At 42.2% G+C, this 72089-nt stretch overlaps 2 protein-coding genes across 3 annotated transcripts; both read left to right on the top strand.

Annotated features, from left to right (window-relative positions):
- Nucleotides 1–29250: 29250 nt before the first annotated feature.
- Nucleotides 29251–46881, top strand: LOC126389191 (synaptopodin). 2 transcript variants are annotated; one of them, XM_050042743.1, is made up of 4 exons: nt 29251–29326; nt 33252–34590; nt 38963–41028; nt 42968–46881. In XM_050042743.1, exons 2-4 carry the CDS (start codon nt 34422–34424, stop codon nt 44276–44278), a joined length of 3546 nt encoding a protein of 1181 aa, XP_049898700.1. In that variant the 5' UTR covers nt 29251–29326; nt 33252–34421; the 3' UTR covers nt 44279–46881. The 2 variants fall into 2 exon arrangements, with proteins under 2 accessions (XP_049898700.1, XP_049898701.1); XM_050042744.1 differs by having other exon boundaries at nt 29321–29458.
- A 2521-nt stretch (nt 46882–49402) lies between these two features.
- On the top strand, nt 49403–68787 carry tspan17 (tetraspanin 17). The gene is made up of 8 exons (XM_050041904.1): nt 49403–49978; nt 57381–57431; nt 59272–59418; nt 61098–61268; nt 61789–61914; nt 63620–63667; nt 65352–65468; nt 65743–68787. Exons 1-8 carry the CDS (start codon nt 49892–49894, stop codon nt 65806–65808), a joined length of 813 nt encoding a protein of 270 aa, XP_049897861.1. The 5' UTR covers nt 49403–49891; the 3' UTR covers nt 65809–68787.
- Nucleotides 68788–72089: the final 3302 nt, after the last annotated feature.

Genomic DNA, 72089 nt, shown 5'->3' with positions numbered 1-72089 from the left:
CTGACCGTCCCACGAGTCAGATCAAAACATGGTTAAGCAGCGGTTTGTTATCATGCAGCACAAACCGGGAATAGCCTTCCACATGATGCTAGAAAAGCCTGACTTTTAAACTTTAAATCATTTCAAATAATCTTTTTATCCTTGCCACTTTGTGCACTTTTGCTTATTGTAAATCATTTAGTAATTAATTTTAATGTTTATATATTTTCTCTTTACTCTTTCATTGTAAATCTGCATCCTTTATTATGTTTTATATTTTATTGCTCTGTGAAGCATTTTGAATTGCCCTGGTGTGTGAAATGTGCTGCACAAATAAAGCTGCCATAAAGCTGCCTTATCTTCTTATCTAACTCTCAGCAAGGGAGCGAATAATCGTATTTCCCAAAATGGCAAACTATTACTTTAAAAAAGGCAAGGACAGATTAATTTGTATTCCCTTGAAAGCATCCAGCTGTGACTTTTTATCTGCTCCTGAACCTCTGACAAACTTCCACTCCTCCTCTGGTGACTTCCTCAGCATTCATTCCTAAACTATTTATGGTCTGCATGAAATATTAGAGGTATGACACACACAGGTCTCAGCTTAAAGTCTGTAAATACGGCCCACACAACATTCTGACCTTGCTCACTTTCTCAGGAAATGTTTAGCAGCATGACTAGTGTGTTACTCTCCTTCTCAAAGGCAGTCTGACCTTACGTGTGTTAGAGTGCTCGGGGTAGAACGAAGGAAGAGGCTGAGGAGGAAAGGGTGTTGCGAGGGGTGCTAACTTTATAGAAAAGCACAGTATCTCCCTATTCATGCTCGCTGGCAAACAGGTGGCCAGGAAATGACACATGGAAGGGCTACCATCACACCTAACACGCACACCTATCTAATTTCAGCCAAACACCACATCCTCATACTCCATCCCTTGACACACACACCCAATGTCTCTCATCCTGGTTTTAAACTACACACCCTTTGTCAATCCTGTCCAAATCATGTGTCATACATTCATCCATCACCTCAACTCATCTTTATGTGCTGTCACATATAACGAACCTTCCACTGTGGTAGGAGTGTATCCAGGGTGCAGCTTTTGGTTAAATAATTATTTGCAACTCTGTCTCATGTATCTCTGATTGGCATGGTTGTACAGTATGAAAAGGGTGCCTTTCTCCCAGCTCTTCAACATCGACGGTGCTTTTTTTGTCACTGCTTAATTATTAACTTCGGTCCAATATGTCAGTTTATTTTATACACTGTCAGCCAAGTTGTATAAATGACACAAGCTTGTTTAGTTTGTTTGTTTTAGGGGTCCATTCTGATTCTGTGGGAAGGTAGATGAGCTGCTCAGCTGCTCAATCAGGGATAGTGCAAACAGCTTTGCCTAATTACATCCTCTTAGCAGGGAGGGGGTGGGCCCTGCTAAGATGTAGGAACATAGGTATACAAGTTATGCAGTGAATGACATGTTATTATTTTTGGTGTGCTCACTGGGATGTATGGGTGCCCATAGATAAACTGTGATGTCAGCAGCAACCCAGAAATGTATTGTATTAGTGGTTTGTTAATTATTTTGTGTGATTTGGATACTCACTACTTACCTGAGCAGGTGGTAGGTTCCAGTCAAGACTATTTAATCAAGGCTGAGACATGGTCTTTGTCTCCATAGGAGCTATGGGGTAGGAGTTAAGGTAGAATGATTATATGTACATCACATAGGATCAAGGCTGACAAAGATCCAAGTAGGATCGAAGCATTGTCTTCATTTAATTTTGTGTGGCATGGATTATGTGTGCAGGCGTTACCTCTCCTCTCAGTGTAAGCTATGTGGCATGACACATGTGAAGTGTAACTGGAGCTGCAGTGTTGGAGCGTTACAGCAGACGATGCCAGAAATGAAGGACTGGTGTCCACTCAGGTGCTCCTTGGATGCTTGGCAGAACTTTTTGGGTACGCTTCAATGGATGGCAGCTGATACACAATAGAGCATTTTCAAATAGAACGCTCCTGTATATGGTCTTTCATTAACGACCTTTTCAGTCACTGAAGAATTGTTATTCTCACCCATATCTTTATTTTTCGTATAATTTCAACCCAAGGGCGACTGCGGATGCCTCAGTAAAACAAATCAATCATGTGTTGTGTTAATGCGTCAGCTATTGAGCTGTTTTGCAAGTGCAGACCAGACTTTATTGTGCATATGTTGTGCCACATTGATATGATGCAATATGACACCGTGACTTCTCCTCTTTTTAACGTCATGGTTCCAGTTAGGTGCGGCCGAGAAGGTAAAATCGGGGTGTGTGTGTGTGGGGGGGTAGTTATAGGGGTATAGTTTGGTAGCTTCGGTTCCATTTAATTTTATTAAATTTTTGCCCTTTGTTCCAGTCAACTTTTCCGCTGCCCAACCACCTCATCTGCCCTTTATATGTGATGGCGGTGCAACAAACAGTAGTACACTAGAGGATGCTGTTTTTCATCCTTTCACCTTTTAATAGATTTTTTTTTGTATTTTGGATTTTTGTAATTTGACCTTGATCAAAGCAAAAGAAAACTGATTCAAAGAGTGTATTTTCAGCGGGCAAATAGAAGCTGGATGTGGTGCTGTAACTCATTTTCTTGAATGGAAAATGAAACAAAGGGGCATTCACATGGCAACACACACTGCTGACATCTGTTTGAACATCATGTTGAAAAAATCTTTTTGTATTCAGCTGCCATGACATAATCTAGATGTACTGCCCATCATTAAAGTTAATTTTGCCTGTCTGCTTTGATGTCCTCCATATCACATTTGGCCTACAATAATGCCAGCTATGACTTGTCTGATTGGAGAGATGTTACATTTTTCCAGTGGTTTGCTTCATGGCAACAGTGTGACAATCACTCATGAGCGATCTTCAGGGAAATTTGAGTCAAAAGAAATTACATTCCTCATCAGACCCTCCTCTCCTTCTGGATAGCACTGGGACAGAAACCAAGAAAGACAACATCAGGGCTGATAAGACGCTTGGCTGCCTGCCCTGTACACAACAAAAAAGTATAAAGCATCCAAATTCTGCCATATCAGTGCTGGAAATACCCACCAGACCTGGCTGTCTGAGTTCATTGTGTGTCAGTCAGCCCCCAGCTTGCTTTGCAGAGAGACGGGAAGCAGACGCGAAGGATTCATCAGGCTGTTGTTAAAAGGCAGATTTAGCACCCTGCGTCCAGTTAGTCAGCCAGCCCAGCCCAGGCCTGCTCCATGCCCACTTTCTCCACACATCTGTAAAAGCTTAAAACTCAGTGGGCTGGATCACAGAGACAGAGCTGGGCTTTGTCAGGCCTCAGATTCTCTGCCAGGACTCGACCTAAATGGATTAGACTCTGTCAGAGAGCACCAGGGGAGGACCGAGTTCACTGCCCTCGACCAGCAGCCCCAGTCCCTTTAGTTCATCAGAGCACTGGTCTGCACAGTACTAGTGACTGGGGGACTGCTCTTTATCCCACTGAAGGGGTTTTTCTTTGAGAGTACTGGAGAGTAGAGGCAAAGCAGCCAGCAAAGAGTCATGGGTATGAGAACACTACAAAAGACTAAACAAAGGCGGAGAGGGTGGTCTAAATAGACTACACAAATACCTCTCTTCATTCGATGACTCTGGGTTTTTAGCAGTAACAGCTTTCCCTGGTATGTCCGTCTAAATGCCTCCTCCTCTTCTCTTTTCTCCTTCTGTCACTTTCCCTCTCCTTTCTCCTTGTTTTTTCTTCTCCAGGCCTCTCACTCGGCTGCCATATAATGGCATGTGTTTTGATTGGTGCAGCACAGGGAAGCCGGGTATTGTCTGGACAGGATCTAGGCTGAGATCAGCAGATAGATCGGATGGTGGTTTAGGGCAGTGCTCGAGCTACCAACGTCATCTTTGTTTTACTTGGACCTTGCGAACACTTAGCTAATCCTAGAAAACAGCCAGACGTGCAGGAAATAGGGACTTATGAAAACAAGCAACCAGTCCAGCATTATTATTATTATGTCGAACTCATTCATTAGAAATATGTTTCTGTTGATTATGTGTCCAGATGTTATCACACATCTTGTTTTCATTTTGAGTACACTGAAATGTTATCAGCAGAAATGACTGATAAAATAATATTAAATGCTGAGCCATTTTCCCTGCTGTTTCCCATCTGTGGGCTATATATTTTATTTCAAAGGTTTTGAACTTCACCTTTACCTCTCTAGTATAAGTTGTCTGGGCGTCTTGAATGGCCGATTTCACGGTTGGTTATGGCCCACCCCAGTGTTACAATTGTCAGAAGTGCACAGGCCTGGCTGCCTCTCACTGTGCAAAAGGGGGCTGACACTTAAAGGATGCAGACAACTGATTTATGTTTTTTGGCAAAAAAGTAGACAATTAATTCCTGGCGACGGGCTCAAATTACAACATGCTTGGGCTGTTGTGGCAGGGGTGGCTGACCTGAAATAGCTGGTCTGTCAGTGCTATGAATCTGCTATGATATAGAGAGGCTGGTAGCCAATATGAAGCAGGGCGTGAATGGTAATATATCCCATATGGTGTTCCACGCTTTGATCAATGCAGAGAGTAGTCGAAATGTTTCAAGACTTCTGTTCAGATTTATTAGATAGGCGTGTGTGATGCACTTGAGTACATGGAGTATGTGTGCACATTTAGAAATATTGAGGTGGTGTGGCCAAGTCTCTCATTGCAACCTCTACCAACCCTACACCCTTCAGAACATTTTAACATGACACCAAAAAATGGCACTTGCGTCACAATTTTGTTGTGACATACAACGTTAGGGCACTGACCCCTGGCAAACTAAGTCCCTAGAAACACCACCGGGTTTGGAAGCCAATTTTACATAGTTGCCAAATATGGAATTATAAAGTCGTCACTTGATGCCATTGGGCCCAAATAGACTTTTTCCTGTAGACTTACACTGGGAAAGAGACATCTGTAAATCAGTGGATACATTTTTTGAGCATCACAACCCACAGAAAACAACTTGTTCGCCTGTTGGGATTTGATCCATTTGGTCTGACAGCATTTCTAAAGTCTGTAAGAGCACGATTAAATCGTTTTATCCCCATTCAAGTTCACTGAGCGCTAAACTGGAAGTTAGCTGATTGGTGGGCGGAAATTATCCTAAAGTCTCCAGTGCGCTTTCTTTATTGGCCCCAAGATGCAGAAGATCCAGGTAATTTCAAACGGTGACATGCGCCAATAAACTACTTTAATAGGAATGAACTGGGCCCCACCTCCAAAGCTTTATCAAGTTCTCTTGTTCCTTCCATATGTCAAATACAGCTGAGTGTTTTACATTAGTCGGAGCATTAGAGGAATACTGTCTTTTTTGGAATAAGAGCAAAAAAAAAGAATATTTTGTGCATGTAAACATAGCCACTAACAACACTTACATGCTGATGTTTGATGCTGGTTTGATGGTTACCATGTTCACCATGTCAATTTAGCGTGATAGCATGCTAACATTGCTAATTAGCACTAAACACAAAGTATAGCTAAAGCTGATAGGAATGACATTAGTTGATGGTGCTAGATGAGAGGAATCAGCAAAGTTCACCTGGAGGGGAGTGTGAATGTTTGTTCCAAATACAAATGATGGGATCACCAAAGTCAGTAGGGCACATTATCTGATTGTTTGCACAAAATTCACAGCAATCCAGCCAATATTTTTCAGATAGTTTAGCCTGAAACCAAAGTCGTGGACTGACCCACCAACGGACCGACATAACTGAGGCAAAGACACTGACACTGTATCACTTCACAGTCTTCATGTCTTCCAGTCAGAGTTCGTCTCGTGTATCACACATTGCACTGCTGTCAGAGTGACAAGCTGGCCAGAGGGACAGCAACACAGGAATCAGGATATGTGCCCAGTTTGTTGAAATAACTTCCTCCTTCAGGGGTGGACTCCACATCGCCTGATGTTTTGTGGGATTCAAGGCCTCTGAGGCTTTCCACAGTGTGTCATTTCCTCCCTGGAATCCGTGGATTAGTCATATCGCTTCCTAATGTCCTTGCCAGGCAGTGGCCCACTTGGCTGTAACTTTTCTTTGTCCATGGCTGCTTTTATGGCCTCATGGTTGTGCCACAGTCAGCACATGTCCACTACTGTCAAAAACATTACTTCCTTTTCTTTTTCCTTTCCCATTTAACTGTTGGAAAAGTAATAAGTGCAACTGTCATCCATTTCAATATAATTCCCAGGCTTTAAATGGCATTTGGCGGATGAATTTATTGCGTGGCCAAAGGCAGACAGCACTTATCCAGCAATCTTTCAAACCCATACCCATATATGGTGTTGGTTAAATCATTACAGAAACACTTAGTTGCTCATTTGATGGTAAATTCAGCTTTGAGTGATAAAAGCCTGGAGTGTGTCACTAAAATTAGAAAGTGTTAATGAGAAAACAGTTGCTTCAACACTTCATTCCCAAAGCTCAAACACTCTCTGTGAGGCAGATACTGCTTTCTTTCCTGAAGGCTCAAGTTGGCCGCTGCTTGGATGGGAAAAAAAGGAAAGAAGGGAAGAAGAAAAAAAAAAGAAATTTTCCATCCAGCTCTAAGGCAGCCCCTGGATCTGCATGTGGAAGTTTTAATGGGAGTCAGATGTGCTCCTAATCAAAGGAATATGGCGGGAAATGTTAGTGAGCCCAAGCAAGGAGAACTGGGACTACAGGAACTGTGATAAGACTCAAACGACAGTAACAAATTACACTCCTTGACTTCAGAGCCAACAAACAAATTCACTGTGGGCCTCGAGTTGTTTTTACCTCTGCTGGGAACATGGTCATGTGTTAAAGGCCATTTTATGAGGTGCTGTACATTGTGGGACTGAAGACAAAAGAGCTTGTAAAACAGTGACATGCTATAGATTGTTTTTAGTGGTTGCAATATTAGTGTGATTATACATTAATATTATATTAGCAACGCAAATTGATGTTTCTCATGTAATTTGCTATTTAAAGCGGCTATAGTCAATATTTTTGTAATAACAATGGATTAGAAGACTATGTGTACATCTTTCAGCTTGCTGTTTTGGTTTCAAAGCCCACAACTTTACTATCACCATTCTCGTCAGCGTTGTTTTTGGCCGCAGCCAACAGTTGTTTTTAGGGAGAAAGCTCTAAAAATCGACTGTACATACAAAGTTAGTGACTCATTGCTGAACATAGTAGAGCATTTTGCTACTTAAGAGCCAGATACTTCCCTCAACAGTTGGTGGAGACCAAAGCAGAGCTAAACGGAGAGTCAAATAAATGCTAACATTATCCAATTCTCAGCTGAGCTGTCTATTTTTCAGAATGCCAAAAAAGTAATATGTCCTTCAGGTTTTCTTCCCCTGTTTATAAAACACTCATTTTAAAACACTGGAAAAAACAGAGGCCCCTTCTTTATAGACTTGGAAAGAACTGATGAGATATTAGGGGGGGGGGGTTCGGGGCCACGCTCCCCAGGGAAACTTGTTCCTATTTACGGCAAATATTATATGCTCTATTTTTCAATCCGTTTGAGGAAATAGAATGGCTGAAAATTAAGAAAAACATGACTGTTGCCAAGAAAAAAAAAATCCTCCTGTAGAGTCTACATCCTATTTTGTATCTATTTTTTCTCCCATTGTCCTCATCACTCTGAAACCATAACACAACAGTTTCTGAGGATGACTCATTTTCACTGCCTAAAATTGTGTCATTGCAGGTTTGCCTCTTCTAATAGAAAAGAAATCTACCAAAATAGTTAATTGAAAGACAAAATTCTGTCTGCAGAAAGAAAATAAAACTATAATAGATATTTTAAGAACTGTGTTGAATTTTGACTGATATTAACCAGCTGTGTTCACAGCTTCTGTTTAGCATTTATTTGTCACTTCCAAGTGTGTGTTATATTTTAGATATAATGATTTTCTCTCCACAAAAGAAACTTACTGCTGCTCAGCGTATTTTTGCGCTGATGTTGCACATGTCGTTAACTCTCTGGTAATACCACAGTAGCTTGCTCTGTCCTGTGACAATGGCATACCACCCATCTAATCACCCACTGCACCCAACCTCACTCTGTCTTTCTCTCACTCCCTCTGTTTTCCAATCATGCATCCTACTTATTATATATTGCAGTGCCTGGGCATGCCCAGAGCACATTGACCACCAGCCAGGCGATGGCATGAAAATGGAAGTGATGATGTCATGTGCTGATACGAGTTCACAGGAGAGGAACAAACTTGGCTATTCGTCTTTGTCAAACCACAAGCTCCTTTCCTCTGCCTGTAGACTAAACACACTGGGACACAGACAGGCACGCACTGTATGCATGCATGCTCATGAGTGCACACAATCAAATGCCGCCACATACACAGACATAAATAACACATTGTAAGACTTGCACATGTGCACCAACAGACCGACAGACAGGCACAAACTAACGTGCCAAACATCCACTTCAAAGTGCTGTATATCTAATTTGTCACTCATCTGCCAGTCCATGGGGTCCTTCTCTGCTGTGGTGACTTTAACTGTTTCTGAAGCTTCGTTTGCATCCATCAGACTCTCACAGACAGACGAACCGCAGAGCTGTAATGGCTGTGACTTTAACTCCCATAAAATAACCCTAGGTCATGCACAAGGAGCTCATGGGAAAGCAACGCTGAGTCCTCAGCCCCCTCCAACTGCTCAGGCATTGGCTCGATTATAAAAGCACATTTCATTACACTCCATTTTCTGAACCAAACTGGCTTGGTTCACAGAGAATATCTGTGGTTTTAAGAGTACTAATAAAACGGGTGGAGTAGGAAAAACCAAAATAGAGGGAGAAGTAAAAGAAAGCAACTGTCACAAAAATAGGAGGCCATGTAGGAAGCTTGTCGAAGCATGTTTTGTCTATTTACAACACACTCATTGCTTCTGTCTGGAATGCCTGCATTTGACTGGAAGAGCAATAATCAAGAGCGCTGCAGGCTATGGCATCCACACAACAGAGGTAATGGGTATTCGGCAGTTTGCATGAACTATATTTCCTCCCTCAGACGTGCCAGTGGGGCAAAAGCTTAAAAACATGCTTGTGTGGTATGCCTAAAATAAAAGCCTCTGGTATCTGTTTTTATTTAGCGCACTGCACGGAAGGGCCACAGTGGTATCATCATCCAGGTGGGTGGCTGGTACAGTGGATGAGGGGTTTTCTTGAGGCGTAGATCATTTTTCCATTAAAATAGTATCTGGTGAAAAAAAACACATCTTCTTAATTGGTCATTGTGAAGAGCGAGGAGCAATTTCTTTCTCAGCCCCATATGCTGAGCAGATGGGATTAAACCTAGCCGGCATTCAAAGGCAGTTATAGATAAACAACATGAATGGCCTACGGTGTAACCTCCTCTTTACAATAACAAATTAGTTCACTTTAAATTGAAAGGGACACTTCCTCTGCACGCTGTGCGAATAATTTGGGTATTGATTCCACATTGTCCTACCTTGCTAAGTGCCTGTCAGGGGTCAGGCGCAGGAGCGGACAGGATGGAGGATCTGGTATTTATAGGAAGAGACGATGATGTCAGAGCTGCAGCGTCTTCTCCAGACATCCGGGTGAGGCGATGTCTGCTGTCAGAAAGGTGCAGCAGGCCGACTACACCTGAGGCTGATTAACAGCTCTGGTAAAGGTGCATGTGTGTGCATGCAAGTACACGTGTATTTCACACACACGTACAGAGTGATGAGTGAAGCTCCAGTCATAGAAATCACCTGGCCAGAGTCTGACTTAGCTCACAAGGACATGATGAAAGGTGCTGTACTGAGTTCAAAGAGTTAATGTTTCTCTTAGTGTTTCTCCAATCCTCCATTGTGCTTCCTCAGACTGAATCACCCATCTGTGGTATTAGAGAATGTTTTCAGTCCTGTCTGGTATTTAGTTTCCCAAGTGAGCAATTTTACGAGTTATGTGTCATTAAGAGTCACAGTTGATGGAGAAGAACGGAGAAAGGCATCTTTACTCTTTCTATATTTGAGAAGAAAAAAACCAAGACTAAAAATCTGTCACCATGCAAACGACCCCGCGAGGCTGTAATTCCCATCACGCACCAGCTAACAGAGTAGTTAGAAGGATGAAATACAGAGGCTGAACTGTTCTTACATCTGTCTCTCTACCAGGGCACGAAATGTATAAAGTTTGTCAGTTTGTCTCGTAGTGGGGTTGAAAAACTGAAACTTTTCCTGTGTGCCAAGCATATAGGAGAGCTATAGTGGCTGAGGTAGTGTTTGATTTACTGTTTTGGGCTACTGTAGAGCAACATAACCCACTCCATATGTACTAGGCTTGTCACGATACCAGAATTTCAGTAGTAGATACCAATACCAGTGAATTTCCACGATTCCCGATACTCATTCGATACCACGATAAAAATCAAAAAACAGAAATTGAGGGAGGGGGGACGCACCCCCCCTCCGCAAGAAGGCTTGCCATGGAAAGAAAGACGAGACTCAGCCTTCAATGTCCACGTTCGTATCCTTAAAAAAAAGTGGGGTTTAAACAGGGCTCGTAATTACAGTTAAAGGGACGGGACGGGCCGCGCTCGGACAGAACATGCACGGGCTCGGGTGGGGTCGGGCTGGATTTTTTGGGCCTGATCTAAGCTCTAGCACTTGTAGAAGCCATTGTTTCTAGCAAAGATGATGGAGAACAGGCGTTCTTCTTCTGCGCTCATCCTCGACACAGACTGACGCACATATATTGCCCCCGTCAGTTCCGTCAGGAATCGACACAGCCCACTGAGGGCAAAGTTGTATCCGATACTTACGGTACCGAAAAAAAAAAACAGGTACCGACGTGTTGGCATCGACTTGGTACCGAAGTATTGGTTCTCATGACAACCCTAGTATGTATGACTCATTCTTAGCTAACGTAAACACAACAATTCTTATTTTTTTTAATCAAAACTTGAATTTAACATTTCTGTCATTAGATGCCCCTGAATCCTACACACTGGACCTTAAAAGGAGCTTTATACGACATACAGAGCATTAATACAGCAGCAAACCAATATTTGCCATGTAAAGATATAGTGGAGTAATGGCATCCTGAGCAGAAACTGAAGTCACACTACCCCTGGATGTGTTGTAGTCCAAGCTTATCTGTTGTGTTAGATGGTCAGGCCACTAAGCATGTTAGTGCAGGAGAGTTCCTGCAGGTTCCTGTGTATGTATCCCACTGGCTAGCTCATTGCTGATGATAACAGAGCCTGGTCTCACTCCGAGGTCGTCGAAATCCGGTGCTTGGGCACTGACTTGCGGCGTCAGAACCCAACAAAAAAAAGCCATCCTTTAATGTCGGCATGATATGATGTTTCAGTTTCACCTGACGTTGGCAGCAGGAAGACGGTAAACTCATCTCCCGGCACTCCCAGGGGCTGACGTGGACCCTCCATTGTGCTATGAATAGAACTGTGTGCACGTCCACCTGACTGCAGCTGTCCGCAGACATCTAATGCAGAGAGTATGTCCAGTGCTTAAGCCTTAAATCTTTTACACCAGCAATGATAGAGAGAAATGTCATGTACCACTCCAGTAATACATGCGTTTGTTTGCTTTGATTACATAGTGATAAATAGCAATAGCTGTATTGAATGTTGTTGAACACTGATGGACTCGGCGGAGGGGTGATGCCCCCGTTGGTGCCCTGATGTTTGAAAATCGTGGCAAAAGTGCTCCCTTTGATGGTCTTAAAATAAAGACAATGCAATGCAGTGCCATATATAAGCTGCCCTACATATTAGAAACATCTCTGTGCACTGGTGCCCCACCACATGCAGCTGGTGCCCCTCAGACTACCTGAGTCCACCATGGCTGCTGGTTAGAGCAGAGATGTATTGAATTGACCGCGATATCGTGAACATGGTACCGAAACAGAATTGTCTTTTGACCAACAAATGTCCAAGAATTCAATTCTAAGTATTATAGAAGTAAACATCTTGGAGAATCTACTCTTGTAAAGTAAAATAAGTCCTCCATGAGTCCTCACACGAAACACTGAGCTGTGACTGGCATCGACAGGAGTTCAGAGAGGACACTGAACACCACAGAAGCTCAGTCCTCTCAGCATGAGCCGACAGTAATATCACCTCCCAAAACACTAAGGCATATAAAGCTGATTAGCTGGCTAATAAATCAAATTAACCAGATAGAGATTCAGGGATGAAATAATAGACCCTGAGCCAACAGAAACAAGCAGGGATAATCACCATCATTTCAATATATCCCCCCCCTCTGGTGGGGATGTTAAAGTCTGCCCAGCTGCCCAGTAGAACCAGTACGCTCTCATTCATCATGCAGTAGCTTTAAATTGTAATCAAATTTTCCAACTTTTACTGCACGTACCCTTCAAATTAAAAGCTATTTAAAGGGACAGTTCACCCCATGGCCTAATCAAACATTACATGTTATCCCTCTTACCTGTAGTGCTATTAATCAGTCTGGTTTGTTTTGGTGTCAGTGGGCAGATTATGAAACAAGGAGTCCCAGAAGGGCACAGATACACAACAGGTCCCACCGCCTCTCCTTCATAGGAGCAAGACACAGATTTTTTGGTTGTCTTTGAGGTCATTTTATGTTGTATTGAGATAATTTAGATTCTCTTTGACCTACTTTTGTGTTGCTTTGTAGTCATTTTGTGACTATGGAATTAAACCTGCCAACTGTGTCACCACGCAGAAGGAAGAGTGCATCTACTGATAGATGAGAGGCCTGTTCTCGTGACAGCACAAGATGTAAATATTAATGGTGTCCTCCTCAGCTGAGCTGTAACATTAGGAAGCTCAGTGGTGCTAGGTAAGTTAGCAGTAGATGCACGCTTTAAGCACCACAAGAGTGCCATCTGGTTCCATTATATTATTATATGTATTATTTCCAACACTCAGCAACTCACATCAAAACAATCTAGATTGATAAAGACCACTCCAGGTAAGAGGAAACTTTGTATTTTAAGGTGAACTGTCCCTTTAAATGTGATTATATTCAGTTTGTGAATTGGAAAAGTTGCAATAAAAAATAGTAATAGAAGATTTGATATTCGCACTGGAGAAGTCTTCTGAAAATGGCCAGCTATCTAAAAATAACACCATAACTTTCCCAAGACTCACTGAAACAAAACCAGTGAGGTGATGAATGGGCTGTTAATGGGATTTCTACCTGCTGGGATAATCTGGGTGCTAAACTAGGTAAGTGCAAGACTGTAATCCAACAGAGGACAACTTTGTGGATTTAGCTCTGCCAACTTTTACACCAGATGTCTGGCAGAGAACCAAAGGTGGGCAAAAACACAGACAACTGTCAACCCTGACATTATAACTGGTAAGCAGGTTTGGGCTATTAATAAGAATGAGACAGAGGCGGAGATGACTGCTGTATTATGAAAAAAATGCCAAAGCAAGTCTCATGTGGAGCAAATTGGGAAAAAGTATCCAAAGAGATGATTCAACCTGTAACTCTGGTTTTACTGATGGACCATTTTAGGTTCAGTGTGTGACACCCATTGGACAGGCCTAAGATGATGCAATTTGACACACAGCAGCCTCGGTGCCACAAAGACAAAACACCACAGCCTCAATGTCAGCTTGTTGACAACCAGCTCTACTAATTCCTACTCCCTTCACTCTCCCTCTCCCATGCCTCAAACTTTCAGGATTAAAAAAATAATAATAAGGAAATAGAAGCATTGGTTAACATTAAAATTCATCCCCGGTCACTCCCACCCGAACCAACCACATTCTGTAACACCAACCTTGCTGATAACGAAGACGTCAGTAAGAGAGAGCAGCTGTCTGCTGCCAGGCTGATGAGACTGATAAGGCTAGCAAGGTTACCAGAAGTTTGCCTCCTTTTGCTCTTCTTCTGGACTTCATGTTCCTATTTCTGTTTAGATAAGTAGTACAATGGACAAGATGCATTCAACTAATAATGAACAATTATCTAATATGATATATTTGAATTCCCCATGCCAAGCTGCATTCTGAAATGTCTATAGGCCACCTATTTACAGTGCAAACATTTTTGATAGCTTTGCTAAACTGCTGTCTATTATCTGCACTGACTTTGAATGTGTAGTTATTGTTGGTGATTTTAACATTTATGTTGACAAAGTCGAGTTGCTACAGGCGTTAAAGGAAAACTTTGCCAGCTTTCACCCAGCTCTTTTATTGCAGTATGTGCAGATAAATAGTGTTTAGTTTCCCCCAATGCTGTTAGCGCCTGAATCTCCCCACTTATTTGCTACATTTATATATATATTTAGAATACATGCCCATTTCCTTTAATTTAACATTTGTCTAATAATTTACTAACATTTGAGATACCAAATGTTGCTCTGGCCAGTAGGTGGCAGAATAACCTGTCTGTGACTCTAATAGGACACAGAAAGAAGGGCGTTGTTCAGTCCGGCTCATGTTAATGTTAAAGCACGCACATGCGTCTGGTGTGTTGCTACTGCCTGTATGTTTTTGCTCAGTCCTGCTGGTGAAGTTAATAAAAAGACACTTTTCTGCACCATTAATACCGCTGCTGTCTGGATAGTCCAACATTTGCCTGCACACACTGCCTACACTGCAACTCCCTGCGGGATTAGCAGTGTATATCAATGGGTGGGCTAGCTAGCTAAAAGCAGTGTCTTTCAGTGGTACTGGTTAGCAGATGTCTGGCAGTCAGCTTTCGTCATGCGTAAGTGGATGTGGTTTCATCTTTAGTTTAAAGTAGAACTTTTAGCTTCTTTTTATGGTGATATCTTATCCATCTGAAGACAACACAGAAATCAGTGGGTTTTAAAGACCATAACAACTGAGCAATTGAGCAGAAGTGTGAACCAAGGCAAGGACGGATTTTTTCCCAATACTACATCCTGTCATCCTGTGAGTTTGATACCTTTTAGATCTTTGCAGGATTATGCGGCCTCATTAGGGAATACTTCTTTTGAGTTGTTTATTAAAGCATTAGCTACAGTTGCAGTTTCTTTTTAGTGTATTCCTTTGGTGCTGTCAGGAGGGTTTTGAAGGTAAATCCAAAGTCTTAGAATTTTCTCTCGACCAGATCTTAGTATTTAAGCTGGTTGTTACACAGCAGCACTAAAGAACAACAAGTCATCCAACCCATATTACCACATAAGTCATTTTTTTCCTACCCTCTAATGTGATCCATTTGAGTCCTTCTCAAATAAGCGCCCCTACCGGTGTAATGGGTGTGGTTTGAGCCCAGATGCAGCACGGCTGACAAAAAGGACAGTTCATAATAGCCTTTAAAGCACCTCTTAGCAGAACACAGCATGAACAGGTAAGTGAAACAACAGGAAAGTTAAATTCCCTAGCTTTGGGTCTTCCAATGGATTGATCCAAAAGCTTCAGTGGGCCACACTGAAGCTGTTAAAATAGCCCAACACTGACTTTTGGTTTAACACAAGACACGGAACATCAGCCTCCTGGATGAAAGTCCTGTATTTGTTTGACCCAGCCACCTGCCCTGCCTATACTAGGCTACATCGCCTGACCTCCTCCTTTGCTCTCATCATAATTACAACAGCCACCAGGTGTTGCAGCCTGACAATAAACAGAAATATGGGTCGTAATTGCTGCTTGCAGAAACAATTTTTGTGGTCGCATTTTAGAGAACAGTTTCCTACAACAACTGTGTTGTAGTCTGGATAACTATGGGCTGACTCAGCATGTGATGGAGCCCACACACGACAAGGGTACGTGACATCAGATCTTCTGCAAATAATCAACACTTCTCTACTCTCAAGCTATTCCCAAAGGCCCAGAAAACTGCAGTTATTAAGCCATTCTTAAAAAAGAACAATCTAGACACCTCACTAATGAGCAATTACAGGCTCGTATCAAACCTCCTATTTAAAATCACTGAAAAGGCTGTTTTGCAACATCTTAACACCCCTTTGGCCCTAAACAACTGTTTAGGATTTGGACCAGAGAAAGGCACTGAAACTGCTCTTGTTAAGACCTTGAATGACGTCCATTTAAACACAGACGGTGGAAAAGTTTTAGATGGCGTTATTAGATCTCAGTGCTGCATTCAACTTCACCACAACACAGTAATAGACAGATTGGAAAACTCGGCGTTGAGGAACAGTGCTAAACTGGTTTGGATCCTATTTGAAGGACTCTTGGGCCTCCTCTGTTCAACATATACTCTCCCACTAATGCAGATTATGGGAAACAATAAAATATCTTATTATAATTATACAGCCGTCATACAGATTTACAAAATAATATCACCAAGTGCGCATCTTTTATATTTTTTAACCTTTCAGTCTTATGTAAAGCACTTTAAATTGCCTTGCTGTTGAAAGGTGCCATACAAATAAACTTGCCCTTTCCTCAGTAAAATCATTACAACTGTACTTGGTCATGATTGGCTGGGCCTCAATGAATAATGACTAAAATCTGTCCAATCAAACCTCAGAGTTTAGGGTGGAAACCACCACGAAGAACATAATTCTGAGCCGCCGAAATCAAAGAAATGAAAGAGGGTGTGACGACCTGTTTTCACTCCATCCAATCACACATACCCTCGCACACACACACACACACACCAAACCCCAAACTTTTGGCCAAAACCTTGTCAGTGTGGCTGCCCACCACTTCCACAATGAGCTCCAGTATCCCTTCACTTTGTAGAAGTCCAGTAAAACCTTTTTTTAATCAATGTTCACACAGATTTACTGTGAGCTCTTCTGAGTGTGTCAAAACTTTCCCTTACGTGCAACTGTGATCAAGTTGCCTGTAACTTTTACAGAGGAAATTCTTTCCTTAAACTTTCTGGGGTTTGAACTGGGGATTTTTCAAATCTCTTTTACTGGCATGAACCACTGTTGAATCAGTCATTGTGGTAAAACAGGCCAATCACTGAGAGCCATAAAAGGAGTTACCAAGCTCTTGCTGCTTGTGGGTACGTTTCCTGACACTTAAAAAACTGTTCATCTTAAATCCAAAAAATTACCGACACTTTGTCATGCCTTCTAGCCCACCATCCCACCATCTGCACTGATGTGCAAGACTCCCTTTAACATCTGCATGAGACGCACAGCTGTCTCCTTGTTGAAACATGTTGTTTATGTTGTGTAACGGTCTACAACTATTTGGTTGGGTTTGGAAAAAAAGATCATGTTTTGGCTTAAAACAAGTATACTTGTTACAGGGTTACGGTCAGATGTAATGCAATGTAAATATATAACATGACTTAAGTACACTCTGTAAGTATGTGAAGTACAAACCTAACTTATGTGACGTTAGGTTAGGGTCCTGACACACCAAGCTTTTTGTCAGTCATTGGTCAATGTCAGGCCATCAGCGGGCATCTTGCCACCCTAGTTTTATGGTCTGTACCACACCTTTAGCACTAGTCAGCCCTTGACGGCTTTTCTTTTCAGCCAATTCAGCATGTTGAATCACTGTCAGAGACAGTGGAGCCCGTCTGTAAATTAAATAGCTTTGATATGTAGTTCAGCTCAGTGCACAAGAATAGAGAGAGAAGTGAGGAAAGCAAACAAATGACTAAAGTCAAGAGGGCATGAGATCAAAACAAACTTGTTATATGAGTAAGACTATTTTTTAGTCATTATGCTCTTTGGCAGAAATGTTTTGTAATAGTTTGCGTTATTGTTAAATAGCGTACAGTAAGTATCATTTTTTCTTTCAACATCAGGTCGCAGTGTTAATGCGCTAAGTGGCTAACTAGCCCTCTTGAATCCGTCCTGTCGGTCTTTGGTTTCTCTTTTTGAATGACGAATACAGACTATTGCCACCTGCTGGTATGGAGAGTTATTGCCTCTCACACAGGCGCTGAACGTACATACTAGTTGGCCGTTTGCTGTAGTCTTTTCAGAGTGTTCAAGTGCAACTTTTTGGCCGAGACAGAGACAATGTGAGGCAACACAATAGTCAGCCTTCATCACCACTAGTTCTCCGATGTTGGTTTGGTGTGTCCGGGCCTTTAAAACAAGTCAATGTTGATTTTTAGTTTCAAACAGGACACAAACAGCAATGTCCTGGGTGAAAGTCCTGTGTTTGTTTGACCCATCCAACCACCCTGACCTCCTGCCTCCATGGATTTGTCGCACTTGATACTATATCACTTGCTCTGAGGGAGTTACTTGAAAGTCCAGTGCATCTCACACAGATGCTACAGGGAGCCTTGTGCATCGGTATCAGATGCCATGGGGCATGACAAAGCATCAGTATTTGATGACCTGGGAGTGAGACCAGGCTGAGATACATGTCTAGATTTACTACTTTTCATGCATTAAAAGCATGGTGTAAAATCTTGTTAAACAGGCTTTGCATGTGAGCAGGTCACTGCATTGCCTCTGGTCAAGGTTTGTGCAATTCACACCTTCCTGTTGGGCAGAGCTAAAATAAAGACATTTTTTATTCCTCATTGTTCATAAAGGAAGTGGGAAGCTGTTGAGAGTGAGATGGGAGATACTGCTGCTCATTATCAGGTCCTGAGTATGATTTTTCCAGGATGCAGGGGAGGCTGTCTCTGTTGCTGTTAGTCCAATCTGTCAGGCGGCTGGTGGACGACTCAGACGGGTCCCCGTTAGAAACTGTATGTCTCCTGTGGTCTCTCGAGCCTGTCCAAAGAGGATAAATAACCATCTCCAGCCTCTGATGAAGCAGCTTCACCATGACCCGTCCATCGGCCTCTGCGGACTCTTTTAGCACTTTCTCCTTAATGGAAAAGTCATGTCCCTGCCAGTGTCTGCACTGAGCTCAAAGTAATGGGATCCACTGCAGGCCAGTGAAATACCATTAAACTCGTGGAGTGACAGTGATGAGCAGAGCACACTGGTGAGTCTCTGCTTAAATGTGAACAGCAGGAACACCTATTACAGCCTGACTCACCTTTTGGCAAACCTCGAGGCATTACCTGGCAACTGAAATGACACTGAGCTTCAACTTCTGCTCTCTGATGACATTTCTCTCTGAATAAGCCCTCTGAGCTGATTTTACATTATGAATGAAATCATTCAAAAGACTATGGCTCACTATAAACTGTCTAACAACATCATTTCACATGACTGTTTTTGCAGCTGCGTTATTTGTACATTAAGTCAGCAAATCTTGTTACAGTAAGTTATTCCCAGGTGAGGGATTGAAACCTTCTCCAGTGGCTTATTTTCACTGAGAAATGTAGAACGAGGGTAAGAAAAACTCAACATACAAGGCCTCTAGTGTCTGGAGAATAAATATGAGCCCACAGAATGGAAAAAAAGATTCAACATAGTCTCTTAATTCAGAGCAAAAAAGTGAGAAGGCCATGCAGAACCCATATGGTATGAAGGAGGTATGAAGGTATGAATTTAATTACTTCCAGACACGATGCAAACAGAGCAGAGTAAAAAGGTACTGTAACTGCACAAATACACTCTGAGAGACTTCTGATGGGGATGAATGTTATTACAAGTCAGTATGTCTGGAATGACTGAAATTAACTGTGGCAACGGCATGAGCAGGACCATCACACTGAGCACTGGCTCATAATCGGTGTTGAAAGTCTTAATTGTTAAAAATGATGTCAGGTCAACACAGAGGAGAAACTTGAAAGTGGTTCTATGAATGATGCAGCAACATGAAACATTGTGGTAGCGTGATGACAGCCCCCTACTGATGTCATCATCAATAACAGCTCCAGGATTCACTAGCTGTTAATAAAGTCCATAAATAAGTGTGTGTGTGAAATCCCTCCTGAATTCTTCTTTGTAGCTACTAGCAAGTTCAAACTAGTGAATTACCAAACTGGATTGCACTATTTAACAAAAGTCTTGAGGCACAGACACACCAAACCAACATCAAAGATCTAGTGGTGATGAAGGCCGACTGTTGTGGTGCCTCACACTGCTTGTTGCTTGGCCAAAAAGTTGCACCACAACACATCACAAAAACTATGGTCCATGGTCGACTAGCACATACGCTCTGCACCTGAGTGAGAAGAAATAACTCTCCATACCTGCAGGTAGAGGTCATCTGTATCCTGTCTTTCAAAAACAGAAACTGGAAGACCAACAGGACGGATTCAAGACGCTAGTTAGCCAATTAGCACAGCACAACCTGATGCTGAAAGAACAAAGGACACTAAGTGAACACAATGAATCATTTCTGCTTAAGCGCTCAACTGCTATAAAAAATGTTTTACTTAATATAACAGGTGTGTCAGAGTCCATCTGTAGCACTGTTAAATTAAAAGCAACCAACTATGTAAACAGTACGTCATCGTTTCATCACAAGCTGTAGCATTATTTCCAAAAATGACATTTTTCAGCCACATTATTTATGAAAGACTCCAATCGTTTTGCAAATTAGCCTATTACATGTGCATACATATATATGTATGTGTTTCAGAGTCAGTATGATGTAATTCTCGGAAACCATTGGCTGTATTGTGCGTCTGACTTCCGGCAGACGGCGATACAGCCTCTGGGGGCAGACCCCCGATTTTTTGGCATTCAGGTTTGATTTGGGCGAAGGACGCGAATTTCTGTTTCCGACTTCCGTTTATATATAAGTAAATATGCTGAACCATTGCGATGGATTCAGAGTTTGCAGTGACGCCAATTATGTTCCGCCTCGTTAATTCACCGCACGGACCGTTTAACCTGGCAACAACTGCAGCCGGCTCAAAAGTGATTAGTCAATATCACGTGGACTACAAACAGCCTACAACAGGAAACCAGGGCTCTTCGGCTCTTCTTCCAGAGGCAAGATCTCCGGGGTTTGCCTAAAGACTCTACATTCACTGAATGTAGAGTCTGTCAATAGAGACTAGTATGATGTAGATGTGGTATCAATGCAGTTCAGTATAAGTGGGAAAAAAATGTGCTGCAGCTTCATAAACAATTCATTCCGTTACCACTTATCCTCTTGAGGATTGCGGGGAATGGAGCCTATCCCAGCTGACACTGGGCGAGAGGCGGGGTACACCCTGGACAGGTCGCCAGACTATCACATGGCTGACACATAAGCCCTTTTTAAACAGGAATTGTGCAAATTTTCAGGAAAGCCCAATCAATCTTCTTTCAGCATTGGCAGTATAAAAACAAAATCAGGGAGTGCAGCAAAATGCCGCCTACCTAATTTTGTTTATACAGAATGCATCTTTTTCGGGGCAATGGGGGGCGTGAGCAAGTAACAAACTGTGAAGCTCAGCGTGTGACGTAAACAGTGACGTACTCCGAGGGAAGCTGCGGCTAGTCAGTCCTTCGGTGATTTTCTCATAAGTTGGCCCGTTCTTCACCGTTTCCGTCACTTGACGGTTAATGGCCTCTTCGTTTGCGAGGGCAAGGAGGGTGTGCAATTCCTTGTCGCCCCAGTTGCTCATCTTTACAGTGTCTGTCAGTGTTTGCGTTTCCCTCTTGCTACTAGTACTAGCTGCTCATTCCTGCTATCAGCTGTTTCCTGTTTATCCACCGCCAGTGGCTCGCAAGTGCGGCGTCATCAACAGCTCCTCCCACAAGTCTTCAATAACCCCTCCTGTGGCGAAGGGCCACCTCTGCCTTTTTAAACCAAAAAGGTTCCGCCAATATGTCTACCCTACGAGGCGGAAAATTGGGCACCTCGGATCAACTCGCCAATCCGGCTCTGTGTGTCTAAACTCTTGCAGCTCGCCGGCAAAATGGCCCAACATTCGCCGAAAATCTGGCAGTGTAAAAGGGGCTATAGAGACAGACAACCATTCACACTCACATTCACACCTACGGCCACTTTTGGGGCACCAATTAACCTATCTTCAGAAAAACAATAAAAGACTGGAGTCAACACAACAGTTCCCAAGGCCTTTAGGAGGAGCGCTAAGTGGAAAAGCTTGATTTTTGACCCGAGAGAGTGACCAAGCTTTCTGCAGCATGTTTTCTCATTTGCAACACGTTTTCAGTGTTGTATTTGCTTTGGATTTCTGTATGTGTTTTTGAATTGACATCATTTGTGAAGCTGCAGCACGTTTCTCCAAAAACAGTTGTAAAAGTTTTGGGCTGTTGCCTTTGTCAGCCACAGTAATTTAGTGTGGTGTTATTGACACAAACCTTTGCAGTTTGATGTAGTGTAAATTGTGTGCAATCTAAAATCTTCCCAGCCTACATCATTATTAAACATTTTATCAAGTGTCAGGTCAGCTATGTTGACCATCTTTCACAGTACCTCTTACACTCTTCAGTACAAATGGGTAATATGCAGTGTAAGATAACGTTTGTCAGAAGTCCAGTTAGCTGAGCCTGTCAAACAGTTGCAGCAGTTTTGAAGTGTAAAACATTCAGCATCTGATCTCTATGTTATGTGGTGTATCCTGTTTTAATTTAGTGATGTGTTAATTTACACACAGAAAACTCATATTTTGTGTTATAATGAACTTATGAAGAGCTGGAGCTGGAAACAACTTAATGAAAAATGTGTGAATTTTTCTCACTTTCTCTTTCCCTTTCTCCTTTTCACTTTGAGTCTTTGCCTCACTGTCTCACACACACGCACACACATACACACACACACACGCACACACGCACACACACACATACACTGGGGCCTCTGATTTCCTGGCATTTCACTACATTACACATTTGCAATGACTGCGGCAGATATTTTGGGCTCACACACTAATGTCATTTGCAGGAGGGAAGACGAATAAATATTTTGTCAGGACGGCACATTGTGTGAGACAGATTAGGTCCTTAGCTTGCGTGGCAGTGAACCAGATCAGTGTTTGGCATTTTGTTTTTGTCTCCCGGTAAATTTTGATTACATTCTGCAGAGCGTTGATCCAAACAAAGAGTGAGCCTCTTGTTAGGAGAATAATTCCTGCCTTGTTCCTATCCCATCTGCAGAGAGGCCTGGCTACTAAGCAGAAAGGCATTTAGATGGAAATGGGCTGAAGCGAACAGAATCAGACAGGAATGTCACATCTATTGATCCATACGCTTGTGCATATGCTGATTTGATGGATAAAGGGCTGCGATGAAAAGTGCAGTTTTAATAATTTGGGCGCTTAAACCTGATTGGCTGAAAGGATGGAGCATGGAGACGATAAAGTCTGGCGGCTGCAGAATGACAAGTCACAGTATGAGTGTGTGTGTGTGGGGTGGGTGCTCTTTGGAAATACTTAAGCTCCCACCCACTTCCTCTTATTCTTTAACACTTAACATTGCGATACAGTGAATAAGGAGTAAAATTGTTGCATGGCATTCCATTGAATTAAGTAATGTCCTGTACAGATTACAACTTGGACTGCTTGTGAAAGACGACTTGTTGTATTGTGCTGCTCACACCCAAATTACTGTGATGCTGACCTTTGATATTAATTCAGTTTCACTCAGCAGATTCTCATTTAGCCTTTAAAATGTGAGATACCTGCTTTATTTGGTAGTACATTGTCCATGTGTGGAGACATGGAATCAAAAGGTCTGTTTGTTCTTCCACTAAGACTAAATCAAGCTTAGGCTAAATCAGACCTACCAAACTTTTCTTTGCAACATCCGGTGTTTGTTTGTTTTGGCTGTGGGAGCCATGTGAACACTGATGAGTGTGAATTTAAACTGAGTCAGGACCAGAAATTTATTACATTAAAACATTGCAAATCAAAACCAGACGAGCTGGCAGTGAGGGAAACAGCGATTGTGTCCAGGGTAAGCCCCCTGAGATTCATTCGCAGTTATTTCTGATTCCCTCATGTCTGAGCAGAGGCATTGTTGCCAAGAACATATTAGGAAGGAGGCGATGTTGCCATATTGCTGATTAGTTTTTGTGTTGTTCTTTTTTTTTTCTGTTATGTGTAAATAGCACCGTCGGCTCTGTGTGTGTGTTTCAACATAACCCAGACAGACAGACACAGACAGAATGAGCCAGCTGATTGTGGTTTGGATTCAGCCTCAGTCTGTGTATTAAGTACACCGGGGCTCCCAGCATATGCTTATGGTGCTGTGGGTCTAAGTCTGGCACATACAGTCCATAAACGAACGCACACACTCATGTCGACGCATACAAACAACTAAAAAATGACTCCAGGGTTAGCGGCTAGCAGCTCAGATGCCCTGCCCAGTCTGTGAAAGCAATTTAGACCACTAAACTATGTCGTAGTGGGACTTGTGCCATGGAGTATATTTAGTGTATATATTGGATTTGTGGAGTTTGTGAGAGTTTTAATGTATTAGCAGGCGCCAGTCTGGCATCCGAGCCTGCTTGCACTTAGAATGTGAAATCAGTGTCTGTTAGACACTATGGATGGATATTACATCAGCATTAGCAGAGGTGGAAGAAGCAGAGTTTGAACTTGCGTAAAATACCACAGTCTACAAATACTAAAGTTTGTAGAGAGTTAAAGTTTATGCATTCAAAGTTTTACCTAAAGAATTACCTTAAAAAATTGCTCTGTAGAGATGTAGTGGAGTAATGGCGTCAGGAGCAGAGAAGGAAGTCAATCTACCTCTGTGTGTTGTTATCAGAGCTTCTCTGTCCAGTGTCGTGGTACCCAGTCCAACTGTGCGTGCATGTTAGTGCACATAAGTACCTGTGTGTGTGTGTCCTACTGGCTAGCTAACTGCCACTGCACTGTGCTCACTGGGCAGTTACCCCCGATATCTGAACACCGTCATCGCAGAAGCGACAGGTAACAATGTTAGCTTTGTCACAGCACTGTTGCTGTTGTTAGCAATGTTTATTGAGTTAGCAGCTACCTCCATGTTGAGAACTGTGTGTACACAAGCGTGCTTTAGAGTCTGAATCATATGCTTTGAATGACTCATACAACTCCTTTGACTAAAAGTAGAAGCGTATTTGCAAAAATATACTTCAGTAACTGAAAGTTAAAGTACTCACTGTGCAGACTGTCTATTTCATATCATATCATTGTTGCATCACAGCAAAAGGGTTTGGGATCCAAATCCGCTGGCTGGCTCGCTGGGGCCCTTCCACATGAAGTTTGCATGTTCTTCTCTTGTCAGCGTGGGTTTTCTCTGGCTTCCTGCCACACTCAAAAGACATTGCCCACAGGTGTTAATGCATGCGTGAACCATTGTCTGTCTGGGTACGTCCTGTTATGACTACTATTTTCTCATTTGTTGATTCAATTTTGTTTTATTTATCTGAATCTGAAAGGTATCTAAGAGTTCAATAAATGTATTTGAATGAATGAAGTATAAAGTAGCAAAAAATGAAAATGCTCAAGTAAAATACAAGTACCTCAAAATTGTAGTCTACTTAAGTACTGTACAAGAGTAAATTTACTTATTTCCACCACTGGTTATTAGACTAATCGGTCTGTTTGTAATGTGCCCCCACAGTAGTTTACATCATCAAACCACAATTGGACACACCCTGATTCTACCAGGCTCTATTCATCTCTGCTTCAGACCACCACACCCTCTGAGGCACTTTATGAGAAATACAGATGTCTGGTTGCCTGAAAATAAACAGAGGCAGTGCTGAAACATGAGTGTGCCTTAACTGAATTAGTGCTGCATGCATACTATATCCCAGAAGATTGTTAATCAACCCAATCGGCATGCAGTTGTACTCGTATGCATACTATGAGACGTGAGCTCGACTGAGTTGTGCCTCATTATCACTGAGGAATATCTACCCATCAAAACATCCACAAGCATGGTGAATATTCTCTCTTTCTCTCTGTGTGTTTATATGAAAGCTGTGCCTTTGAACAGCCCCATGGCTGTATCCCATTACATCCAGAGGGATGAGCTGAGGGTTGGTATGGTGAGCCAGAAAGCAGAGAGGGGCCTGCGTATGATTCTAATCAATTCAAGCCTGGGCCGTAGCGAGCGCTCTCTAATAACTTCTGTAGATGGATCTGACTTGAGAGGGAATGCAAACCAGATCACTTAGAAAATTCCACGACGCTGTCTTTGCAGCAAAAGCCCCTCATCTGAAGGAATGTGCGCTAACATTTCCCCTCAGCTCCCTGCTCTCCCACACACACAGCTGCCCTTCAGAGAGTCACGCCAGAGGAGCACAGGCCACTGAAAAAGCCAGAGAAGGAGAAGAAAGAAAGATAGACACAGCGGCTAATGGCTGCTCTCCCAGCTGCATGGGGTCTTACACATATAAACATGTCAGGAGAGGTTGGGCCAAAGAGACAGGAATGGTGGAATGGTGATGAACAGAGGGAGATCGAAGACGGAAATAGGAATAAGTAGCCTAAAGTGGGACTATAAAGAAAGGAAATACAGAGATAAGGAGAAGGAAAATCGATCAGGGCTGACAGATGTGTGAGGCGAGAGGAGAAAATGATAGAAGAATACAGAGAGGGAGAGCAGGAGCAGGAGGAAAGGGGTGTTGAAGGAGGAGAAGAGGCAGTGCTGAGACGTTACTTAAAGTAGCCTCGAGGTGATGGATTGTCTGAGCGGTTTGGCAGGACCATCCATCAGGAGAGGAAAGGTGGTGAAAAGAAAAGTTCAGATAAACATATGACACCACCTGAAACACCCTCCGAATTACAAAAGCGTCTAAAAATGTTTGTATTTGTTTTAAAATGCTCACGATCCAAACTGATTGGGAAAGTCGAGGTTGGTAAACTTTGTGTGACCTGCTGTCTGAAGGAGTGGTGAACCACAAGCAGAGTAATGGCACCATTAAGTAAAGTTAGCTTGTCCTATGTCTGAAAGGAGATTAAGATGTTACTCTTAAATCCTGGCAGCCGTTCAACATACATTTTTTTTCCACTATATGAGTCAGCCATGCAGTCTCTACCGTGGATCAAACAACGTAGTACCCACAGCCAGTCTTCATCTCGTTGAGAGCCTTCAGGTTTCAGTATGAGATATTTTAAAGATCAGTGAAATATATCCCAATGTTTCTTTGCAGAAAACTGCAGCTCCATAAATCTAAAGATCTAATAATTTCTAAGCCTCAGACGCTATACAGTGAACCAGATGTTACTGACATTTTATGGCACTCGTGGGATCTTTTTTTGTAAATCAACTGTTTGGAGATTTGAAGTGAGATTAGCAAGGATCCCTGCAGAGAGGACAAAAGTTGTGTACTGCGGAGGTGTAGACTGGACATAAGCTTGACTCGAGTCAGACTTGAGACACAAATCTGATGAGTTTAGACTCAACTTCAAAAATATCAAAAAAGAAACTTGACATGGACTTTAACACAAATGACTTGCAACTTCACTTGGACCTGAGCCTCTTGACTTAAAAACTCTAGTTTTTCAGGCCAAGGACCCTTACACCAAAAAGAGATGGAGCGGGGACCCCCTACTATATCTATTTTATAAAACTGAAATAATTCTTTGAATATTTTTGGGCCTGTAGCTGCAAGGTCAGCAGTAGTTGTAGCATGGCCAGTTGCATTAGCCTCACCCTCTGCAATTTTATCAGTGGTTTCTGTGGTGGACTTTGTGTCTGAGTCTCTAAGTTACAAAACGATCCATCATGACTCACAAGAATGTCTGTGCACTTGGAATAGTAATACAGCGAATTGGCCAATACATTACAATGAAACATAAATCCAAACTAGTTCACCTCGCCGACAGTGATTTAGTGTAAGCTACTCAAATGATTGCACAAGGATTCATGGGTAACAGTTAGCCCATCATCAGTGTTGTGTACTGTAAATGAAATTGCTTTTTTTTCATGAGTAGGCTGATTTATCTTTGCTAATAATGTTAAATTCATGTTAATATTTATTTTTAAGACATATTGTATTTTTTTTAAAAACAAACAAACAGACAAACAAAAAACTTAAATTATCACAAAAAGGCACCCCTGCAGTAACTCTGGGGTTCCACTAGGGGTTGCGGACCCCCTACTGAAGACCGAAGCTCAAAGATTAAAAAGTGTGTTATTTAAAAAGTGTGCCACAAATCAATTCTTCATTTCCTGAATTGACTAATGTTAATGCTATTCATTCCCAGCAAGTCGACACGTAATTCCACAGATCAACTTTGTTTGGAAAAAATCAGACAGCATCCAATCAAGTTGCAGGAGAGAACCACAAAGAGCTAACATTATGGTACTGAGCGCCAGCTGAAAAAAATGGTACCAAACATGATTTTGTTTGCGCGCTGGCCAACAACAAATGGATTACAGAATGCAAAACATGTGGTACTGAAATTACAGATGGAGACACAATAACTTCCAACAAATTTGTATTACTGTTTTAACAAATGGATACAACTTTTCAAGATCATTCATGATTTTTGTAAATTTAATATATTATTATTATTATTATCTGACATGACGGCACGGTGGTCCAGTGGTCGCCTCACAGCAAGAGGGTTCTGGGTTCAAATCCGCCGGCTGTGTGGAGCTTGCATGTTTTCTCCAGGTGCTCCGGTTTCCCTCCACAATCCTAAAACATGGGTTCACTGGTTACTCTTAATTGCCCGCAGGTGTGAATGTGAGCGTGAATGGTTGTCTGTCTCTATGTGTCAGTCCTGTGATAGTCTGGCGACCTGTCCAGGGTGTACCCCGCCTCTCGCCCAGTGCCAGGTGGGATAGGCTCTGGCACAACCACAACCCTGTAGCAGGATAAGTGGTTACGGAAAAAGGTTGTTAAAATGGCATTAGGTTTGGTAAAGAGGACATTATGACTTGTTTAAGACTTGAAACTCAAAGCTTGGGAATTAGGACTTGACTTTGGACTTGATTCAGGACTTGTCAGTCTTGACTTCGACCTTGACTCAAGTGCAAAGAGACTTGTGACTTGGAAAACAATGACTTCGGCCCACCGTTGATGTACTGTACAACAGTATGAATGTAACTGTACTGTCCTGAGGAATCTGTACACATGGTAAAAAGCTCTGTAGGATCTTTATATCTGATGCATCTTGTCCTGAGTCTGCGTGTCTGTGTTTGAGTTTTATTACTCAAAAGCAGCCAGGGACTGCATCAACAAATTCTGTGGGTTCTGCAGGAACTTCGTCTACATTTTTCTCGCATAGTTTTCACTCTTTATTTGGATTTCTCTGCCTGGTGTGCATGGCGGGAAAATGGGTCAAGAAAGGAAAAGAAGTTGCGGGGGGGTTAACAGAGTGGGGCCCACTGGTCTCTCAACATCCCTGTGCTGAATATGAAAATATATTATAGCATAATGTGTTCAGTATGCAAGCTTGAAGGAAACCATATGAAAAGATCCCAGACAAAGAGCCTTCTGTGTTCCAACTGACCCCCTCCCACCCTCATCCTTCGTCTGCTTCAATTCAGAGAGGGAGGGAGAGAGAGAGAGAGAGAGGAGAGGTAAAAAGGGGGAGGTGTGTGTGTGTGTGTGTGCAGAGTCGTAAGAACTGAAAAGGGGCAGTACACACACTCGCTGCCTCAAACAGCCAGACCCACCGGAGTACAGGTGAGCAGCATGACTAAACCAACACACACCAAACAGGAAGGAGTACAGAATCGTGGAGTTTTATCTGGCGCTGTGAAACTGTGATTGCTGCAGACTTTGTCACCTGCAGCCCATTATATTTATCTGTGCGGGGTAAGACACTATCTTTGTTTGGAGAGGGAGAGAGGAAGAGTGCAGGGGGAACGCAGTGAAGTGAAGCAGAAGAGGAGGGAAACTTTGAAAGTCTTTGTTTGAGTAGATGACAAACATCTGTGGCTGCTGTTTTTCCCCTCGGTGCAGGCTGCAGGCTCGCAGAAAGGGGGTTGGCTGGCTACATTAGCACTGTGGTCACTGATATCCGAGCCTATTGTCCTGACTGCATGGAGCCTGCTGTGTAGCCAGGTTATAGACTTGAACTGCACTGTGTAACATTAGATGGTGTATCCAATTAAATACCTGGCTGGAGCTGTATTGACTTACATATATAAGTAATTGCTTCCTGTTAACACAACAGGTGAGGCCCATTAACGTCTTTACAGGGGGCATCTGCAGGTTTTCCATAGCCATATGTTGCCGTATATATATTCAGTAATGATACCCCTTTAGTTTGCTGTGACGGAAGATGCTTTGAAACTGTGTAAAACTCATTTTGTCAAATGTCGTACTGTGAAGAGAATGACAATGCTAACAAGTCAATACCATGCCACAAATAATTCCTGCATCACTGATATTTTTGCACACATCTTAGATTTTAAAAAAGTACCTGCACTTTCTCTCTTTGATGTCTAACAGTTTTCAGATCATGATGATTGTTTTAGAAGGTTCCCCCTCTTGGCACGGGATCACACACACCCACTTCAAATATTTATCTTTGCCTCTTGAAGTTCTCCACCTGTGACTCCGAGTAGGATGAGCTCCACATGAAGCAGACACTTCATTACAAGGTTTCCCTCTGCATGATTTATGATCGCACGATTCCTAAAAGAGGAAAGAGAAGCGGAGAGAAGGAAACATTTGTGACTTTTATTGGAGTCTGTGCCTTGCAGTGTGCTAGATGTCAGTCATCAGCCAGCACAAGCCGAGGCATGTTGACTATCACAGCCTCCTGAGGAATTATGAACCAGGAATGCCAATTTTGGAGCACTACCCAAAATTATGTCGCAGTGCTGCGAGGGCCCTTGAATGGTTCTTTGTCTGAGTGTGAGCGAGAGGGAGCGCAAAGGGCCCTGCTAAAGCCCTTAGCATTAACGGCTGAATGATTTTTGCTTGCCAAACTGTAAAGGATCCAAGCAAAAGGAAAGAGATAACAAACACATACCAGTTCTGCCCCAGAGGAATTGGATCATAAAGGCTTGCCACTCAGTGTCGTGACCAGATGCCTCATTATAAGCTCTGTAACTGATACACTTTTAAGCCTTACAGTAAAGGTTGGAATGCACGCTCACCTGACATCCACACATCTCACATACCTCAACACATGTGCGCCCAGAGCGACTGATGATGTGCAGATGCCGTACCTGAGGTGAAAATGCATGCAGCGTATGAGTTATTAGGTGGCTGACATGCTGTCTACAAGTTGGCTATTGATGCAGATGTGTAATAAATGTACAAGACAACAGCCATGAGGGACAAATGAATGATTACAGCTTGTACGGCTGCCAAAGCCATTTCTTTTGTGCGTCATCACTATGCTGCTGAGAGCTGTGGGATAGATTTGCTGTTCGCTTATGGATCCATCATATGTTGACGATGTACAGGAACTCCGTGATTACACAGTACAGTGGCCTACGGGGCCAGACTGTAAATGATATCCTTCGCTGTAATCATGGAGGTCAATGGGTGGCACAGGAAAACTGTGCAGGGGTGGGACAGGTGGGCACCGTGAAATACCTTTTGAACTTCAAGGTAATTGGAGGGTGGGAAGGAAGAGGGATGACATCAGATCTCAGGTATGGCAAGTAGATGGGATCAGTAAAGTAAAACATGGTGACAATGTACCGTTGAATAACAAAGTTGCAAACACTGGTCTCCTGGGAAAGTCCAACGTTGGCCTTCCTAGTTACATGGGTTATACATGAATTACTGGCTCATGCTTACATGGGACATGCACGAGCTATGGAGCATTACTTTCCAGAGATACACGAACAAACAGTGCATGAGAACAGCCTGCACAAATACAACACCCAAGCTGGGTATTAACAAGCTGAGACCAATGAAAAGAGGAGAAAAAAGAACAGATTGTGGCAGATGAGGTTTTCAAGAGTCCATATGTCTGTGTTTTTCTTTCCTTTTTTTTTCAGCTAAGTCTCTGCTCATGTCAGTTTTGAGTGTCCTACATCTGTTCTTTGTCCGACAGTTAATAAATATTTGCAGACTGGATCAAAGACAAGTAATCAAACCATATTTTTATCAATCCGGCACAGCGGTGTTAGGACACGGCCTCAACATGTGTTCACCTCTTTTCTCGCTGATTACAGTAAACATGAAATCTTGGAACAACAAAGACAAGTCTGAATAAAGAAAATGCAGCAAGATGAGGTGCTAATCTAACAAGACAATGTCCGTCTCCGAGTGAGATCCGAACACATCTGGGGAAATCAAAGAGCTGTTGTCAGTGAGTCTAAACAATGACGGCCTTCATCTCTCCTCACTTGACACAATCACGCCAGCAAGCGAAAAGGGATTTTTGTTTCTTTCCTGCAGGGAGGTGGGGCAGTGTTTTGCTTGGGTTGATTGTGTTCAGGGGCCAATGAGCAGTCCTCCTACAGACTGTCATGACTCAGCTGTCATGTCAGAGGGAGAGCATCTCCACAAAACACAATCTTCAAGGGATGCAAACAAGTTAACGGAGCTTGCACACCTTCAGAAAAGATGAATGTGAGTGTGGTTGCGATGCCTCTAAGGAATTTCAAAAATAATGATTATGTGTGTAGTTCTCCGTGCAGCCCTCCCACTCCTGAGCACTACAGCGGTGACTCACAAGCAAAAACAAATGCAACCGTGATTGGCTTCAAGGAGAGGCAAGTCTGATCAAGGAAAAGGACGTGCAAACACTGGTTTATCATTACAAACATTGCCAGAGGGTATTATTAGCTTTGAAGGGAGAACATGACACTGCAACTCTAATGAAATGCTTTATCAGATAAGAGGGACGATGTGATAGATGTCAATTCAAATATTTGTTTGTCTCTTTACCTCATGTTGCCTGGAGATCTTTAATCTAAATCCACTTTGTCAGCACTCTGTATCACATCACAGACCCAGAGGCAGAGATAGGGCTAATTTTTTGGCAGGTTTAATAAACATTTCCGATCTTAAAGCCTGAACAAATTGTGACCTTCCTCCGTCTGCGGAGACAACACTGAGTTTATCACGTTCAGATTTTAATAAAGGCGTCTCCTCGTTTCCTTTTCCACCCTTTAAGCCTGACTGCAGTTCAAAGTGAGAACGCTGATCTTCATCTTGAAGGACAGAGAATTGGACTTTCATTGTCTCATAAAAAATGGAAATAGGTTGGGATTAATGCTTTTTGGAAGTAAACCAATTTTCGTTAAAAGTTACACACGAGCCAAACTGAGTGTATTAAAATGTTCTTTGAGCCACTTTTCTTTCTTTTTGGAGTCACCCACTGCAATTTATAAAAACTGCAGACTCTCTGTCTGCACAGAGGTCAGGTCACTTGGACTGCTTTCTAAAAACCATCACGGATAATACTTTAACTCCTGTACAAAGCAGTGGGTTTAAACTCATGCCATTACACAAAGGGCGATGATGGAAAATCGAGTAGGATTCTTGTACCAGCTGTTTGCCAAAGCTGCAGTTTGCCAAAGTTGTGGGTAGATGCAACATCCTGCTTTTGTCTTTGCAAAATGTCACATTTAAATAATATAATTGAAGAAATGTTTGTTTAACTGAATTTTGACCTGTGTTTCTCTTTTTTTTGCAGGTGGTTCTGGACAAATAATGGACATGGAGAGAAATTAGACAAAGTACAGCGACCTTCCATCCTTTTATTTGCAGCTGAAACAAACAGTTTTTTACAGACTGGCTGAACAATCAGAACACAGACATCAAAATCTTTTCTACAAGGAGCAAAACAAACAAACTGTAACTCCGAATGGTGGAGCTGCCAACCACAGAATTACTGTATTCATGACCAATTCTTGGTTCTGGTGTGCTGATGTATTTGAGTAATAATCAAAACTACCACCAGAAGAAATAAGAACTTTCCTTCTCAATTGTGGTTTTGTGAATAAACAAAGGAATGAAATTGATTATCCTGCCTTCAGAGGCCGTGTCTGGCTTTAATGTAAAAGAAAAAACACAGAACTCCGGAATAAAGCAACTTTAATTGAATGCATTGGAGCTCTGAATACAAACCAGTCCCTGGAATGACCTTTCCAGAGTGATATGTTATTACTCACATGCACCTAACAGCAGGAAGCTGCCATATACACAGTTCCCCTTCACGTCACTGTAGAGTTATGATCTCCAAGATAAAGGGCAGATCCTTTTCTCCGAAAGAAAAATAATCTGCGGGCTGGAGATTGGGATGCAGACGAAAAGCATGTTTTGGTGACCAAAATAGCAGAGGAGGAAGAGCAACGTCTGGGAAAAGAGAAAAAGGAGTATTAGAGAGATGCGAATAGGGAAGACTGGACTGTTTCTCAGCCCCCTTTGCCAGATTTGCAACAGAGCACAACAAACTTGTGCAATTTTCGTGGCAGTTGTCCATGGGAACTCATCCAAGGCACATCGGATTTGACCCTCCTGGGAGGTCCTATTAGACAGAGAATAATACTTCATGAAGACCAAAGTAAAGCGCACTTCTTCTGTCAAATTTCGGCTGAATACAGGACAACATTTGGAAGGATTACTGTTGAAAGGGAAGCCACAACCGGAAGCAGGAACCTGGAAAGCTGAGCTACTCCTTTCCTTGTCCATTTTTGTGTGTTGTCTTGTATTCCTAAACTTATTCACTGCCTGCCAGTAAGGACTAAAACTTCCATCTTCCAACTGGACCAACGATTGAGCTGCCTGGAACGAAGCACTCACATATCCCCCTGCAGAGGGCTTTTGTTTCTGCTGCAGCAGAAGCATTTCACCGTGGGTAGCGATGGAGATGGAGAAGGGACATACATCTATCAGGAGAGGAGTGAGCTGGAGCCCAGGAGGATTGAGAAAACCTCTACAGGCAACGCAAAACATGCATACCCCTGGGACAGAATGCAATGCATCATGGGAGACGACAGGATTCAACAAAGAACAGATGAGCCGGAAAACAAGTAAGTGTTTGTTTATCTGACGTTTGCTGTTCTAATTTGTGAGCCCAAGCAGCAGCACGAAAGTGCATCCTTACTCTGTTACTTCATAACACAGAAATGTAGTTGTAAATACATTTCCGGCGGTTTGCTTTGTAGTGCTGCCTTAATGCTACAGTGTGTCTTGAACTACAGTATATCATATCCGAAAATCTAAAACTGAAGGGAGTAGACAGCGAATAGAGAAAACAGGCAGCCCTGCCTCCTCGCTGCAACTTGACACAGTGAAGCTCTCTATGAAACATCTGTTTCCACGCTGTGAAAATACAGGCTGCCCCAACAGCAATGGAAATGCAATCATGCATCACTGCTAAAGGGCAACCTTAATATACAACACAGCCACTGACAATAATGGGCCAACTTGTGGCGAGAGCTGTTTGGAAACGTCTTCAGACCTTTCTTTCTACTTTTCACAGCTGTCAACTCCCAAAATAAGTAAGAATAAAAACACATTTTGTTGTTTGGTAGCAAAATGGAAAAAAACTGAAACAATACTCAGCTGGAAACATAATTACTCCTGACAAGTCTGTCAGATGCAGCATACAAAGAAAGCAAAAAGACATTGTGCTTTGAGAAAGCATAATAGAAAGGTCATGGCCATCAGATAACAGCCCCTGATACAGATCTATAGCCTGTGTACCTTACACTGTTCCCATCACTCATTACTCGCTAATTAGCTTCCTCAAATGGAACGTAGGTCATCAAAAACAACACAGGAATGCAGTTAATATCCGACTACACCTTTGGTAACAAACAGAGGTAACAATATGAGCAGCAGAGCTCGGTCTTTTATTTCCCCCACAGGATCCACTGAGAGTTTAAGTCACATTCAGACGGTTTAGATCCCAGGACCCCTGTTAATCCTTGTCTTTCCATACCGCTTCACACATCACCCACGGGGGCCGGTGCTGTCATCCCCTCTCACCCCACAGCCATCGCCCGGAGAAAGATAACATCCGACAGGGTAATCTGACCTTTGATACACAAATGCAAGGCTGGCCCCCTGACTTAAATCCTCCCGCTGTGGGGGCAGTTTGCCGTCTGCTCTCACCCACGCAGGGATGAGGTAGGGAAAGTTGGAGGTAGGGAAAGAGGGGGATGGACAATGGGATGTGGTGGCTCTTGCATCATTTGCTGAGGGCTGAGTTTTGTCTCTGCTGGAGGACAGGAAATTCCTATCCTGCCCTTGCAGGTTGGAGCTCAGGGCCCAGGGGGGTTCAGAGAGGGCAGACACTTGGTTGGGGAGAGAGTGCGCAATAAACACACTTACATGGTGATATCCAGACAGACGCGGAGGGCAGCAGAGGTCAGGAGCTTGATCTCTGGAAGCTCTGCGATCTAATCCATACACACATTTACTGGAGTGATTCTGGTCTCCCTTTCCACTTCAAAGGCTGCTACAAGAGTCAGACACTTCCCTGCCATGACAGGACATTACACAGAGATAAGCCGCTCAATACTTGCCATTGATTGGACACCTCTCCACAACTGTCAAAACAAAGTGCAGTCTGTGTGCAACTGCTAAAACGTCAATACTTTAGCAACACAAGCCCCTGAGCTCTTTTCTCCAGGGCATGTCTCCGTTTTTTATAATTAGTGGAAACCCTGTGGAGGTGGTGGTGCAGATTTTTTAAAAGTGAAACAGAGCTGGAGGCTGAATGACAGACAGCACAGCCTCCAGCTACAGACCACCTCCCTCCCTGGCTGCCTGTCTGCCTGTCTGTGTGCTGCTGGACTGCGGAGGGAAAGAAATCCGATCCCGTGCCTCGCTGCAGAAAGGGGGTGTGAAGCTATCAGACGCAGTTAAATTGAAAACTCTTGTGGAAGTACAACAAAACAGCGGAGCTCTGAATTTGAACATGAAAAAGGTAAGGGATTAGGCAGTAAATTGGATCCGGCGAGATAAATGAAACTTTAAGTTAACTTTGGGAAGATTTTATAGGCTTGGATTAAATCAGGACAGCCTGTGCTTGGCAGTGCTGTGAAGAAATATGACTTGTTAGTAGCAGCTTGTTGTTTTTGTAACTGAAGCTACCGTCCATAAACTTTACTTTCTTTACTCATAAATGACAAAGTTAAAACCGAAGTAGATGTAACTTTTTAGTGTTTTTGTTTAATCAGTTCCGCATGAGATATGTAGTATGTCACTTTACAGTTAATTTATTCATCTACTGGTTGCTGATTAACGCTTTAATTATTCATAAATTAGTGGGGACACCATGACTAACATATCATCTAACAACCAGAGTTTTCTACACATTACTATCAAATGAACTGAAAAATAAATAAATAAACAAATAATCAAAAGTCCACATTCCATAGAGAGTATCACATAGTTTTACTATTTTAGTCATGATATAAATCACTGATGGGATTTGCACCTGCGTGTTACTTGATAAGCAGTCTGGCTCCCACTAGAGGTAGATGTTTACAGTGAGGGGACATTTCATTTCAAGCCTCACTGCCCTGGCCCTGCTATATCCAGGTAGTTTGAATTATGAAAATAAAATCGCTAATAAAAATGTCACTGGGATCTGTGGTGCTATCCCCACCCATGCTGATAAAAGGCACTGAATATACAATAAGTACCTGTGTGGTATGCGTGGGTTCATTTTTCCGCAGCAGTCTATAAAGGAAGGTGATTTATGCTCATGCCAATAGTGGTGAGAGTACTGCTTGTTTAAAGGGTTGTGTGATAATGCTTTCATTCTTGTTATAATGTTGTCAGATATATGGAAGTTGATTGATGTGTTTCCCTGTAATTGTGTCACGTTCTGTCTTTCCTGTGTCAGCGTCAGGTTGATTGATTTAGTAAACTGATGCTGACACCAGCGTATTTTGTAGAAATAACCGTCATCACAAAGGGTATAATTTTGTGCATATGAATGCACTGCAAATGCTTATAATCCAGAAGGGCCCCACAGTCCCTCTTTATGTATTAAAGCAATACGATGATAAACACATGCTGTTGAACTTTGGATGGATTCATGTGCAACTCACGGGTCACCTACAAAGAGTTAATTCAATTACTGTGAGGGCAGACTGAGAGTCTGTAAAATCAGTGACAGATGCATATTATTCCCTTTTACTGGGGGAATGATCATGTCAGCTTTATACTCTGTGCCAGGAAAAACTGCATGTGGAATGAGCTCCATAGGAAAGCTTAACAAGTGATTGATTTACACATAATTATTGTGATTGGCACATGATTACATCAAATAATGTAGCTGTCTGGATCCGTCACCTTATTAAATGAAGAAAGAGTCATGGCTCAGCTGTCTGACAGACCTCCCGGTGAGACGTCAAATATCTTCCACCAGTCAGAGTAACATAAATTAGCTGAATAATCTACCAGATGTGTCACCACAACCACTTATTCTCGTTTAAATTGTGCATAAGAGAGCGTATAAGTGTTTTATTCTGTTAAATAAAGCAAAGATGCAGCTTTGATTTTCCTCTTGTGAACTCTGAAGCATGATGTAGTCTCTATATTTAAGATGGGAACACTTGATTGTATAGTATGTTTATAGGCAGCAGTCGAAAGATGTCATTTTTGGGAGCCGTAGATTGTAAAAATGGTCTATTAAGGGTTGGAGCTGCAGTATTGCACAAATTAACTACAGAGAGAAACCAAAGGCATGTTGGAAGCTCAGGCGGGGAGTTTTCTCGGCGGTGGAGGAATGCTCAGGGAGGGACTACAGCAGATGGCAGAGGAAATAGCTCCACTGCCTGGAATGAAGCTCTTAAGCTCAGAAAATAAACCGTCAATTTTAACACAGACATGTATCATCTCATAATGTCAAGGCAATCAGCAAAACTGCTACATCAGAGTGAGACATGATTGACAGCAACTTCTTTTAGAGACACTGACCTAGATTGTTTTATTAACTTCAGTCAACAAGCGTATTAAAATGCTTCCCCGCCTATGTCTGTTAGTCTTTGTCTACAGCCCCGGTCTACTGAGTCAAGTGTCCACAAAGTCGTATTTTCTTCTCGCTGGGTTGGTTGGAATCAAAAGGAAAGCGCAGCAAAGAACAATCAAAACCATATGGTGCAGAAACAATTCTGTGGGTTTTTAAAAGAGAATATTTAATCCCAGACTTGTTAAAAATTTGTCCTTGCTGGTTCTCTCTATTTGTACATAAAAGCGGTTTGGTGAGCTTTAATTAGATGTTGAGGGAGTTGTCTTTGTTTGAACAGTAGATGTAGCGCATTGATAAGTCTCCCAAAGTTAGGATCTCCTTTTATCATTAATCAAACATCTCTGTTGTGGAAAAAAAGGACCCTTGATTCTCTTATTGATCAGGCTTTTCTCTCCCTGTCTCTTTCACTCCAGATCTGACCAGGAGCGCCAGTTTATCAGAGAAGGAGCTAAAGGAGGCTCGTGTCAGGAGTCAGATCATCGCTGCTCAGCTCACAGTCCCTTCCAACTCCAGCTCCAGAGGCGTGCAGCTCTTCAACCGGCGCAAGCAGAGAGTCAACGCCTTCACGCTTGAAAGCTGTGGAGAGGGGTCAGAGGAGGACAGAGCTGAGAATGTGAAAACAGAACCCTCATCTAACAAACTAACATGGGCAGAGAGGAGCACTGAGGAAAAGGATAGAGTCCTGAACTTTAAGAATAGCGTTAGCAAGCCCCTTTTGTCACCACCTGGGACACATTCAGTAGGTGATATCATGGAGGAGCCAAGTAAGGATTTCCACAAGGAAGAGGACATGGAAGACAGTGTTATCCAAGAGAGACATTTCCTTCCTGTCAAGGAAGAGCAGGAGGAAGAGGAGGAGGCAAGAGATAAAATCCACGAGGAGCTTGAGGACAAAAACAAGGATGAGATTCCCCCTGGAAGTAATAAAACTGGCCCAGTTCTGATGGGGCATGTTGAGGGGCAGGCAGAGATAAATGGGGGCCAGACAGGGCCAGTTCCCCCTGGAAAGCTTCATAATGGCTGCCACAGTACTTCTGGACCTGAGCGGGTGTCTGCGCCCACAACCAAACAGACAAGCACCATCATTAATCGGACTGCCAGGCCCTTTTTTTCACCGCTGACAGTGCAGTCTCCAGAGGCAGCCAGCCCTGTCACAGAGATCCCCCCTCCTCCTTCTTACGCCACTCCTCCTCTTCCTTCTTTCACTGCTCCCCAACCTTCGGCGTTCTCACCACCCCCTCCTCCTCCGTCATACCCCACACCTCCTTTACCAGCCTTTACAAACCAACCTCCGCAGACCTACTACTCCAGTCCACCTCCGATGTCTCCTGTCATGTCCCCTCCACCATCCCAGTACCCTATGCCTTCTGTATCTCAGTACCCACCCATGCCCCATTACGGCCCTCCCACAGCCCCAAAGCCCTCCACCTTCGTTCCTCAGCCTGCTGGAGAGAGGAAGCCGATAATACAAATTAAAACAGGAATACTGGAGGAGGGTGCTGCTAGAAGGGGAAGTAGGAAGTCAATGTTCACATTCAAAGAGAAGACAGTGGTAGCTCCGAACCCTGAGCTGCTCTCCTTGGTGCAGGGGGCGGATGAAAGGAAGAAACATGGACAAAGATCTGTGCCTGAGCCAGCATCTGAAGAAGAGTTATTGGCGCTAGGTGCAGAGGCCTCCAACTTTCTTGCCAAGGAGGAGGAAAGGGCCGAGGAGGCAATAGCACCAGAGTGGGCCTCCTGCCTCAAGACCTCCAGGACCCGTCCGAGGGCAGAGCACAGGCCGGAGCAGACCCTCACCAATGTATCAGGAAAGGGGGCTGAACTGTTTGCCAAGCGTCAGTCCAGGATGGAGAAATATGTCATTGAGAAGCAAAATGCAGGACAAAGGAGGTCTCCTTCTCCTACAATGTCGCTGCCACCATCTTGGGTGTACCCATCAAACATGCCCGGCAGGGTCAAAGCCATGGCTAAAAACTCTGACATGAGCGCTCAAGTTTCACAAAACGTAAAGGCCCAACAAGCAGTCAAGCAAAAACCAAGGCAAAGAGCTCCAGCGCCAGAGCCAATTCCAGAACCTCCTCCTCTAGAAAATGGCTGCTCCAAGATAGAGATGGACTTGTCAAGGCACCGGCCCTACCAGCTTTCATCTTCCCTCTTCATCCTTAACCCAGTCAAGGACCCCATGAGTACCCTACCCAAAGGAGCGCCACAGTCCCAGAACCTGATATCTACCCAGCCTTTCTCTCGACAGACCTCCTTACCTAATAACCCTCCTTCTCACTTCAGTGCCCAATGTATGTCTCCACAGCTGCCCCTCAGCCCCACAGGAGGAGGAGCAGAATATCCACCAAATCCAGCGTATGGGCAGCCAAGGATCAGCTCTCCGGCCTTTTCTCCAGAGCGAGTATCCTCTCCTCGGTCAGGGATCCAGGCACCGAGGCCCAAATTTTCTGCCAAGAATGCAGGGATTACACCGCAGGTGTGGAGACCCTCTCTGTACCGTTTTTAAAAAATGTGTTTACATCTGAGGGATGGTTGAAAAACTGAAACTGGTTTTAGTTGGGCTGAAGTTTACAGTTTGCTACATTTTTTTTTTTTTTTTTTGTTCAATTCGTGCCTTCTTCTAGTTTTGTAGTTATATAACAGAGTGGAATCTTTTTACGTGTGAAATGTTTTAATCCTCACATGTATCAGAACACAACTGTCTGTTTCTTACAAAATTATCAAAGGGAATACATCTTAATTGTTAAGTGAATTTATAATTGTATTTGTTCCACAGTAACAAACGTCCATACAGCAGTAATTAACTATCAGTTAGAATAAAAATGTGCCTTAATGTAATCAGATAAGTTCCATACCCAAAGCCGCTAAGCACGTCAGCACTAAAATACTTCAGTTTTCAGTATGTTTTAAAATATGATGAGAAACAACCTCACACTTTTTCCACTTTGTCTCCCAATTCTGTTGGCACCAGGGTGATGCTGCTTCACAAAGCACTTTAACAGATGGTCTGGCATCTGCTTTATGATCTATGATTTGCAATTTAATGCAGCTCGCTGACATGAAAGTTGCAGCGAGAGAACTCCTTTTATGTCTTTATGTCTTGAGGGTAATTTACTCCACTTTGCAGCGTTTTTTACCTAAATATACGGTGTGTACTTGTATTCTTTGATGTTTCAAATCTGGAGGCTGCATACTAATTTGCATCACGGACCTACATATATATTGTTTTCGTGACTTAAAGTAGTAATTCCAGAAATATATTTTTTCCACAGGACATCATCAATCACTGTTGTTTTAGATGACAGGTTTTGTTTCATTTCATAAACTTTGATTCACTGCTCTCTCCTGCTGTTATCCTGTCTTTTACGGTTGATTTTTCTGTGTGAGAGTGAGTCTTTCCTTCTCTGATTAAAACTTTATGCTAACACTCCGCTGTGACCTCTTTCTCCTTTTTCTCATTTCCTGACTTCACTGGCTTCTTTCAACTATTAATTTCACTGTTATGTGTTTGTTATTCCACTTTCCTGCCTTTCCTGCAATCACGGCAAACACTTGGACACGCTAATAAATGCTAGGCCTCTGTTAAGCATAGAGATAATTTGCAGCAGGGGGCAGATCTATTTTGGAACACAGTATGTGACATTTAAATTTAAATAACTGTTTCAGCTTTTCATTGCAAGACATGTTACACTGTTATGAGAATCAGAGTTATGTGAGTTAGTGTTAAGACCTGACCCTTGGTCTCAGACATTCAGACAAATGGATTGACCTATGACCTCGACCTTACTTCTTTCACAGATGCCCTGAACTTTTGAAATGTAACCGGTAACATTAAGACCATAACTTCTCAGGACACTGAGCCTGGCTGTTCTCTCTAAAGACAGTCTTCATATTATTATTACGAGTGGAGATAGTTTGCTCATAATTAGTATGTGCATAAGATGGAATGCTGCCCTTGCTCCAGTCGAGTAACTTCATATCCCCGTAAAGGTTAACCACCTCAGGAAGGCCAGATGACAGAAACCTGAGAGAGACACTAAAGACCTGGCCTATGTGTACTGACAGCCAGGCTTATGGAGAAGAAGAAGGGAGTATAGAGAGATGACCTGAGTGCCACTGGGGCTCAGGCATAACAGATACATAACATTTTACCAAAATAGATTCATAAAGTATAATTAAAATGCGTCTTACTGAAAAAGGTCAGGGTATGTGTTACTGTAAAATATTGGTCTTTTTTGAGTTTACGCAGAACAAAATATCTTGGTCATGGTTGAAACTTCAGAATTTACATAATGAGGACATCTATTTTTATGAAAGTTGTATTGCAGTCTCTTATTTTTGCAGATTTGTGAGTTGTATTTCCAACTGTATGTTTCCAAGGGTCTAAAAAAACATTGTTTGTTATGGTCCAACAGACACCAAAGGATTCCTCACCAGCTGAAACCCCCACTGAGACTCCTACGCCAACCTGGACGCCCAGCCTCACCAGACGTTTCAGCAGCCCAGAGGGCCCCACTGGGGCCTGGACTCCCAGCCTCCAAAGTAATCGGCCCTCCACCACCATCTCCAGTCGCTCCGTTACTTCCCCTGTATCCTCTCCCAGGGGCACAAGATGCCAATCCCCTATGGCCAGTCAGAATATCCAGTTTTCCACTGCTACCTCCACTGCAGCATCCAGACCCCCCCAAACATCAGCCGCATCTCGACGCTCTCCGTGGGGTTCAAGATGTCAGTCCCCAGTGGTGAGCCAGAATACTCAGTCCTCCAGCATCTCCTCCACACCTGGTTTCAGACAATCCCAAACTTCTACAGCTACTTCTCCGCTTTCTCCTCCTTGGGGTTCAAGATCTCAGTCCCCAATGGTGAGCCAGAATACTCAGTCTTCCAGCATCTCCTCCACACCTGGTTTCAGACCATCCCAAACTTCTACGACTACTTCTCCTCCTTGGAGTTCAAGATGCCAGTCCCCAATGGTAAGCCAACATACTCAGTCTTCCACTGTCACCTCCACGTCAACACCCCGACCCTCCCAGACATCTACAGCCACATCCCCTCGCTCTCCTTGGGGATCAAGATGCCAGTCCCCTATGGTGAGCCAAAATACCCAGTCTTCCACCATCTCCTTTGTTCCCTCATCCAGACCATCCCAAACATCCACAGTCACATCTCCTGTCTCTCCTCCCTGGGGCTCACGTTCCCAGTCTCCTGCACTCTCTCATACCAGTTTGTCCTTCTCCACCACTAAACCTCTGTACACATCTTCTGCCACCTCACCCCCACCCAAAGACAGTCGCTGCATGTCCCCCATTATTAACAACCCAGACTCTAAAGCCAACCATCGTCTGCTGGCCAAGAACATCATCAATGCAGCCAAACGTAAAAACAGCCCCTCCCCTGGAGCACTGAGCGGTCACAGCCTCCCCATCTCACCTCTGGGAAATTCCCACCATGGCTATGACTGTCACAAACCACCCATCAGCCCTTTCCAGTCACGGGCATTTGGGGCCCAGTCCCCTACCTTCACCAGCCCTCCCCAAACCCCCACACAGAGGATCTGCTCTCCTGTGAGGCTCTACAACACTCGGTCTCTCACCGACTCTGATGCCTCTGTTGAGTCTGAAGACTCAGGCCTCCGATCGCCTGGCCTGCACTCCTACAACACCTGCCCCCGCGGCTGGGGAGGTAGCCTGAGGGTGAAGCGAAGCACCGTCTCCACTGACCTGTGAGGGTGTTTCTGGAAGGCAGTCAAAGCATGAATTCCGCTTTCATAGACTTTTTGGGGCATTGGATCAACCAGTAAGAGTTTCTGATGGTATTTCATCAGACTAATAGAAGATACCTTTCTGTAACTTTGATTACCGATCTTGGACAATGGTAAATGTTGTATTAAGGTAGAATTAGTATTTTATATGACTCACATTCATAGTATGGACTGACAAGAACAAGCTTTTTACCTAATGCAGTTGCTGTGGCTTGTACGCTTCTTACATACCAAAAAGACTCAAAATACAGTAACCAAAGATATTTGAATTCACTTCAGTTAATGTTATACTTTCTACGCCTTCACAACAAACTCACATTCACAGACACTTTTCCAGTTAGATAACATTTAAGTTAATTGTTTTTGAAATGTTATTAATGAATTATCAATATGTTTGCTTGTCTGATGCAAGTCAAAATGGGAAGAGACTTAAAACATTTTAAAGGGACACTTCACCCCATAATCAAAAATACATTTTTTTCGTCTTGCCTGTAGTGCTGTTTATCAGTCTAGATTGCCTTGGTGTGAGTTGCAGAGTGTTGGAGATATCGGCCATAGAGATGTCTACTTTCTCTTGAATACAATGGAACTAGATGGCACTCAGTTTGTGGTGCTCAAAGCACCAGAAAAATCCTACCTTTTCATATATGGACACGTTCATTAAATAAGCATTCAACCCCACATTTCAACCTCATAAAGACCAGCACACAGAGCGATTATTACCCTGACTTTGGCCTCAGCAGACGAGTCATATATTCACACAAGTCTGTGAACTCGCCACGGGAAGGCCACACCAACACTACTGCTAATTTGTGACAGTCATGCTAGCCACCTGCTTGCATTCATCTAGCGTGCATCTACTCATGAATGAGAGGCTCGTGCTGGTGACAGCATGAGTTGTAAACAGTTAAGGAGAAAGTAAATACTTCCCACATGAAACTGCTCACAACAAGGTCTGTGGATTATCTTGAGTGACCGGGTCGTTATTTCTGTGAAGTGACATTGCTGTTGAGCTTTTCAAATGTATGTTTTTAGCGCCTTGAGCACCACAAGCTGAGTGCCATTAAGATCCATTATATTCTAGAGGGGTCAGACATCTCCAACACTCGACAACTCACTCTGAAACAATCTAATTTAATTAATAGCACTACAGGTAAGAGGAAAAACATTTATTTTTTGATTTAAGAGTGATCTGTCCCTTTAAGGTACAGAAGGGACACAAAAAATGAGTCATGTAAATATATAGCTCATTGGACTGTACAGTAAAGGATCAAATTAAACTATACAGCGAATAATGCCTTAGATTAGTTGGGTAAAATGATTTTCCATTTTAACGTTTTCCCATGACAAAGATACAGTGTTAGCTGGGACACATGCTGTTCACTTTATCATGCATGTTCACAGTGCTCACCACAGTTTATTATCCATTTTAATCAACAGGAAATAAATCATATGCATAATTATCGCAGTGCAATAATCAATTTAACGCAGCGTATGTTATGTATGTTATATGTTGCTTCATGTACTGCATTTGCTAAAATGAATGTAAGCTTTACAGAGAGATTGATGGAGAATGATGAGGAGATGCAGAGTTATGTGGAGGTTAGATGGGGCATTGACGCACCTGATTAATCAAACACTGTTTCCATGATTCAGGAGAAAAAGACTCATAGGTTTTTTGTTTTGTTTAAACCAGGGGTGATAAAACTTATTTTAGCCCATGAGCCACATACATCTTGATTTGATCTCAAGTGGGCTGGACCAGTAGAACTATTGCATAATAACCTATAAATAACAACCCCTCCACGTTTCTAAGTTTTTCCATATTCAGTGAGTCTAATACTCACAGTCATTTTTCCGTACATTTCCACTCCTGTGTAGTAATGCAGGCATCACCAACCAGCATTAAGTGGAAGCTATTGAGGAAGCAATTAACTTATCCCCTGCCTTGCAAACCATTTTCAAATCAAATGATTTGGCAGTGCCTTAGCAATAGGCTTCCACCAATACTGTTTTCAGATAGAAGTCTGATACAGATTTTTTTGTACTGAAGCTGCTAGTTGCCAATATTTTGCACAATGTTCAGTATCTTTAAATAGGACCACAATAAGTATTTGTTTTTTCAGAGAACTGTATTCTGGTCATGGCGGAAAACTGCACGAAGTAGGCTACTTATTGTTTAACACATCTTAGCCTTCACAAGTGCATCAATATTAGGTGTGCAAAGTCATCCAGTGGGCCAGATTGGACTCTTTGATGGGCCGATTCTAGCCCAGAGGCTGTATGTTTGACACCCCTGGTTTAGACATCGATGACTACAAATTCAGTGAACAAATATTAGCTATCAACATGTAATGGCATATTGATTGTAATATTCATATTGAAGACCAATGTTTGTATGCCTGAGTTTTTTTGTGGACCACCTGTTATGTCTTTCATGAGGAACAATTAACGTTTTGTGCCTGTACTTATTGTACAAAGTGCCTGTTTGGATGAGGTTTAGGAGCAAATGCGTACGTCAGAGAAGGTACAACTAAATGTTGTTAAACGTTCATGGGAAAAAAGGTGAGAAGAATGTTGTATGTTGTGAAATATTAACCGAAGTGTTTGTGGGAAAAAAGGATAAGAGGAATGGACTGTATTTTAAATACACACTTAACTTTAATGTGCATTCTCTTTAACTTCTGAAGTTTCTTGTTATACTTGATTTGCACTTCTGTTCATTCCATTTCAATGGCATTGTTTAAAACTTGATTTGCTCAAACAGGTGTCGTTCACAATACACATATAAATGACCGTAACACTGAGAACATTATGTTGCAAGATGGTGGCAATTAGCTGTAAACCTGCCTGCTGCCTTCAAAACACAACTGGCTTTCTGTTTCATCCATTTTAAACCATTCCCATCTTGCCTACTCCTGGACCAGCACACACAACAGATCATTCCTACACTCCTTGACATGTAGGCCAAAAGCATCAGCACATTTCTAAATATTTACTTCTATGTGTCTTTTGAGTGACAGGGACACCTGCAACATGGTGACCTGGCTCCTTCAGCAGGATTAAGCCTATTGCTGTCACGGATTGGTTTCAACCTGGGTCACCTTTGGACAAACGAAACACCACCGACATCCTCAAATCATTGCATTTTGGACTTTTGCAAGCAGAGTTTTTGGGGGGTGGTGGGGTTCTGTGATTGCATGCCTGCATTTGTATCCCATTTTTCTCTCATTTCATAACTGTATGATGTCTGAAAACAAATGCAAAATAAAAGGTGATGACACACAAATTAATACAATGTATGGTTAGTCTCTTATTATACTTAATAACACCCTAATTAATTAATTAATCAAGTAATAATTGTAAATAGTGTAAGCTGGAGTAGTAGTTTTTATCTTTAAATTTATAGTGCCACACATTTATATTGTTAAATTAGTGTTTTGATATTTAATTAATGTATCCTTATGTAGTAATAAGGATAAAAATACAGTATGTGACAAATTCAGGGCTGCAGTAATCCTGTACAGTGCCATTCAAAATTTAAAGGATTCGTATTTCAGCTGGTCCTTACATAACCCTTTAATGCACTCAAGGGCTTAGGTTTGGTTTCAACAGTGGGGGGAGACACGTGAAACAGGGGGGCTGGGGGTCCTCTGCCATTTTGAACATCAAACACTTTATTTCCTGCATTCTGGTGAATGTTTATACACCAATTTGTAGCTATTCTGCATCAATTTATAGTGTAAATGTCTTTAATTTAAATGCATCTCAGCCACTCCATAAAAAACTGCATGGTCCTTGACTTAGTATTGATGCAGTCTAATAGCTGGAATGAGATGCTATGATGATAACTAGACATAATACATAAAAACGAGATGAATACCCTTTGAATAGACTCACAAGTTAAGTACGTGCAGGATCACCCACCATATTTGCAGACATACTTCTTTGGTTTGACAGTCTTGTATTATGCTTCACTGTCAGTGCAACATACTACATATTTGAGGTGATAGTTAAGGGACTGAAATGTCCCTTGGAGCAACTCCTCAGGGTGAAAAGAAATCCAAAGCCACATTTATCACAGGTTCATAGACTGCCATCTGTAGGACTCCTGACAGAAGTTCAAATGAGGCGACACAGTGTGAACTGTTTGTCGACATGCAGCTGTTTTTCAAAATAAGCGGACACACATTTTGTATATCCTCTAATGGCCTCTATTTTTGTCAAGAATTAATCATAGCAGGGAAATTACATGCAATTTGAAGATACAATTTCACTTTAGTATCCCCTTAACAAAGTAAGGATGAATGATTTTTTTCATTGCAGTGATTTTAACATGCCACAGCAGCAGGGAATGAATCATGTTATCATTGACACCTGTGCTTTTCCTGCTTTGACAAGTCGAAATGTCTGTCACTCCTATGCTTTCCCAGTGTCTACATTAATCATAGATACAGTAATCTTTCATTTCCAGTCACAGTATGATGAGCATGTGCACAGACTCCTGCTGACCTGAACGCTCACTTATTACATCCCATGTGATTCTGGCGCAGACACTTTGTTTACGGAAAAGAGGTGATATCCGGGTGTTAGATATCACACATACTCAACTCAAAAAGTGAAAGGCTTGCAAGAGAGCTGCAAATAAGGTGGCATATAGTCAGCAGCTGTACAGTAGGTTTGGGAGTTTATATTCATAAACTGAGCAGCTTCCTTTTTACGACTCCTCTGTCTCTCTTGTTTTTGCACGGATTTGTGATGGACTATAAGATAAAGAATAGTAATATATTGATAAATAGAGCTGATTTGCAGCTGTAGGGAAGCCTGTGAGCTGTGTAATTAAAATACTGTTGTTGATCATTTTCTGTTTTGCATGGATTAAATCATAAACCTTTGCAATCCCAGCTGCACCTGTGCATATATTAACCTGAAACTCAGCGTTTACTTTCTTTGCTCAATTTATGGGAGTAAAATTAGGATGTTTTTATCTATTCCTGCTTCTGCTGTCCACCCAGTGAAAAGTGAAAGTCTCCATTAGGACACAAGAGGCCGCTCTTGAGGTGAAAAGGGCGAAAGCCAGCGCAGTGGTTTCCTCGTTTGACAGCAGGGGCTTGTTTTACAGCACAAAACAACAAGGATGAAGATTTCATGGGACGATGCGGCAACAGACATGATCGAGGAGACGTTAAGCTGAAAGGCCATCAGCTTTATCTCTATCTCCGGCTGTGCGCTACGAAACAAACGCCAGGCAACTTGAATATCGACTGAACTGCAGATGAATGTCTGTGCCTTAACTGCCCCTGCATTTGTTGTTGTTAGCCGCTAATGCTAACCGTAGAAGTTCCGAGCTAGCTGGCCTAGCGTGCTAATGGTTAAAGCGAGGAAACGATAATTAGCCGCATATGTTTGATTTACTTAACGCTGTCCCGGCGAGTATGCTCGGCGTTTGGTAGCCGATGGAGCCAGCCAACCTCGGCTTCAGTAGTTCAAGAACTGCAGCTTTGGCTGAGCTTTTAAAGTACCAACCGTAGTAGTTACCTAGTTAGCTTACCAGTTAGCCACCACTACCCCTGGAAGAATGAGTAGAAAACACCATCATTTTAAAGGAGCCGAAGTCAGTTGCTGTGTGAAATACTTCCTATTTGGATTCAACATTTTATTCTGGGTGAGTATATACAGTTTTTGTGTCATTTACCTGTCGATACTGTAAGAAAAATAACGCTAATCCTGCCAACTGAAAGTCTCATTAAATATACAGGGAAAAGTTAGCTTAACGTTAGCACCGTTGGTGTTGGCGAATGTGAACTCAAATGATCTCTGGGGTCTCAGTAATACGATCTTTGAGGCTACTATAAAGGGATTAAATTGGTTTATCTCCTGCCATGTGTTGTTGTTTGTGCTCTAATGTAATTGTTGTTTATATGTGGCAACTTGCGTAACAGATTAGCTTGTTTACTTGACTGAGGAAGTCACTAATTAATGTTTGGCGTGGGGAAAGTAGTCAGGTGTGCTTTAAGTCTTTGAAATATTCTTGTAAGGGCTTTAAAACATAAGCAAACCACTTATTCTCAAGTATTTTTCTTTACTGAGCAGTAGGCAGCTGTAAGTTTTCCTTTCAAGACACTCTGTAAATGTTCTCTGGTTGTGAGAGGTGAGTAGTGATGGTTTGGTTGGAGGAGACACACTGCCATAGACAAAAGCTGGGCAGATGTTAGTTTCTCTCCCTGCTCTGACTTGGCAGTGATGATTGGTACCATTGTGGTAAAGTTTGAGAAATGACACAAGTCTCATCTGTATTGTTAGGCCAGTGGCAAGTGAGCCCACAATCTCCCTCACAATGCCCCCCCTCCATATTTATTTCTCCTCAGTCTGAAAAGTTCCTCTGTTGAGCCTCCTTCACCCCTCCCTCCTCACCCGTCTGCACTGCGTCTGTGTGCCTGGTGTATTATAAAGTCTGTGGGTGAAGGAATGGCGTGTCTGTGTGCCCCAGAGGGTCTTCCCACACACTGTTGGAAGGAAAAGGCCACACGGGTCTGAATACCACCCAGCCCTCCTCTTTTCAAGCACCCCCTTTTCACTCCCTCCACCACTATAGTGCTCGGGCTCTGTGGGACAGCATTGTTTCGCTCGCTCACACACCCACTAACGCACAAAGAGGAATAATGATAACAAAGACTTGAGGGGGGAGGACCGGGTGTGATTCTGTGTTTTCTCCCCTCGTATGCTTGTTCTGACGGACTCATCTGGCACATGGGATCCACATGCAACAGGATCTCTTCATATTTCTTCTCCTTTCATCACCACCTCTTCTTTCCTAAACACTCCCCTTCAAGATGTAGGAGTGTCACAATCTCTGTAATTTTTTTGTGTGAAGCTGTGGTGATATGAACTGCCAAACATGTCACAAGTCAGAGCTTTTTTTAAAGAGCAATGCACAAATCCATTTTACAATTGGCCTCACAAATGAAAAAGTTCTCAGTAATTCAATTGGACTGAGCAATCAACCGGGAAATATTGAGTCATAGGGCTGTAGTGTTGTGTCTGACTCATATTGTGTTCTTTCAGACTGTTTTGACACTGAGGCCAAGCTAACAGTCCTGTGTCTGCGCTCTCTGCGAAACTGTAGAACAAGTTCCAGCTCGCTGGCTGTTTCCTTTAATAATCACTTGAAGATGTTCTCCCCTTGTCTCTGCGCTGCGAAACAGGATTTGACAGACAAGCTAGTGCATTGCTGAAATAGAGAGAGATGGGGTTTATTCTCCACAAATCAACCCATTTGTCTTTCCCATAGTGATCTTGTCAGGCTTGAAAACACTGCTTAAATTGAGACAGAATGCTTGTAAGACCCTAAATTTTGTGAACAAAATAGAGCAGTAAAGCCCAGTGCCTTCCTTTCTGTGTGAATTCCTCCAGCGCCCAGGCTTGCAGCTGTTGACAGCGAGACGCTCTCACCCAAGAACAACATACCTTCTCTCGTCCTCACAATAGACAAATTCCTCACATTCACCTAATTAATCATATTTTCTGCCTGAGCTGCTGAAATGTTTGGAAGCTCTGCATGCTGTAATTAAGAGCTTGTTAAGCTGTTACCAAGTTGCTGAGTTGGTTGGCTGCAGGCTGTGTGGTATTAGCCAGCTGCAGCCAAAAGTGTCTAAAATGAACGCTGGGTTATCACCTCACAGGTGGACAGCTGTAAAGAAGCGTGAATGCGGCCATTTGAGGACACATCACTCAAGCTACATTTAGAGATAGACAGGGGCTCATGTTCCCACATGCTGTGTACACATGCATCTCTGATGTCGTTCAGAGAAAGCATAGTTGACATTGCCTCTGCACGTAGTAGAGCTGAAATAATAAGTTAATTAATCGATTAGTCATTCGACAAATTAATCATGTAAGTTGTTTTTCAGTCAAAAATGCTAAATGTGCTGGTTCCAGTTTCTTTTATCTGAGCATTTGATGCTTTTCGTTTACTTATGGGAATAATTGTTAGTTGCACGCCTACTGTATAACATGCTAAACCTCCTGAATGCAGTTGATGTCTGTATCCAAGACAACGCACCAAATAACAGCTATTTTTCCTCTTTTCTAGTCTTATGTCTGAGGACACATGTGTATGTTTTTCAGTTCAGTAGTGTTCACCCTTTGCCACAGATAAAATCAAATGTGAACAAGGAGGCAAAGTCCGCTCACAGGGAACTTTTCTTTTCTGATTCATTTTGATTTCTGTTCTGATACTCCATGTCAAGTGCAGTCTTATTTGGGTCTATACTATGTGTGGATATATCTGGATACAAGATAAAAGCTTTGAACAGGACCTAACCTTCCCTCCCTCCTCCCTCCTAAAGCCTCAGCCTCGAGTGACCCTAGTCAAGTCCAGATGCATTTTGGCAATGCAGCTTGTTTTAGTTTCATGCTGTTGTAATAAATCAGCCAGATTGATAGATTTATTTTGTGGTATCAAGTGTAGAATGCAAAATATGTGGAAGCTTCACATCATCTTTCCCCTGCTGGCAGTGCTGCTGATATCATATCATCAAGAATGGCTGTGTTCACACCGTTGGCCAAATTAGAGATTCAGCTTATTAGGGAGTCAACGAAAGGGCAGTCACACTCGAGTAAATCTATACCCCGTGTATTTGTGTGTGTCCAGGCAGCGTGGAGCTTGGTTTGTCTGCTAGTTAGTTGAGGTTAATGGGATCAGCTGGGCTTAGGGAGGCATCTTCTCAAGTGTTGATAATCTCTCAGTCCACATGGAGAGGAGGCCCTCGCTCTGGGACACACACATCTTGCAGCAGCACTTGACAGTGGGATAACCTGAACAGCCCGATTTGAATAACGAGGCAGTTTCGGGGACATCGAGTTCTGGACTTTGTTTATTTGCTCAGTGATAAAAGCACATAGATTAGATAGAATGATAAAAATGAACAGAAGAAAGTCAAACAAATTACTCACTACAGCAGGTGAGATTTAAAGAAACAAATCCTTAGGGGGGTTTAAAGCATCTTGTCACTAAATAAACAGAAGCAATGAAGTATGAACTAAGCAAGAACAAACAAAGACGCAGCACTGTGCTTGGATTTATTGCTTAATTGCCGAGAGATACAAAGCAGACAAATGTGAGTCTCGTGTAAAATTAGCATCTTATGTTTCATTTTCTCTTTCATCTTATTCAAGTAACCACCACTGACTATCTGGAGGACATTTTAGTCTCAGGGTAGCATTGACAGAGTTTAGCACAGGTGGTGTGGTTCAATGCCACCGACTGACCTGAATTTGACTCTGGCTGCTCACACTGTGGGAAAAGTTGGATAAAAGGAAATAACGCAAGCACTGCACAAAGGCAGGTTCAGTTCGGTTTCAATGTACTCATTCAGTCAAATTCTACTTCAATCCAAACCTCATTGTCCCATGAGGGAAGTTTGGTTTGCAGATAGGGCTTTAAAAAGGCACATAATACAGAATATACTTAGATGTTGAATAGTGTGTTAGGCTTACACAGTAACAGACTTTTCACAACACAGCCTAGTGATGCTTGAAGGGAACAGTAGTCTCTTTTAGTGTGTGATCAAAAAGTAAAGACATTTTGCTTAAATTGACTACATTTTAATCGTGACTTTGATGTCATATTGTGATCAGAATGCTGTCAGTCATTGAGTATTTTTTAAGTAAAATTAATGAAACTATTCAGAAATAGCGGCAGACATAGTAAACCAAAATGACAGGGTACCAGGCATGATACTGCCGTAGCTGTCTCCATTAATGCTGCCTTCAAGGTCGCCTCAAGCTCTAGCAGGGGGAAATGCAACTTGACGTGCATTGAGGTATTTTTGACCGGAAATAATAACAAAATTGGCCATATAATAGAAGAATTTTTCTGATGTCTGGCTGGTGTTTTATTTTAGAAGCACCAGAGTGAAAAAAGATTTTTTTTTCTGTCTGCTTTGTTGGATAGTTCACAGTAGGGAGCAGGAAGGAGAGATGGAAAAAGAGACTTTGATGCGCCCATACTGAAGCACCAGGGTATTTTGCTATTGATGATTTGCAATTAGCCATAAGTAGTTGTGTGTATTATTTTAGATGCCCATACTTTACACACAATACTGCATAATAACTTCCATGATACATGTCATCAGTCAGTTTGGGTTCTCTGCACTTTGTCCTCTATATGTTGCATGTCTACAGCTGTGGTATCACCAGAAATGTCTGCCTCCCTCACATTATATGGATACTTAATCCAAGCCATTCTTAATGATCTTTTGCTCCTTATGGCAACTATAAATGTGTCCCAAGCGTGACAATGTTAGATATTAATCATGGTTACGGAAATGCGAGCTTTCATGTGAGACAGAGATAACACATCAAACTTTCATCATCTCTTCTTGATTTCCTGTTAAGGGCAGCGTTGTGCAAATGGGACACAAAGAACTTGTCAGTGGGCAGACATTTACTAGAAAATGTTTTTTTCCCTTGTTATGCTGCAGTAAGCAAAATTAGTACAACACCCTCAGTAGGATTGCAGCAGATCCTCATTTTAACACTTCATATCTGATGTTGGGAGTGGCATTATGCAGTTCATATAACAGTCATGTTGAGTAATAACTTGGCACCAAGTGTTCAAAATTCAAGCCATTTTGTTGCCCATTTGAGGGCGACTTACTGGTAATGAACTCTGAAAATTTGAAAATCTAAGTGCTGCTTTAATGCAGTTTCGATTTTGGACTCTACGTCTCACTTGGAAAGAAGGTGCAAGTTCAGTTTAGCCTTTAGGTGCTCTTATGGACACTCTGTTGGGGGCTAATTCCTTAGAAGGTTCCAGGCCCTGAATTTGAATGAAGGCAGAAAGAGAAATTGTAGCCAAGAACTTTTTATATAACACGTACAGGTGTCATGTTGTGCTGTCTTACTGTGATTGACAACGCTTGAGGTAATGACATCCAGACATGATTTTTTTTTCATTTGAAGATAAAGTAAAACTATTGCGTGTGCTGCCTAGTGCTCCCAACTGAAATGTTACCAAATACAACTTAAGCTTGTTGCATATCGTACATACTGCAACATGAATGTTCTCATTCATTGTTGGTACTTAAACTTATGAAAAGTAAAGCACTCACTGCACGTAACCGTGAGCCAGGAGGCTGTGATCATGTGACCTATGCACAGCAGGCTGTTCTCCATCATTTGAAAGACATTTAGAAGAAAGTCAGATGGTGTAGTGTAAAAAAGGGAAGAAGTCTGTGTAGGGAGGAAGTTCGTGGTGGTGGACAGATCAAACAAACGCAAGACGTTGACTCAAGAGATAATTTAATTTGTGTACATCATGTCACATCGTCACATAAGTACATAACTTGACAACACCAAATGTGGCAGAAACACAAAAACAACACAATACCTCCAAGATTAACATGCAGAAGTGTTTTTCATAATAATGTTGGCTTACCCAAAGAGACATACCAAAATACTAATTGCTGAATCTGAATCCCTGTCAATGCCAAATTAAATTGTGTATTTACATTTTGATATAATAGAGAATAAATTTACCATTGTCCTGAATGTACATAGATTCCTTCAATAACAACGTCTGTCTTAAGCTAGTGTCAGTGTGTCAAAATGTCAATATATACCACCTCTAATGTTCACAGTGTAGAATCAAAGAGTGCCTGCAACATTTAAATATTTTCTTTAAACATTAAAATAGTTAAATAATGTTATATAATTATCCGTGATTAAGCTTTCACAACCAGTAATTATCCTCAATATCTAGAGGACTGCTCTATAATATTATACTTTAGATCGAGTTGCGTAATAGTAGTTTCCCTGCTATAAGGTGAGAGTTGTTTTCTCCGTCTCGTTTCTTTGCACTCTCCGTTTAATCTACGTGGATTATTTAGAGTCAGAGGCTAAATGGTTTAATTCTCCCACTCTGTCAGTCTAATCTCCCCTACCTGATCTCCACATGCTTACCTTGACTCTTCCCTCATGTCTCTTTCCAGCTGAAGCCACCACACCCTTCACTACAACCAGTTACATAACAACCAGGCAAACCGTGCAGCTGCCCTTCACAGTCACGGTGTGTTGCTTGGCATACCGTCACATTGTTGGTCTTGTTATGCGCCCTGACGGATTGCCATCAGTTTACCTGCTACCCCCGATTTAATCAGCTTCCCAACAATATGATTTAATCCAATTTCAATGGAGCTATTATATTTCAGGCTCTGCCGTTATAGTGTGCCTCAGTTAAGTTGATTACCATCCCAAATCTCTTAGGAATGACATTTTGTGGCAGCTAAGCAGTTGATTAGACAATAACATTATATGGGTAGAACCACATTACCAGGAAATGGGTGATTGTTACTGAATGCTTTCTGATTAGTATTATCTTGAAGTCTTACTATTGTTTTTGAATTTTTTTACATAGGGTGGTCCAGTACCACCAGTATCACCTGGTGCTTTTCAAAGTCCCCCTGCATTCATCCATCCTTCACTGGGATGGGAGGCTAATGCCAAAGGGATTTTCCTTAACTCTCAGGATATCAGATCCTGCAGCCTCTCAAGCGGCTCAGTGCAATGACTCTAACCTGCTATAATCTACAGATGTAATGATTGTTCTGTCTATAGTAGGTTAAGACATCTTAGCAGAAGTTGGTTTTGTTTAAAGTTTCTGAAAGCCAATTTTCTCAATTAGCTTCTGTATATAAGTGATGGGTTCCACATGAACACACCGTTGTATGCATGTTTTAGAGGATTGTGTGTTGACTGTGCTCTTGTAGCGTGTTGGATGTGGGTGAGGCTGTTGGAAAAAGGTGATGTCATGGATTACTATGGATCTATCAGAGACAATTGTTGGGTTGTTTGCGTATGTTGCCAGGGAGACACCACTGTACATCAAATGTGATCAACCACACCCACGCAGTCCTGATAGACAGTTGTTTTGTCACTAAGCATGTTTTTTTTCTATCTTTAATACTGGTTGATGCTTATTAAGTCTCAGATCTTTGATTTCGTCAACGTTTCACTGCTGCTCTCCGTCTGACAGTAATTCCTCTTCTGTGTGCTTTGTTTTACAGTTACTAGGAGCCGCATTCTTGGGCATAGGCCTGTGGGCATGGGCGGAGAAGGTAAGTATAAACACATGCACGCAAACACGCACTGCCGAAGTAAAACGTAATTGCCTCAACAGCATAGCTAAAATTCTTCTCCATATTCCGGCGGGAATAAGCTGGAAATACAATTTGCAGGAGGGAGTTTAGATGAAAACAGGGCTTTTGAGAGAAGTGGCGTGGAAAATAAAGGCACTATTCCTGTAATGCTTTGTAGCACTTAAAGGCATGCTACTCTATAATGGTTCTGGTAAACATGCCATGGTCGTCTCAGGAAATGATTTATGTTGCTGCATCTTAAGTGTGATTTGTGACTGTTGAAGTGTTGTGCAGCCGATATGTTTTTCCAATAGTTGCAGAGTTGAACAGAAGCTAGTGAAAGGCACAGCTACAAACAAGGAGCCATAAGGCCAAAATTATGAACTCATTTGACTCATAGCCACCGGGAGTTCAATGCTTTTGCAAAGGTGTCACAGAATAAGTGCATCAAATTAGCATGGAAACTGGTTACTGTTTATTTTCCACAGTATACCAGCTACAAACTTCAGGTGCTCCCAATAACCTCTCATGTGCAGTGGATCATGGCCACATTCAAAACTTCCAATTGAGTTAACAGTCAATTTGTTCATTAATTAGCTAGAAATTGTACCAGTCTGTTCAGTAAATGCTGCACCAGCGTGGAAGCATGTACTGATTAGTAACGTCTGGTCATGAACTCTGCGCAAATAGGCCTGCAACGGAGTACCTTGGTGGAACGGCGTGAATAATTTAAAGGGATTAGGCCGCATGATGAATAGCGGGTACTGCAAAGGCATAATGGTGAGTTTGGGTCTCAGTGACTAAGATGATTAGTTTCTAGACTGCTGCGTTCAGCCAGACTACACTGTTTCTGGGCTTCATGCTTAAATTCAAATGAAGGCACTTTGTTCTGCATGAGTGCCATAAAAACACAAGAATGCAGTTATGCCTCTGTCCTATAGCTGTCCCTAAGCTCAGTGCAGTGGGAGCTTAACTTAAGCAGTATGAGATTTCAGCTTCTTGGGCTTTAGCTGCAAGTGTTTGACATGTGCACTATATGTGAGAGGCAGAAAGAATGTCAGAACTGAGAGCAGGTGCCCTCATTTACAGACCTTGGTGGCACCTCTTTCAAGATGGGTGAGAAATACAGAAAGAGGTGTTGAGAGATCATGCATGAAACAGAACTGGCATTATGTTGAAGGGTTTTTTTCTCACAAGCTGCAGCCTCCTCCTTATGTGCTGCTGTGTGACATTTACTCATCTCACAGTGAGCCCACTCTTAGGCGTCAGGGTGTCATTTCTGTTTGTCAATGCGAGGCATAATGCAGACCAGAGACTGACAGGAAAACATGTCGGACACACTACGGCCTCGGGGCTGTGAGGGCAGGATGCGCGGAGAGGAAGGACAGATGTGTTTGTGAATGTTTGCTCTGAACTGTGCCTCTTATGGTAAAAGGTGCTTGTTTCACAGACAGAAAATCTGCTGGAGTGAAATTGTGTTGTAGATAAATTGATAAAAAATTAAAAAAAACCTCGGGGGATTTGTTATTTTGTTTAGAAAGCAACACACTTGATAGATACTGTTCTTATCAAATAACAGTATTTCTGCTGTGCTTCTGCATCTCTGAACAGGGCAACCCCAGCTGGCCTCTTGGCATTAGTTAAATTCTCCTCCATTTCTCTTTGATATCACAATCTCTTTTCAAGGTTAACTACGTGTTTTTGTTGAGAGAGGACTTTTGCTGGGACCTTGTAATAGAGATAGTAAGGTTTGATTTTTTTGAAGTATTACAGTCAGAATTTTAACAGCGTTCTTTTGTCTTTTTTTCTTTACCCTCAGGGCGTGCTGTCCAATCTGTCATCCATCACAGACCTAGGGGGCTTCGACCCCGTGTGGCTCTTCATCGTCGTAGGAGGGGTCATGTTCATCCTGGGCTTTGCCGGCTGCATTGGAGCGCTCAGAGAGAACACCTCCCTGCTTAAATTTGTAAGCCATCTCCCAACTTCCTGAGCACAGACACCATTTCAGCCACTTCACACCCCTTTAAATTCTGCAGTTCACACCAGAGCTGAGGCTGTCACTGCAGCAGGTGTCACTTTGACTCATCCGAGCCAAATGCTATGGTTGGTTGCATGGCACCAATACGCGTTATCTCATCACAAAACCAAGTTCTGTTTCATTAGAAACACTGATCCGTGCCTCATAAGTTACCAAAACATTTTATCTCTGTCAAAATAATATTTTCCTCACCACCACTTCTTGGTTTTGTCTTTTGATCTGAAAAAAAATCTCAGGGCCCTATTTATATGATCTATAGCACATAGTCTAAAGTGCACGGCACAGGTTCATTTAGAACATGTCCAACTCCACTTTGCTAATTAAACATTGCATAATCTTGGCGCGAAGTAAGGTGCAAGGAGCAAAGGTGTTGTATTTAGTCCTTTAATTAATCATTTTAACCAAACAGAGTATCAACTCCCGTTCCCCTTAACAACCAGGTATGCCTGCCCCTGGTGTGTTCGGCAAATTGGAGAAGCAAGCGGTTTCCTGCTAAGAGTAATGCAGTAAGAGCAGAAATGTTTCTGCAGTAAACAATGCTGGGACATTTAAGCAGCAAAACTAAAAACTGTAGTTCGCTTCTGAAATAATCCACAAAGGTAGACTTCTCCTCATGCATAAATGCACACACAACTTTCTTAATGTGGAGTCACACAGCCGCTCTGCAGCTCTGCTCTGGTCTTTGCTATGTTCACATTTCAGAGAACAATTAATTATTGTTTTCCTCATTAATGATGTATTATTTCACTCACCCGCAGCCCATCTGCACATCCCTGTGTGAGTAACAAACAGTGTGCAAGTGTTGTGTACTGGCCTATGAAGGCACATCTTACTATCTCAGTAACATGCCCTTTAAATAGCAGGAAAATACTGCACCATTGATTTTTACACCAGGTTTTTGTTGATCAGTGGTGCAATGCCTTCCTGCTACCTCAGAATAGCCACACCTTGTTTTAAAACCTACATGCCAATGGGAGCACAGATGGGTGCAACTTGCACAACGTGGGTGCCGGCTGTGAAAATAACAACTGCATCTGCATCAATCTGAAACTAGTGATGATAGTAGCCCTGTGCCCTAATAAATATTCAGAAGCCCAAAGCCATGACACCACAATTTTGGGAGTTTTGTTTGGGCTCAGCTATATTGATAACTGCACGTGACTGACGGAGACAAACCTGCCTTGTTGCTGGCTGCGATTCTGAGTAGCTATTAACTCCAGCCGATGTCCATTAGCAGCAGTAAGTCAGGCGTCAGAGCGAGGAGCTAATGTGGCTTTTGTGCATTTATCATCAGCCCAGTCTCCTCCTACATTTACTGTAAAGGGATGATATAACGGCACCTTTGGGACTGCGGTCTTTGTTGCCACACTCACTCAGCAAGTCAGGAGAGGCCTTACAACCAGACCTGCACAAGGACATTACATCAGTGACATTGTCCTTTTAATTATAAAAATAATGCTAGAAATAATATTGCTAGAGTTCTGATCCTTTAGAAAACAGGATTCTCTTTGATTCTCTTTGACACACCCAGATTCCCCGATTGAAGTGACAGATTTATTGTTTTCTGCTTGTGTGTTTATTGTTTGTGTATGTCATGTACTTTCCAGTTTTCTGTGTTCCTGGGTTTGATCTTCTTCTTGGAGCTGACTGCGGGGATCCTCGCCTTTGTCTTTAAGGACTGGATCAAAGACCAGCTCAACTTTTTCATCAACAATAATGTCAAGGCCTACCGTGATGACATCGACTTGCAGAATCTCATTGACTTTGCCCAGGAATATGTGAGTCCATACCTACTGACTGAAATTCTATGTCACTTACAGTAAAAACTCCAACTTCCTTCAAACAGCTCATGTTTCCTGGCTGGAATAAGTCACTCCCTTGTCTAGAAATTTTATTGTTTATATGAGTTTCAAAGCTGATCTTAAATCAGCTCAGTTCTGGGCAGAGAGGAGACTGAGTCAGCCAATGCAGTTGTGGCGTAAATCTCATGATTAATGTGATTGTATTTCCCTCAAATGATTATCCAATTATATGAATGAGACAGTGGAGATAATTGGCTCCCGTGTGTAAACACTGGGCTCTGTGATGACGTACTGTAAAGGCGATTAGATCCACTGTTGTGTCGCCACTTGTGTCTCACTATCTGTGGTTGCTACCAGCCACAGTAAGCTGGCTACCCACCCACGCTGACCTGAGCGTGGCTCTGAAGAGCTGTTTCAAGACCAGATCACAGAAAATAAATCTGTCCATTAACCAGAGCTGGCTGCTTGATCTCTGCCTGTTGTTGCTGTGTCTCAGTGGTCATGCTGTGGAGCTCACGGGCCCGACGACTGGAACCTAAACATCTACTTCAACTGCACTGAGCTGAACCCCAGTAGGGAGCGCTGTGGAGTCCCGTTCTCCTGCTGTGTCAAAGACCCTGCAGTGAGTCATTCAATCATAATAATGCATGATTATTTGTATGTCATGGTTTGAATTCATTATCTAGTATTGAGCTGTACCTAAAAGTCAAGCAACAGAAAATTCAATTGCAAATATCTTGATAACTGAATAAAGGTTTTGGTCATTTTTTAAAGCAAAAATGTCATTTTCTGGTTTCAGCTCTGAAACGTTAAGATTTGATGCTTTTGTAATATATATGAAACTATGCTAATTAGGAATGTGACAATGTATTGAATTTTGCAATATCACAATAAAAAAAATGTCTCAGTGCCATCGTGGAACTGTGACAAAAGCCCCGTTTCCACCGAGCAGTACGGCGTGGTTCAGTTCAGCCTGGTATGCTTTTTTTCTGTTTCCACTGAAAAGTTGTGCATAGTACCAATAGAACCGTTTGTACAGTCCCCATTTTCGGCACCCCTTCTTTTGGGGTATCTCGCATACAGATATGGTACTAAGAGGTGGAGCAGTGAACACTGCAGTTCGTTGATTGGTCAGTAGCAGGCAGGCCAAGTTGTGGCTTCACTTAAGTTTTATACATTAGTAGACTGTAACTATAAAATGAAAGGATGTTTTGCTGCCTCTTCCAGCAGCTGGAGTTGGAGAAAAAAATAACTTAATTCACTGGGCCGACCGCCGGCAACTTGTAAGGTGGAGCGTTTACTTGTAATGTTACTCAATGCACGAAGGCAGAGCGCTGTTCCTGTGCTCTACAGCAAACTAAACCCCTGAGCTTGTCTGAGAAGGACTAAATGCGCAAACCCACTAATTTTAAGTATTCCATGGAGAGAGACTCTCACTGCAGCCTGTTTCATTTTGTTCTGAAAATGTCGACATGCAACCTCGTTCTGTGGACGATAAACAAGGTGCAGACTTCCCTCCATGTCAGGGGTAATGAGGAAATACAGTGAGTGCTGGACGGAGCAGTGAGTGACGCCAACCCCGCCCACATTTAAGGGTACTATTTGCAGTGGAAATGCTAGGGTCTAGGCACCATGTCTGAAGGGTTACTTTTCGTTCCAAAATGTTCTACTTCTGCTCCTTGTTCAATAAACAGTATTGTTTTTTAACAGCAGTGGGCACAGTTTTTAACAGCAGTGGGCACTCATATTAGTTGAGAAGACAACTCCTGTGCATGCAAGCCAAGCACTGATAACTGGCGTCTTCACAGAGACAGGCTCAGACCCAATAAAAAAATGGTTAATGAAGTAGATGAATGTGGCAGACAACGACAAATTGAATAGTTTATATGAAGAAAAAAAAATGCTGTACAAGGACATTTTTTCAAGTCATCAGTTTTCTTAGTTTTTTAATATTGTGATAAATATATCATGAACTTTTTATTGTGATACTATTGAACTGCAAGTTTTTGAATATCTACTGAATATCTTTTGGACTTGTTAGACAAAGCCATTAATCACGAAAATAATCTGCAGATTAACTGATAATGAAAGTTGGGGTAGCTACTAGAAAATAGTTGAAAAAGGACAAGATAGAGTACTAAAGAATGTGTTTGACTTTTGAATTAAAGTGACTCAGATATATAGCCATTATTCTGGAGTTACTCTCCGAAACAGTCAGTTCTTTCTTTATTTCTTGTCACTCAGAGTTAAAATCAGTCATTCAGCATCTCAGACACAGCAACCAGTCGCTGGAATGGTGAGCTCACATCTTTGTGTTTGTCTTTCAGGAGGATGTCATCAACACGCAGTGTGGTTATGATGTTCGGCTTCAAGGGGTTTGTATCTCTTTATAAATCTCTACCACGTTCTATATACTTGACCCTATATTTATTCAACTTCACTCTCCAGTTATTTTCTTGTCATGACCTCACTCTCTGAAAATGTATGTTTTAACTTTCTCAAATAAATCTATATAATTTAAAAAGTCTAATAATATTATAGCAGTTTAACAGAGCCAGTTCTTACTCACAGTACAGTCAGTGGCAGTAGTGGAGCATGATTTGCAGGCAGTGCCAGCGTTTCAGCTTAAAATGACGGTGGAGCTGCTGAGTGGAATTACTCCTGAGGGCGAGTTGATGGACAGGCTGCAAACCTGTTTGACTGAAACGATCTAAGCAGTTGGGGAGGGTGGAATGGCAATCAGGTTCATTTGTATTGGGCTTGATTGCTTGACTCACCCCCTGAGTAAAAATGGATTAATGGTTTAAATAAACTACTGAATGGAGCCAATTGCATTTAGATTTTATAGCATCTTTATTTAACCTTCTTGATTGAAAAGTTCCTTTTTTAATAGCACACAAAATGTGCACCCAGAAACAGTCGGCCAACGCAGCAGACACAGGGACTGTGTAGGGTTAAGTTGTACACAGGCTCCTCTTTCGTGCTTCTTGCCTTAATAACAGATTGTTCTTCTAACAGGGATAATTAGGCTCCAGTTATAGCCTAGAGAGCAGCCTTACTACACTCTGTAATTGGCGACTCAGTGGGTTATGCCAGTCCGTTCCCTTTTCCTCTGTGTGTGGGTGTGGTGGTTACAACTCACTGCACTGCAGTCAGAAAGATTGCTGTTGCTAGGCGCACTGCAATACAGTGAACCACCTGCCACTGAGTTGGTATGAATTAATTTTCTCTGTGTGCTCTTCTGCTCACGCCCTGGCCATTGACACTGTGCTGAAACCATCAGTGATGTGCAGTAAGTTCCTGTGCAGCTTGTTTATGGAGTGCAGGCTGAGGAAGAGGAAGAGCAGGAGACATGGGGAGGACAGCAGCACAGAAAAGGCAGAGGGCTGAAATAGCTTCAGAGGAAGTTCACAGCCAGAACAACATAGTGTTTCCTGCTTTTTTATTGGCCGCCAAGGGACTCCCTTTACCTCCCATTGGTCGGGAGCTAGCTTTCAGGTTTTGCAAGAGAACAAAGGGTTCGCCTGGTTGACTTGTCATGAAGAGCAACAAAGAGAGCATTGTATAGGCTCCTGTTCACACCCATTCTCACTCCCCCATTTGAGCGTCTTTGCAGCTCTAAATTACACCTTTTTATGTCTATCTCTGAATAGAGCGTGTTCATCATCATGTGAATCAGAAAACACAAACAGCCATCTGTCCGGCAGCAGGAAACAACCTCTGCCTGTTTGCTCAATCCTGACAGGGTCCTCCGAGAAACTGAATACACCGCCTTGATATTTTCTATGATGTCCAGACACTGACACGTTGTAATCTAAGAGTGACTCAGCTATCAGTATCTCCCTGTGCCCTCCTCGGAAGCACAGGAGTCAGTGGGCAAAATGCTATCTGTTCTACTTGTTTTGTTCAGCATTAGTCATAGGTCAGAGTTCTGATGTGTGTTTAAATCCTGCTAAAGGCCAATGTCCTCCCTGAGAGCTGCTCATTTGAATGTGATTTTAAAAAACAATTTATTCACTTTTAATTTTAATTTACTCCTAATCTGTCATTTTTTAATAGGACCTGGACCGGCAGAAATATATCTACACTAAGGGCTGTGTGGGACAGTTTGAGAAGTGGCTTCAGGACAACCTGATTATTGTAGCTGGAATCTTTGTTGGTATTGCACTTTTACAGGTGAGAGGTTCTTTTTTGTGGATCAGTTTCCTTGCAAACATTTACATGATGAAACCGAGTGCATTTGAAATGAAGTGTTTACCTAAAACTAACAATATGTCTGGCTTCTTAGTTTGTATCATCACTGCCATCTGGTGGTGGCAGCCGGTAACATCAAGTAAACCCCTGCAATACAGCAGTCTGCTCTGTTTAAAAAAACCTGTAACATGCTGTATCTGGGGTTTTTTTCTCTAAGTATTACTTGACCTAACGTCCTGTGTGATTTCATCCTTAGATTTTTGGTATCTGCCTCGCTCAAAACCTCGTGAGCGACGTCAAAGCTGTCAAAGCCAACTGGTGACAGGAGAGGTGATGTGAGGGAGCCCTGCCCCGCCCCTCAAGCCCAGCCAGGTCAACGCAGCACACAAAGAGTCCCGTCCAGCTAAAGATGGAGAGCCGAGAAACCTTCTGTCTACTTTGCCATTGAGCTAAGCAGCACATACGCACTCTCACACTTGCATACATGCAGACACAAAGAGTTTACTTCCCTGTTTGTATGTGACACTTGAATGGGGAGATGAATATCCCACACAAACCAAACAGTCAAAACTTTGTTTACCACTCATCTGGGATTTTAACCCAAATATACAGAGGACGGTCCTGCCTACTACATAGTTAGATTTTTTTTTTCTGTTTCCTCTGATTCTGTTCTGTGGACGTGTATTTCTGGGGCGCAGTTGCACAAGGACTCCTGACAGCTGGGAGATTGGAAGCCATGGATGAAGCGTAAAAACAAAAACAATAGCAAAGGGACAATAAAGTCTCTTTTTTTAGGTCAAGCGTCACATTGTCACAGAGCCTCTGCCCACTCAGTGAGGGGTTGAACATCTTCTACAAAACAGCCTGTTTTTAACGTGCTTGTCCCCACTTCCTGCTGTAGGGAATTGTGGGCGGCTGGCCGGGCCGGCCAACAAACACATGGATTCCCTCTGCGTGTCATTTCTTCTCTCTCCATCGTGACCTTTTATGACCACTGAAAAGACTTTGAACACTGGCTGGTCAAGTCTGCAACTTCATATTAATTCAGGAGATTTAAATTCTTACTCAAAATGTAAAAAAAAAAAAGTGCCATTAATTTCCGGTGATATTTTTGTCTCCTTCCTGTTCTCTACATGGAATTTCTGCACCCCGCCCCACAGTACCTCAGGGCATGGCCGAAAATGTACGAGTTCTGCCACCGGTTAAAAGCATATCTATTTTTTTCCATCCATGTCTGTTGAATTTAAATAGACTAACTTAATGCAGAAAACACTGACAGTTCCTCGAAAGTCGCCCTGTCCTGTTAGCCCTGCAGTGATTGTATTATCCGTAGATTTACTGAAGGATGTTGTATTGTATTATATGGAATGACCTGGTGTGGTTAGGATCGTAGTTCTATGCTATACAGGGACAAAGGGTTTATGATAGCTGAGATTGTTGTTTATCTCTGAGCATCCCTCAGGCACATGGGATTGCTGGTTTGGGGCCTTTTTTACTTGACCTATGTTACCACATTTGTCTTACATTTTGTCCTTTTACATATTGAAAATGAGAATATTTGTCTGTTTAAAGATGTCCTCTATTCATCCTTTATTTCCTGTCCTTTCATAGACACAGATTTTTAATCTGGGTTCATTGTTTGACTTCACCAGGCACCTGTTTTACCTCCGACCCATCAGTCAGCTGAGAAATAGCAGTTTATTGTTGATGTTGTTAGCAGTCCAAATGGAGACCAAATAATATCAGCTGGCCACAAGCTAACTGCCAAGGTTTTGTCTGGCTATAATTGTGATTTTATTAGGAATGCCAAGAATAACAAAAAGCATTTCTACATAGCCAAAATGTGAATTTATTGTCCCTTTTATGTGGGGAAAGTGCCAGTTGTAATGAGAAGTCAAACAAAAATTAAAAACAATGTTACAGTATCACTTTTATCTTTAATTCAATGTTGTGTCTTTTGTTTGGACTGGTTTTTAAATAGAATAGTAAAAACATGCTGTTACCTTTTTGATATTAGCAACAGCCTCAATATAACATGAATGCTGCTTTAACGTTGTCTAGATTTATTGATATGTAGTACAATAACCAAGCTAACAACACATGAAAGCATTTGGACTATTTGCCATGTTGTTTTTGTTTCCAGGCTTCTGATGATTTGTTCTTTTCTCAAGTTTACAATTTGTACTCAGCTTATTTTGCTCATTATAAAAAGAAAGAGACTCTTGGATCACAGCATTAAGTCATCCTCACAGCATTTCATCTTCGTCCATCATCCTGACAGAATGTAGTTTCTGATATGACTGGGTTCACTTGATATTTTTCTGTCTGCATTTAACCACTACAGTTGTTTCTGGTTGTAGCAGTATCACTCAGATACACAGCGCAGGCCTGAATGTGGGTGGGGCTTACTGGACAACACACAGGCTCATATCCAGACACACTCGGCAAACATGTTTTGTACAGCAAACCTTTTCCTGCTTCCCCGAGTCTGTCTGTAGAAAAAAAATATATATAAAATAAAATAATATATATATATATATATATATATATATATATATATACATATATATTTATGTTCAGTAACAGCACGTTATGATGCCGTGCTGTGCTCGACATGTCGCATGTCGCTTTCGCCCACGCGCTCCCTCTTCAGAACCCTACCTGATCCGACTGCACCTGCTTCAGAGCCTGTCATTTTGATGTATTTTTACACGCAGGGCTCGTTTGGCAAAAAAAAGAAGAGCAACACAAGACAAAACAACAATCATTTGGATTTCGATGTCATGAATGCGGGAGTAGAATAGATCCAGAAGAGCACGATGCATCTGTACTGGAGTGACTGAAGTGAGTCTTAATGACTTCTCTCAGTTGAAATAGATGAGTTTCCATAGGAGACGCTCATTCATCTGAGCGCTTAAGGTGTAATCAGTTGAGTAAGAGCCTCAAGCAATCTGAGAGAACAGACTTTTTTCCTCCTCCTTCAGATCAAATATAGAAACATTTACATGATAAAACACAACTTGCAGCTCTTGTAAATTCTCACCCAAAGTTGCCACATTTGCCTGATGTGACATGATTTCTCTCTGTTCTTCTAAATATGTGTGTGGGCCTCTTTGATTTCACTAACTGTTGTGAATCAATCTGTCCCACTCGGGTCTAGAAGATCAGGATGAAACCAGTGTTTATTTTCCCTCACTACCTTTCTAGTTTAATCTTTTGAAAAGTGGGTTGAAGCAGATAATGTGTGATTAATTAGTTCAACAAATCTTTGAAGTGTTTTCATTTTTTTTTTTTTCTAAAATCACCCTTAATTAGAAGTGTTTTCTCAGGGTCTTAGACGCCCCTTCTCCTCATAAAAAAAAAAATCCCTTTGCTTATGCATGTGAGAAGATTCTGTTGTACATGATAAAATGGTGGGCTGCTGCGTTTTGAGTGATGCTGAGGATCTGGCTGAAGGCAGATGGAGGCCACGGGTGTCAGTTCTGCTGCAGTACAGAGCTGCAGCTCTTAAACAAAAAGCACTCCTGCTCTCTCTCTCGCTCTGCAGCCACCGCCGTGTCTGGATGGATATGCCAATAATCAGACAGTCACCTTGGTAATAAGGACAATAATGCCACAATAATGGGTTGTAGCAGTGTGGCTTTAATATGCAGACACTACAGAGGTGACTTTCTGGAGTATGTTTGTTTTAACAGCTTTGTGTAATTCTGGTTTTTTGTATTCCTTTAATGTAGGGGAAAAGGGGGAGGGAGAAAACAATGCTAATTATGCTTTGTCCTTTATCATAATGGCCTTGCATTATGAAACACCCTCTTAATTTCTCTGCTTTCCCTGTGGGCAGTTAAATCATTCCCGAGGAGGAGCCTTATGCATACCATGAATGTACAAGTCTGTATCAGCATGGACCTACTGCTCCACGCTCAGTCAGAAATTCTCGTTACACTTATGCATCGCAATGCACAAGACAAGTGAAGCTTAGGAATGTGAAATAAAGGGTTATGTTTTTAGATGTTATTCTAGTTTTTACATTTTTCAATTTGTTTTTGCGAGCGTGAAAGCAGATGAGCATTCCATTTCTTCTGTTTCCAGGCGTGTGTGCAGACCTTATATGCAATCAAAAACAATTTAAATCATCAGAAACAAGCGGTTAAGCAATGTCTCGGTTCTCAATCTCTCCCCAGTAGCTGTAAACAATGTGGATGATTTCTGTGTATCATTGAAATCATCACAAGTATCCAGGTTTTGTTCTTTATTGGTATGAAACTTCATTTGCTGCATATGCATTTATGAATAATTTGACTGAACTTTTTAAAAAGATCCTTTATGCATATAAATACAAAGTGAGTGTCACTGTCAGTCAGATAATCTATGCTTTCAAAGCTTTGAAGTCTGCTCATGTCCTGAGGCATTTTCTGTTGATATTTCTCACAAAAGTGAGCAGCACACCAGATGTTCACAAGTCTTACCTCATCGTGTGCTAACGCCAGTCCCATCAGAGCACACCGAAAAATAATTGACATGTTTGTGAGCATATTAACAGCAATATCACAGTTGTCAGACATTTCCATACCTGGTTATCAGGACGTCTGATCAAGACACAAGTGTGACCCAGCCGGAACGAAAAAGCATTTTAAGTTGCAGATGGGTTTTACAGTTGAGGAAGACGGATACGGTTGTTAGTAAATCTTTTAGTCACACACAAACCACTATGAATATCTCTTTGTTCAGCTCAGTAACAAGAATATTTTTCATCGACAGTCTTTAGTTGTGTCTTGACCACAGCACAGTACACCAAACAAAATGTTATCTGTCCATTCTCTCAGTTTAGACCTGTCTACTCTGGTGGGGAGCCTTGTAAAAAAATGTTATATATGAAAACTGTGGGACATGGTCTGTTACACTGTATATTGTGTTAAAATATGCCTCTTTCATATATTAAAGGATTTATGATAACAGAGGAGTGTTGTGTTTTTTAATCTAACCATGGACAGTAAGTATAATTACTCATGTGCTGTACTTACAGTTTTGGTACTTCATACTTTCTACTTCTACTATTACACTCGCTATGTTACTGATTATTTTGCACACTTTTTATATGACCAGCTCATGAAATAAGATTTTGTTATAGGCCAAGTGCTGCCTCAAATGCTGCCTTGATATGTTAATGCGTCAGTTCTTAAACACAATTTTTCTGAAAATACTTTTTAAAGATTTTGTTTACAGGATATTTGCTTGTTATAGAATATTTTCCACTGGTATTCTGGCTGTTACTGAATATCTAAATACTCGTGCCACTACTAAACTCTGAGGAAAGAGGTGAAGCAACTAAATGCTGGTAGACCCTGACTACAAATGAAGAATAAATGCCACACCAGTTATCCAATTTACACTGGAATGCTGTTTTTAAGGTTTTCTATGATTAGAAATGTTTTAATTTACTATATGATTGATGAGTCAGCCAATAGAGGGAGACAAATAGTGAATGTGAACTCAGACACTAACACACTTCTGCTGTGACTTCATCTTTTAAACCTGTAGGGCAGCAAAAAAAAAAAAAAATGCAATAACTGCTTAAAAGAAAGAAAGGAAATAAGTGTGTGTATTATACCATTGCCATTAGTGGCTTTTGGAGAGCAGCTCGAAGCTACACAGATCCATTCAGTTACCAGCTATTGCAGCTCTGCCTTGATGTCGAGATCAAAGAGAATAAGTCTTCGACAAAATTAATCCATCAACTTCAGAGACCGGTGACATTGTCTTTTACCATGTATCTCTGAGAGAAGACACTCCAGCTGGATGCACAAACTGGAGCCGTTTCCTTGACAATGACCGAATGGCTTAATGGACACAAGCTTCAGTGGTCTTATAGCCTTTTATGTTATAGTTTCTGGCCACAGGGAACAGCAGTGAACGATCATTTGTAAACCTAGCCATCCTTGAAAATTCATAAAGGTAGTGTCGTACCTGTTTACATAAAGCAAGCGACTTCATGGCCGCAAGGACAGCTACTGCAGCTGAGATTCCTCCTTTTTGATTTGATTTAGAGCAGCAGCTACCATGAGCAGGATCTGTCCAGTATATATGACTGGCCTTGTGTTGTTATCTGCACAGGAAACATCATGTTCGGTTGGTGGCAACAATCCACTTCAGTGCATCCAGTCAGTCGTTCATCATTCAAAACCAGACTGTTTACTATTATCTTAAGGATACAGTTAAATGATATCACTGCTACATCAAGGCTCCATTCCCCTTTATAAATGTTTAAGTTGTAAAATGTAGTCACCCCATTATATCTCAGATCTGCGATGCTACACTGGACTCAGCTGCTGCAGCTTCCCTTCACTGTATTCTGCTTCGAGCAGTACGAGTCTACTACTAGACTACTAGCATGAACTTGTGGTCTACAGATCTATCAGAGATTGTAGTGAAGTCATAGACTGATTTCTGTGCAGCAAGAAAAGTCTCGTCTCTCTTGAGGGAGTAATGTGAGATTAATTTAATTAGTTGATAACTCTGTTGTGTGGTTGACCAAGCATGTTGATATACAGTGGTGTGAAAAAGTGTTTGCCCCCTTCCTGATTTCTTACTTTTTTGCATGTTTTC

The sequence above is a fragment of the Epinephelus moara genome, chromosome 4, assembly GCF_006386435.1.
Source record: "Epinephelus moara isolate mb chromosome 4, YSFRI_EMoa_1.0, whole genome shotgun sequence".
NCBI lineage: Eukaryota > Metazoa > Chordata > Actinopteri > Perciformes > Serranidae > Epinephelus > Epinephelus moara.
This window is presented reverse-complemented; position numbering and strand designations above follow the sequence as displayed.

Bases quoted from the DNA above. Each gene is read 5' to 3' on its own strand.
- LOC126389191 (XM_050042743.1), top strand. From the start codon at position 34,422: ATGGAGATGGAGAAGGGACATACATCTATCAGGAGAGGAGTGAGCTGG. The intron at 34,591-38,962 runs GTAAGTGTTTGT...CTTTCACTCCAG, and splicing joins ACAGATGAGCCGGAAAACAA to ATCTGACCAGGAGCGCCAGT. The intron at 41,029-42,967 runs GTGTGGAGACCC...ATGGTCCAACAG, and splicing joins ATGCAGGGATTACACCGCAG to ACACCAAAGGATTCCTCACC.
- tspan17 (XM_050041904.1), top strand. From the start codon at position 49,892: ATGAGTAGAAAACACCATCATTTTAAAGGAGCCGAAGTCAGTTGCTGT. The intron at 57,432-59,271 runs GTAAGTATAAAC...CTTTACCCTCAG, and splicing joins TGTGGGCATGGGCGGAGAAG to GGCGTGCTGTCCAATCTGTC. The intron at 65,469-65,742 runs GTGAGAGGTTCT...TTTCATCCTTAG, and splicing joins TTGGTATTGCACTTTTACAG to ATTTTTGGTATCTGCCTCGC.